This window comes from Raphanus sativus, chromosome 1, assembly GCF_000801105.2.
Source record: "Raphanus sativus cultivar WK10039 chromosome 1, ASM80110v3, whole genome shotgun sequence".
Classification (NCBI taxonomy): Eukaryota; Viridiplantae; Streptophyta; class Magnoliopsida; order Brassicales; family Brassicaceae; genus Raphanus; species Raphanus sativus.
Window position 1 is genome coordinate 23,999,320 of NC_079511.1, and position 67,103 is coordinate 24,066,422.

General features: G+C 38.2%; 13 protein-coding genes across 19 annotated transcripts; 6 read left to right on the forward strand and 7 right to left on the reverse strand.

Annotated features, from left to right (window-relative positions):
• Positions 1–4,516: 4,516 nt before the first annotated feature.
• LOC108809349 (phospholipase A1-Igamma3, chloroplastic) lies at positions 4,517–6,357 on the forward strand. Its single transcript, XM_018581497.2, has one exon. It carries the CDS (start codon positions 4,664–4,666, stop codon positions 6,221–6,223), a length of 1,560 nt encoding a protein of 519 aa, XP_018436999.2. The 5' UTR covers positions 4,517–4,663; the 3' UTR covers positions 6,224–6,357.
• Positions 6,358–8,661: 2,304 nt separating this feature from the next.
• Positions 8,662–10,642, forward strand: LOC108809359 (protein TRAUCO). The gene is made up of 2 exons (XM_018581508.2): positions 8,662–9,847; positions 10,088–10,642. Exons 1-2 carry the CDS (start codon positions 8,734–8,736, stop codon positions 10,351–10,353), a joined length of 1,380 nt encoding a protein of 459 aa, XP_018437010.2. The 5' UTR covers positions 8,662–8,733; the 3' UTR covers positions 10,354–10,642.
• Positions 10,643–10,773: 131 nt separating this feature from the next.
• On the reverse strand, positions 10,774–15,584 carry LOC108853913 (ABC transporter G family member 13). Of its 2 annotated transcripts, XM_018627398.2 has the most exons (9): positions 15,292–15,584; positions 13,598–13,677; positions 13,037–13,498; positions 12,745–12,867; positions 12,497–12,652; positions 12,128–12,412; positions 11,780–12,052; positions 11,592–11,699; positions 10,774–11,514 (listed from the first exon to the last, which is right to left on the reverse strand). In XM_018627398.2, the coding sequence occupies exons 1-9, from the start codon at positions 15,503–15,505 to the stop codon at positions 11,158–11,160; spliced, it is 2,058 nt and encodes a 685-aa protein (XP_018482900.2). In that variant the 5' UTR covers positions 15,506–15,584; the 3' UTR covers positions 10,774–11,157. The 2 variants fall into 2 exon arrangements, with proteins under 2 accessions (XP_018482900.2, XP_018482907.2); XM_018627405.2 differs by lacking the exon at positions 15,292–15,584 and having other exon boundaries at positions 13,037–13,508; positions 13,598–13,656.
• Positions 15,585–22,438: 6,854 nt separating this feature from the next.
• On the reverse strand, positions 22,439–24,570 carry LOC108816425 (RNA-binding protein Y14). Its single transcript, XM_018589033.2, has 4 exons — positions 24,236–24,570; positions 23,605–23,741; positions 23,036–23,187; positions 22,439–22,745 (listed from the first exon to the last, which is right to left on the reverse strand). The coding sequence occupies exons 1-4, from the start codon at positions 24,498–24,500 to the stop codon at positions 22,700–22,702; spliced, it is 600 nt and encodes a 199-aa protein (XP_018444535.1). The 5' UTR covers positions 24,501–24,570; the 3' UTR covers positions 22,439–22,699.
• Positions 24,571–27,963: 3,393 nt separating this feature from the next.
• LOC130496405 (zinc finger BED domain-containing protein RICESLEEPER 4-like) lies at positions 27,964–28,873 on the forward strand. The gene is made up of 2 exons (XM_056988452.1): positions 27,964–28,354; positions 28,688–28,873. The coding sequence occupies exons 1-2, from the start codon at positions 28,081–28,083 to the stop codon at positions 28,690–28,692; spliced, it is 279 nt and encodes a 92-aa protein (XP_056844432.1). The 5' UTR covers positions 27,964–28,080; the 3' UTR covers positions 28,693–28,873.
• Positions 28,874–30,409: 1,536 nt separating this feature from the next.
• LOC130494526 (uncharacterized) lies at positions 30,410–33,147 on the reverse strand. Of its 4 annotated transcripts, XM_056988439.1 has the most exons (6): positions 32,457–33,147; positions 32,188–32,247; positions 31,600–31,756; positions 31,399–31,499; positions 30,922–31,231; positions 30,410–30,843 (listed from the first exon to the last, which is right to left on the reverse strand). In XM_056988439.1, the coding sequence occupies exons 1-5, from the start codon at positions 32,709–32,711 to the stop codon at positions 31,229–31,231; spliced, it is 576 nt and encodes a 191-aa protein (XP_056844419.1). In that variant the 5' UTR covers positions 32,712–33,147; the 3' UTR covers positions 30,410–30,843; positions 30,922–31,228. The 4 variants fall into 4 exon arrangements, 1 of the variants encoding a protein (XP_056844419.1); XR_008935540.1 differs by having other exon boundaries at positions 31,399–31,503; positions 31,600–32,247; XR_008935543.1 differs by having other exon boundaries at positions 31,399–31,503; positions 31,588–32,247.
• Positions 33,148–34,161: 1,014 nt separating this feature from the next.
• LOC130497734 (uncharacterized) lies at positions 34,162–40,062 on the reverse strand. Its single transcript, XM_056990815.1, has 6 exons — positions 39,954–40,062; positions 39,760–39,846; positions 39,387–39,527; positions 37,947–39,305; positions 34,333–37,238; positions 34,162–34,218 (listed from the first exon to the last, which is right to left on the reverse strand). Exons 1-6 carry the CDS (start codon positions 40,060–40,062, stop codon positions 34,162–34,164), a joined length of 4,659 nt encoding a protein of 1,552 aa, XP_056846795.1.
• A 973-nt stretch (positions 40,063–41,035) lies between these two features.
• Positions 41,036–41,707, reverse strand: LOC108858263 (F-box protein At2g35280-like). Its single transcript, XM_018632216.1, has one exon. The coding sequence runs from the start codon at positions 41,705–41,707 to the stop codon at positions 41,036–41,038; it is 672 nt and encodes a 223-aa protein (XP_018487718.1).
• A 1,079-nt stretch (positions 41,708–42,786) lies between these two features.
• Positions 42,787–45,670, reverse strand: LOC130512459 (uncharacterized). Of its 3 annotated transcripts, none has more exons than XM_057010515.1 (10): positions 45,280–45,516; positions 44,762–45,035; positions 44,588–44,678; positions 44,346–44,470; positions 44,188–44,269; positions 43,973–44,090; positions 43,700–43,857; positions 43,480–43,594; positions 43,194–43,380; positions 42,787–43,111 (listed from the first exon to the last, which is right to left on the reverse strand). In XM_057010515.1, the coding sequence occupies exons 1-10, from the start codon at positions 45,427–45,429 to the stop codon at positions 43,107–43,109; spliced, it is 1,305 nt and encodes a 434-aa protein (XP_056866495.1). In that variant the 5' UTR covers positions 45,430–45,516; the 3' UTR covers positions 42,787–43,106. The 3 variants fall into 3 exon arrangements, with proteins under 3 accessions (XP_056866495.1, XP_056866514.1, XP_056866468.1); XM_057010534.1 differs by lacking the exon at positions 42,787–43,111 and adding an exon at positions 45,523–45,670 and having other exon boundaries at positions 43,118–43,380; positions 45,280–45,401; XM_057010488.1 differs by lacking the exon at positions 42,787–43,111 and having other exon boundaries at positions 43,118–43,380.
• A 289-nt stretch (positions 45,671–45,959) lies between these two features.
• On the forward strand, positions 45,960–48,535 carry LOC108837048 (zinc finger CCCH domain-containing protein 23). Its single transcript, XM_056988459.1, has 9 exons — positions 45,960–46,708; positions 46,798–46,929; positions 47,009–47,188; positions 47,271–47,368; positions 47,447–47,662; positions 47,743–47,827; positions 47,910–48,025; positions 48,107–48,150; positions 48,256–48,535. The coding sequence occupies exons 1-7, from the start codon at positions 46,095–46,097 to the stop codon at positions 47,989–47,991; spliced, it is 1,407 nt and encodes a 468-aa protein (XP_056844439.1). The 5' UTR covers positions 45,960–46,094; the 3' UTR covers positions 47,992–48,025; positions 48,107–48,150; positions 48,256–48,535.
• A 111-nt stretch (positions 48,536–48,646) lies between these two features.
• On the forward strand, positions 48,647–52,717 carry LOC108839319 (protein MAINTENANCE OF MERISTEMS-like). Its single transcript, XM_018612104.2, has 2 exons — positions 48,647–50,979; positions 51,472–52,717. The coding sequence occupies exons 1-2, from the start codon at positions 50,792–50,794 to the stop codon at positions 52,715–52,717; spliced, it is 1,434 nt and encodes a 477-aa protein (XP_018467606.2). The 5' UTR covers positions 48,647–50,791.
• A 651-nt stretch (positions 52,718–53,368) lies between these two features.
• On the reverse strand, positions 53,369–54,729 carry LOC108834718 (uncharacterized). The gene is made up of 2 exons (XM_018608041.2): positions 53,577–54,729; positions 53,369–53,493 (listed from the first exon to the last, which is right to left on the reverse strand). Exons 1-2 carry the CDS (start codon positions 54,727–54,729, stop codon positions 53,369–53,371), a joined length of 1,278 nt encoding a protein of 425 aa, XP_018463543.2.
• Positions 54,730–64,292: 9,563 nt separating this feature from the next.
• On the forward strand, positions 64,293–66,834 carry LOC108855899 (uncharacterized). Its single transcript, XM_018629828.2, has one exon. It carries the CDS (start codon positions 64,474–64,476, stop codon positions 66,670–66,672), a length of 2,199 nt encoding a protein of 732 aa, XP_018485330.2. The 5' UTR covers positions 64,293–64,473; the 3' UTR covers positions 66,673–66,834.
• Positions 66,835–67,103: the final 269 nt, after the last annotated feature.

The window sequence follows — 67,103 nt, forward strand, 5'->3', positions numbered from 1 at the left end:
CCAAAGAAGTGAATGCGTTTGAGGATACAGATACATGGGACGTTACTGATCTCCCACCTGGCCGTAAAGCTCTTGGTAATATGTGGCTCTTCTCCGACAAATATGATGCTGATGGGAATCATCTTCTTCACAAAGCTCGACTGGTCGTTCTTGGAAATAACCAGATAGAGGGAGATGACTTCAATGAAACTTTTGCTCCTGTTGCCAAATTAACTACAGTTCGATTTATTCTAAAAGTGGCAGCAGCAAAGAATTGGCTTGTGCATCAGATGGATGTTAGTAATGCTTTCTTGCATGGTGATCTTGATGAAGAAATATATATGAAGCTTCCTCAAGGATATAAAACCTCTGATCCAAACAAAGTCTGTCGTCTTAAGAAGTCTCTGTATGGACTTCGTCAAGCACCTCATTGCTGGTATGCCAAACTCACAAACGCACTTCTTCGGTTTGGGTTCTCACACGACTACGCGGATCAGTCCTTATTCTCTAAAGTTCGTGGGTCTGTATGTCTACACATCTTGGTTTATGTTGACGACTTCATCATCGCTTGCAATGATACACAAGCTCTTCAAGACTTTAAGGACTATCTACACAAATGCTTTCGAATGAAGGATCTTGGAAAACTAAAATACTTTCTTGGCCTGGAAGTTGCTCGGAGCAACTCTGGTTTCTATTTATCACAGCGCAAGTATGCTCTTGATATTATCACAGAGACTGGTCTTCTTGCGGCAAAGCCATCTCCCGTACCAATGGAGCTTAATCACAAACTCGCAAAGGCTGAGGGTCCCTTGGCAAACGCGCAACAGTACCGGCGTCTGGTCGGACGATTAATTTACCTCACCAACACTCGGCCTGACCTTGCATATTCAGTTCATATACTTGCCCAATTTATGCAGAAACCACTTCTACCACACTGGGATGCCGCACTCCGAGTGGTACGTTATCTTAAAGGAAGTCCAGGCCAAGGCATCTTCTTCAAAGCCGATGATCAGCTTCGTATCAGTGCGTACTGTGACGCTGACTGGTCGGGATGTCCGCTCAGTCGTCGATCTCTTTCTGCCTACATTGTCTTTCTTGGTGATTCCCCTGTCTCCTGGCGGACTAAGAAGCAAGATGCAGTGGCTCTCTCTTCTGCTGAGGCCGAATACAGGGCCATGTCTGATACTGTTAAAGAACTGAAATGGATGAAAGGTCTCTTCTTATCATTTGGTCTCGCTCATCCTGATCCTATGCGTCTATTTTGTGACAGTAAATCTGCTCTCTACATTGCTTCTAATCCAGTTTTTCATGAACGCACTAAGCATATTGAAAGGAATTGTCATCATGTTCGGGATGCACTGAAGGCAAAGCTCATCTCTACAGAGCATGTTTCGTCTCGCAATCAGCTGGCTGATATTCTCACTAAGTCACTACTGCGTCCTCTCTTTGAAGAATTGTTGTCCAAGTTGGCTGTTCGCAACCTCACACTTCCAACTTGAGGGGGAGTAATGAGATAATTCCTACTTAGATTAGGATAATGATATATTTCCTGATAATAAGGTTCTTAAGATATCTTTATTTGTCCTTATCTTATTAGGACTTCTTTGTATAAATACCGAGCTCATTGCTCAGAGATCAATAACACATATATTCTTTCTTTACACACCATTACATTAGCTTGGTTTAGCTATTTGTAAGGCATTAGCCAATTGGGAAAATATTCAATCAAAAATATAAACATTTATCTTTGATTTAGATCAAATAGCTTTCATTTGATTCAAGATTCATAAGATATGTAAATGGTTCAATGGAACAAATGATCCGAGGAAAACAGAGCATTTACTTGCGTTGGAAGGTGCAGAGGAAAGTCTTAAACTTTTCAAAGCAAACTTGTTAGAAGAAGGCTCTTTCAATGGCTGCCAAGGAGTTTTCCACACTGCATCACCATTCTATCACGATGTCGAAGACCCTCAGGTTTCTCTTTTACTCTCTCACTGAGTTTTCAAATCCTCTGTTTTCGATTGATTTGTGTTTTGTTATCTTTGCAGGATTAGTTATTTGTTCTAGCAGTGAAAAAAACCATTAATGCTCTAAACTCTTGCTTGAAGACTTCCTCTGTTAAGAGAGTTGGATCTGTGTTGTGTTTCATTCTCATGTTTCTTGTTTTATTTGTCTGTGGTTATTTTTCATTTATTTTAAATATGGAGTATGTTGCCTGTGATATTTTGAACTTTTTTTTCCATCATTTGGGACTGATGGAATTAAACTATTTTTCTCATTTGAATTTGTTACAATATAATATAGCATATTGTCAAATTTATTTACCTTTATCTTTTGCTTGAAATCTTAGCAGAAATCATTAGGTCTACATATATATTTATTTGAAGTAGTAGTTGACATTTCATACACTCGTATCACTCACTATAATTTTAAATTGTTTGATAACTTTAGAGTTTTGAATAACTTATAAGTTATAACAATCCACTGACGTGAAACCTTTGCTGAAAAAAGTATGATTTAATTTATGGGAATGGTGAAATAACCGACTCCAAAACACACACAAGATGGCGTTTGAAATGTAACTTTTATTCAACCAATAATAGGATCTTTGTTGTGTGTTTGTAATGTTTATGGAGAAAAAACAGAGAGAGGATAATCATTCAGATGATCTCAGTTGCTATCATCTTTCACTCTGATTCCACCGACCATTTTTGCTGCACAATTTCTTACACGCATATCCCTTGTTTTGATTCCGATTGCAACATACATTTTCAGTCCTCAAGAAACTGAATCAACTCATGCAAATTTCTTTATACTCCTGTACAAGTGCATGTTCTCTTAATCACTTGTTACCTTTGAGGTGAATTTGACAGTTGTTATACAGCATTTCCTTTCATTCCCTGCCATATATATGTGTATATATATATATCAAAATTAAGGAAGAGACTGGTTCATTTTTATGGGGTTTTGAAGGATTTTAATTACCAGTTTGCTCACATTTATCAAGGTTTACTATCCACGTCGCACGAGCAGTGTCTGTTGCCAGAACCTGATCTGTCCAAACCTAAAAACTTCTTGTTTTTTTTTTGTTTCCATGGTACTTCCCGAGCTAGTAAACGTGTCTCTTGAGAGAATTTCCAGCACCAGATGGATGAACAAACACCAGCAGGATGCTGAAAGTAGTTTTTGACAAAAAAAGATAAATATCATTTTGTCTTTTTTGTTGCACTAAGATTTGCATATAAAGAGAGAAACAAGGGTTATACTCTACTCACACATGAAGTCATGAAGCCTTGAGTTGTCAACATATATAACCAAGTTGTAAAAGTAAATGAGCAAGATTGAACCAATCTCATCCCATGCTTCTCTAACCGTTAATTTAGCTTCTTGGTTACTTCTCGAACCTTACTCCTGTCAATGAAAAAGCTAACCATGTGTGGTCTCTGATCATATTCTCGCTTCCCAACATCGTCAGATTCGCCATATCTTTCTGCTCAGAAAGAAGCCACCTCCTCCTTACCTCCCTGCTGCTAGTTTTATTTGGGAAGAGCCTGGAGAAACAAAAAGCACCCACCACCTTTGCTGTCGACGGCCAGGAGAAGCACACGGATCCCATTATTGGTGTTGGTGCCATAGACGATTACACGCACCTACTTCTTCTTCTTGGATTCCATTGCTTCACTTGATTCCACTCCATCTATTCATTCATTTATTTTCATTTTATTCATATATATTTATTTTTGTTTCATTCATAAACATTTTCTAATCACTGAATAACTAGGAATTCTATAAGAAAAATAGATCATTAAATTGATCAAAAAGCATGTCATACTTTGATTTTGGTGCTATTTCAATAGATTAATACAGCTTAACTACTTTTAAACATTAAAATTACAATGATATATATTTTGATTTGGATCCTTAAAAATTGTAGCTATACTATTTAAATATGTACTCCATTGAATTTGTGCTGAAAGTAACATGTTTATAATTCATAATCAGTTAACTGTTTATTCGGTCAAGTTTTAGTTTCCCTGTGGGGTGAGGAGTAATGTCTCAACAAATCCAGACAAGTATTTAACCAAAAAAATATATACAAGTACCTACCAAATAAAAAAAATATTTGGCAAATTATGCCAACCACTAATAACAAATTTTTATTACCACTATTTATACATTGTACTAACTAAACCCATCCATAATCCACCAAAGAAAATTTGTAAATCATTTTAACGTCAAAATCATTACATCCTCAAACTTATGATGTTCCACTAGCTGATTTTCTCTCTTGATATCACTTCAAAATTCAAATAGAAGAATCTAAATCTCACTAGAAAGTGGAGCACTTCTTGTTTCTTGAGTTCGGTCTATTCACATTTTTAATACACACATACACGTGTTAACAGATCAGTGGCGCACATAAGAATTTGAGAGACTCCATTAAAGGAAAAGAAAGAAACCTCTACTGAATTGCACGTCGGCTCTCTTCTGCAACCAACCCCATTAAATACACACAAGAATAAGAAGAGGTAACTGCTTGTACCAAATTCATCATCATCTCTTTACCCAACCAAATCAGAACCACACACAAAAACAAAAGCAAATTAAATCAAAACTAATATATTTATTATATACATTCACTTGCTCTTTAGTCTCTACACAAACAAGCAAACCACCAAATCAAATGGCTGCTCCATCATCACTAATAGCTCTCAAGAACCCAATATTCCTCACTTCTTCTCCTCACAATATCTTCAATACCAAACCAAAAACCTTAATCTTGCCAACCCATATGAAGACTTGTTCCATCGTTTACTCATCTTCTTGCACAAGAATTAACTCTTCATCAACTCAACATAAGCAACCCCTTGTTTTAGACAACAAACAAGAAGAAGAAGAAGAAGAAGAAGAACTCGAAGAAGTGAGTCTTGGATCAATTTGGAGAGAAGTACAAGGTTGTAATAACTGGGATGGACTACTAGATCCAATGAACAACCATCTTCGAAGAGAGATCATACGTTACGGCGAGTTTGCTCAAGCTTGCTACGACTCATTCGACTTTGATCCTCACTCTAAATACTGCGGCTCTTGCAAATACCATCCTTCAGATTTCTTCTCAAACCTTGACCTAAATCTACACAAGGGCTACACCATAACGCGTTACCTCTACGCAACTTCCAACATCAACCTCCCAAACTTCTTCCAAAGATCAAAACTCAGCTCTATTTGGAGCCAACATGCAAACTGGATGGGTTACATTGCTGTAGCTACCGACGAAGAAGAGGTGGCTAGGCTCGGGAGACGTGACATAGTCATCGCTTGGAGGGGCACGGTCACTTATCTCGAATGGATCTATGACTTGAAAGACATTCTTTGTTCAGCTAACTTCGGTGACGACCCTTCAATCAAGATTGAATTAGGGTTTCATGACTTGTACACCAAGAAAGAAGACTCTTGCAAATTCTCTTCCTTTTCAGCACGAGAACAGGTTTTGTCCGAAGTCAAACGTCTTGCTGAGTACTATGGTCAAGCAGGTCATGAGATAAGCATCACGGTGACAGGTCACAGCCTCGGTGCAGCTCTTGCTTTGGTCAGTGCTTATGACATCGCGGAGCTTAACTTGAATCACATACCGGAGAACAACTCTAAAGTCCCAGTTAGTGTGTTCTCCTTCTCAGGACCTCGTGTAGGTAACTTGAGGTTCAAGGAAAGATGCGAAGAGCTAGGTGTCAAGGTTTTGAGAGTGATAAACGTGCATGACAAGGTACCTTCAGTTCCAGGGATATTCGCAAATGAGAAGTTTCAGTTTCAGAAATATATCGAGGAGGCGACATCATTCCCATGGAGCTACGCACACGTTGGGACAGAGCTTGCCTTGGACCACAAGAAAAGCCCGTTTCTGAAACAAACTAAGGATTTGGGCTGTGCACATAACCTAGAAGCTTTACTTCATTTGGTGGATGGATATCATGGAGAAGGAGAAGAGAAGAAGTTTTGTTTGGTGACGAAGAGGGACATAGCTTTAGTGAACAAGAGTTGTGATTTTCTGAAAAGTGACTATCACGTGCCGCCTTGTTGGAGACAAGACGAGAACAAAGGGATGGTTAAGACCGGAGATGGACGGTGGGTTTTGCCTGACCGACCACGTCTCGAGCCTCATCGACCGGAAGATATCACACATCATCTTCAACAAGTTCTTGGGAAAATCAACGACGGGCAGCCTAAACCCACCACGCTGACTTAGACAAAACAATAATTAACGATTATATAATCATATAAAACCTGCCTGTTTTGTTTGTTTTGTGGACCAAGGTGTACAATAAATTGAACATGTTAATTAGTTACGTCTTTAATAACACTTCCATATTTTGGAGGCCGTCACCAATCACCATCCATCCCCAAAACTTTCATTCTCTGTACTAAAAAGACATGATTAGCTAGAGTATGTGGTTTTGCACATAGGAAATAGACAGTGTCAACCTTCACCGGTTAAGAATTAGCCGGTAAATTCATACAAGGTGGAAGTTTAGTGGACCACAGGAAAGTGCATGCTTAGAAGGTTACTTGAGTGGTTCGACCACTCAAAAGTAAAATAAAAATCTTTATGATGAATCTCTGTATTTCCCACGCGTGAAATAACAACAACAACAACAACAACAACATCGATGTGCGCACGATATAAGATGAGGGATTCAGAGTTGTCATAATGCGCTTAGTTAAGACTTTTCATGGTCCAGAAACCAGAGTCATGACTAGAGTATTGATTCTACCTTTTCGCTTGAAAATAAAGAATGTATTAGAAAGATAAAGAAAGAGATACGACGGTTCAAGCCACAAAGTTTTTCATGAATCGTGATCATATATAAGCCACTAAATCCTTAATGGATCTGAGCACACAAAACAATTCATGGCACCACAAATCACACAAATTTGATGTATCGTGTATGATGTGTATATTCACTGTGACATCTCTATGTATAAAGTGTAAACATGATTTTACATGAAATCTAATCTAAGATCTTTAACATTGAGATTAATTACATAATAAAATTATAAGGAGAAGATTATTTCTATTTTTTTAAGTTAGAGCTAAGATTTTTCTCCTTTTACCTACAACATTTTTATACATTTTTTTAAAGAATTTTTTTAATGTTGATTTGTGATGTTTCAAAACCAGTATTTATAGGTGAAGAAAAGAACCGCATTTTTCATCAAGTTTTGATTATTTCCACACTAAGTCTTTCTAACTATTTTGACAATTTTTTTCTTTAATCTCAATCATATATCAAAGTTGAGTGATGAAAAATGTATTGAACTTCTAGAATATTCATACATATATTAAACTTGTTCTCCTTTAATGCATAGAATTTCATTTAAATATTCTTTTTCTATTAACGCATGTTTTCATTGAGTCGCAAAATGAAAATCTTCTAAAACATGAATCACTGGTCCATTAGTGAGGTCATTAGAAACTTTAACTGATTTAGTTATCATTTTATTGGTTACCATGTGTCTTTAGGGTTTAACAAGCTCAATGAAAATTAGGTTTACCATAAAACCACATAATGGTATAGAAATAGTCATCTACTAGTGAATATATGTCTTTACATAAAGGGTTAAAAAGAAGACGTAAGAGCATAATTATCCCTAAACCCCTTAAAGAGTCTCTTCATTATTTTTAATAGTTTTAAAGTGTAAAGGTGAATTAAGAGACTTATAAAGAGATTTGAACTTTTAGGTGGTTTATTGCAAGTCTCTTGATTATGGGTTTTTTAAAAAAATATATAAAACACTTTCATATCTTCTAACAAACTTATAAGATGCATATATGTTTGCATTGTTGAGGATAATCACATTGATATACAAACAAGGAAAATAACTCTCAGTGGAGATCGAGAGGGATGCGGAATCGTCGAGGAGAGCGACGAAGACGAGAGTCGTCGACGACAGAGAGACGACGATTCCACCGATAGAGACTCCGGCTGATGCCGTCGACGAGACTGAGATATCATCATCACGGAGAGATCACCGTATCGCTAGTCACCTCGAAAAAAAGAGAGAAGACGAGGCGGTTGTGAGAGAGAATGATGTTGAATGAATGACACGTGCCTCTGGAACCCCGTCTCTTGCGTGTCTTTATTAAGCAACGTATATTGCTTAATTAGCTAATTTTTATTTATTTTTAAACCTAAATACTCTAAATACGCGGCTCAAGAGACCGCGATAATTATGGTCTAAGGGCATCAATATCGCTGTGATTCTTAAACTTTTTTTTTTATTTAAAAAAAAAAAAAAAAAATTAAAATAAACCAATTGTGGGTCGCTACATATCAGTGGGGCCCACAAACAGTTAAGGACAACAATTAGGACTATTCTTATTTAAGGACATATAGAAGAAGTCTAGGACTTTTAATGGTGAGACCCACGTCAAACCACCTTAAGGACTTGTTAGGGGACGTGCGATACTTATGGTCTAAGGAGAACGTTGCGGGTCGTTGGCCATGGAAGGATCCAATGTAATGAAACTGAGCGACCCAACATGAAATTGAAGTGGGACTAAACACTACGCCACGTTCCAGAACTCGTTTCTTATTGGGCCTACAAAAGCCCATATAGGCCCATACCCACTCCATACTCTCTCTCTTTCCTTCTTCCTTTTTTTTTTCTCTCTGGTCGAACTAACTCTCTCTCTTTCCTTCTTCCTAAACAACATTCTCCCACGGAAAAGCTCTTCTCTATCAGAAGAAACTTCCAATGGATCCTCCTCACTCAAATCCCACTCTCGAAGACGAAGAAAAAGAAGAACCACAAGCTTCAATCTCTCTTCCCGACGACTCTATCGCAACCCCTGTCCCCTCTGAACTCAACGATTCTTCACCACAACACGATCCCTCCCCTACAATCGAAGAACCAAACAAAACCGATTCGGAGAAACCGGATCCCGATCAACCCGGATCCGACTTAAAAATCGAATCCGACTCAGACGCTCCAAACGCCTCCTCCTCCGACAACAACCCTAAATCCCTCAAATCAGAATCCCTACCCGTCGTCCAAAACGACGCCGTATTAGAAGAGGTCGAAAACGACACCGTAATGGAAGAAGAAGACGAAGCCGAAGAAGACGAGCCACCAATCAAGAAACAGAAACAGCTCGATTCCCTCACCGTGAAGAACGAGTCGGAGGAGCCGACTCCGATCGTAACCGCCACAACAACAACAACGACCAAAAAATCGAAATCGAAGAAGAAGAACAACAACGTGTGGGTGACGAAGAGCACACGGAAAGGGAAGAAGAAGAGCAAAGCCAACACCAACAACAACAACAACAACACGCCGAGCTCAGCAGCCGTGGACGACAAGGTCCTCATCACTCCAGTTCCCAGGTTCCCCGACAAGGGAGACGACACGCCCGACTCAATCATCCGCCTCTCGAAAGTCTACAAGGCTGAGAAAGTTGAAGTAAGCGAGGACAGGCTCACGGCGGGGAGTAGCAAAGGTTATAGGATGGTGAGAGCTACGAGAGGTGTTGTGGAAGGAGCTTGGTACTTTGAGGTTAAAGTTGTGAGCTTGGGGGAGACGGGGCACACGAGGCTTGGTTGGTCGACTGAGAAAGGGGATTTACAGGCTCCGGTTGGGTATGATGGGAATAGTTTTGGGTTTAGGGATGTTGATGGGTGTAAGGTGCATAAGGCTGTGAGAGGGGAGTATGCTGAGGAAGGGTATAAGGAAGGTGATGTTATTGGGTTTTATATTAACTTGCCTGATGGGGAAAGTTTTGCTCCTAAGCCGCCTCGTTATGTGTGGTATAAAGGGCAGAGATATGTGTGTGCGCCTGATACTAAAGAGGAGCCTCCTAAAGTCGTACCAGGTATGATGCTTTTAAGTATGAGTTTGCGTTATTCACTTGTACAAGTTCGTGTTCTTGTAGTTAGTGTTCTGCTATTACTTAGCTGCATATGTTTAAGTGGACAGAAGCTTCATGTGAATGCTGAGAGAGCTTCCTTTGATTTTGTTGATAGTTGATATGTGGCTATAGTAGGGATTCTTAATCACAGTTTCAATGCGTAAATCAAACTTTTTGTTAAAGAATGCTTCCCTCCTGATGCAGGTAGTGAAATATCGTTCTTCAAAAATGGTGTATGTCAGGGAGTTGCTTTCAAAGATCTTTTTGGCGGTCGTTACTACCCTGCTGCTTCCATGTACACTCTCCCTGACCAGCCAAACTGTGTTGTCAAGTTCAATTTTGGCCCTGATTTCGAGTTTTACCCTGAGGATTTTGGTGGGCGTGCAACCCCGAGGCCCATGTTGGAGGTTCCGTATCATGGATTCAATGGTAAACCTGAAAATGATGGTTCTGATGATATGAAGAGTTAGGTAGAACAAGCAGGCGTTATCTTAACATTTTTAACACAGTTTTTTATATCTAGTCATTGGTTCAGATACGATTTTATGAGTAGAAAATGAGCGAATGTGTTTGTACATGTCTGCTCCAATACGCTGGAAACTAGCATTTTTTTTTCTTACTTTCAGAACTTGATGTAGTTCTTTCTGGATTAGCCATATTCGTCAAAAGTTATTGATTGTTCATTTGTATGTTTTCTTATCCTTCATATGTAATACTTCCGACATTTTATATTTGCCTTTTCTTCCAGTGTTGACACTTGACATATCTGCTGGGTCTTATACTTTCAAAGTTTGTAATTTAGGGTGAGAATGCTTTTTTTAGTTTGATTCTGTTTCTTGGCAGCTAAAATCCTCACCAAACAAGGACTACCTTTGTGCTTTCAGGTAACAAGTCTTTCCATTGGTTCATATTTATATGTAGCTGTAGTTAGTGAAGGAAACGTCTTATTTGATTTATTTTCTTTTCTGTGGTTCTGCCTATAATCTCTGGCAGCTAAACATCTCTTCTAATCTTAGAACGTAGCCATTCTCTTATCTTTTTTAGTGATTCATGTATGCTTGTGAGTTCTATCCACCTGCTTAACAGATCCCATTAGTCAGCACGAATAATATCTCTCTTTTTATCCTCACACAACAGGCTACAAATAGTTTAACAAGTTTGAGGAGAGTAGTAGTAGTAACATCTAGCATATTGAAATATATGAAACTCTGGCATAAGGTTAGCAAGTACTATCTTCCACTCATGGAAATTGCATTGGGGAGCTGTATATGCTTCTAATGCAGTGGAGAGTTAAGACCTTCTTGAGAAGAGAGTGCATGGTGAACATTGTGTCTCTTGGAAGGGAAAGGTGACATTCTCCTGAAAGAAGGCCTCTTCTGGATATGGCTGAGAGTTCTCTTTGTGTATAACATGTGAATCAACGGGAAAACCTTTTCTCGAAACTTGAGGATGGCGAAGAAGAGAAGCCTATACGCAACGAGAATCATCATCACAACACCTAGATCCAACCACTTTGACTGTGCTGGATTTATCCCAAGAACTGTTTCAAGAATGAGCTCTCCTTTCATCTTTGGTACCAAAGGTAACGGAGAATCATACTCGATTCCTATCATCTCATTTTTGAATGCTCCCTGCAAGTTTTTCAGATGTGCTCATTTTGGATATATCTGTTTGCCATAGTAAAAGCTGAGAAAACCTGGCTAGTTACCTGTAGTGCCCATGCACCATAGTTTAGGTAAGACACTGGGTATCTCCAGAACACCATAGGCAATGCAGGGAACAGTCTGAAAAATCCAGCACTCAATATCATAACTCCCTGTGACATGAAAGAAATTGAGCAGTTTATCGATATGTACACAGAGGTGAGAGAGAGAGAGAGATGGGGAGGGTTCTTACAATGTAGCCAGCTCCTACAATGACTCCCATCAAGAAGTTAGGAACCATTGAAGCTATCATCATCATACAACTCTCCACGGTTGCAATGGCACTGATGAGGTCGAGACAGCTATAGAAAAAGTGAGAAGCTGAGGGTTGGAACTTCACCATGTAGTTGGTGATTGAGGTTGTTCCAAGGCACATGAGGATTATGAAAGGCAACGAGGAGAGGAAGTTAGACACATTGTATACTGCAACTCCATAGTGTCCATTGAGCCTTTCCCGAGAAAACACCTGTGTTTTAAGGACAAGATGTTAAAACATAAAGACAGAGCTAGAGAGGTTTGGTGTTATGTTAGCTCTCTTTACCTTCATCTCTTCGATGAAAGATTGGAAACCTCCTATTGACATAATCGTCATGAAACCTGCCATGAATCCTCCACAAGCTGCAGTATTCATCACATTTTTGTGGTTTCTACCTACGTTGAAGAAGACAGAACCGACGCAGATGGATAACAGTATGTAGACACCAATCCGCATCCAGTAGTAGCCTAAGTCTCTACTCATGTTAATGAAAGATCGTTGAGTAAGCACTCTTAGCTGTTTCCACCAGCTTGTTTGACTCCCATTGTTCCTTTCAGTGACAAGTCCCTTCTGTTGCATCAGAGTTTAAGTTGTGCTTACAAGACTAGTTATGATTGTGTGTGTTAAAGAGGAAATGGCAAGTCATGAACTTACGATTGACGTTATTTCTTGAATTCTTGCTCGTGAAGCTAGTGCGTATTCTGAACACTTGAATTTTCTTACAAGGGTTGTCCTAATTTCTGCTGTTGGCATGTTATCCAAGGGGTCTAACGTGTTTGTTGTTTCTTGGTAAAGAGAGAAAGAAGAATCCTGCAGAAGCAGAAGATGTCATAAGCTTGGTTGAGTGTATATTTTAAGCTCGCGAAACCAAAAACAAGAAAAAGAGCAGAAGAATAACTAACGTGGATTCTCCTAGATTCAACCAAAGTTGCTGTGATACCATCGAAGTCTGAATTTACACAGCGAAGGAAATGGTCAGATGGGTTCCGTCTGCTAGGACAAGGAAAGCCAGCTTCACCAAAGAACTACAAACACGAAGCAAACATCAACACAAGTGAACATGTTTTGGTATATACACCTACACCTGGTATTCTAAAAACCGGTTTATGCGACGCCTAGACACTAATATCCTCTATTAAACTACTATCTACGGATTATCAATTTTTGGAACATTGATCTTTAAGTAGTTAGTACCTTTGTTGCAAACTTTGCTTCTCCGAAGTAAACAGTTTCTCCTCCGGAGAGAAGTAGCAAGTCATCAAAGAGTGCAAAGACCTCACCACTCGGCTGATGAATAGAAGAAATCACGGTTTTGCCATTGCTAGCGATGCTTCTGAGGATCTGAACCACGAAGAAAGCCGAGGCACTGTCCAAACCACTTGTGGGCTCGTCTAGGAAGAGGAGTCTCGGTTTGGTTAAGACCTCAATTGCAATACTGAGCCGTTTCTTCTCTCCTCCGCTTATTCCACGCATATGCCAGTTTCCTATAGTCCTGTCTGAACATTCTTGTAGACCCATGTCAGTGATTGTAGCTTCCACGATGTCACTGATCTCTTTTCTACTTAGCTTTGATGGGAGCCTGAGATGAGCTGAGTAAGCTATGGATTCTCTCACTGTCAAAGTTCCTAGCAACACATCTTCTTGTGTCACGTAGGCCTGAGAGTTTCTCAATAATTTTTTTAAAAAAACATCTAATGATTTAGGGTTTGTGATATAAGAATTTAACTTGTGTTAAAAAGGATGAGATGTGCTTACAGAAGTACCAAAGTCGAGCCTTCTCTTCTTGCCATTGACAAGAACCTTGCCATTCATCACTACATTCCCTGCTAATCTTCCTGTACTAGACACACAAGTAACTATTGTAATCAAAATCGACCTCTCTATAATTTTGGGATAAATTAGCCAAGTGTGTGCAAATAACCAAATGATAAACCTGTACCATTTTACTAATGCATATACTTGTACTTTAATTTTTGACAACTTCTTTGTACTATTATGCATGCATATATATGAGCATTGACAAAACTGTGTGCTATTTTCTCTAAATTCATGACATGAATAAAATAACATGTCATTTAAGTTAATAGCACGCTAATTATTAAAATATAAGGAAATGCATGTGTCCTTTATCTGATTTAATCGTTTTCCCACAGACAGAAGGATTAATTGGAATAAGCTGTGAACACCCACTTTCATTCTTATAATCTTCTTTTCAAATATGTATGCTTTAATTTTAAGAAATAAATCTACATTCCAAACATAAAGGAAATATGTTTTCTTTAGAAATCAGTTTTTCTAGAGCTATTTAGTGCTTTGAAAAATTCTACAGCAAAAAAAAAAAAAGATTGAAACCAAAGCTAAAAAGCTAAAATCTAAAATTTAGAGCAGAAAACATAAAACCACAGCTTCAACCAATTATACTCAGAAATAAGAATATAAACGTTCACCAACCATAAATTTTCCTAGTGGTTAAAACTCTTGTGATATAGTAGGAAGTCACAAATTCAATTCTAGTTGTATACTTTTTGGATTGAACATCTTCTAAGTTGGTAGATACGATCTGACCAGTCACCAAACCGAGTTTATCTCCAAGGTTTGGAGTTTAACGGCTTACTAGGGACTCCAATTCGGTTTTGTTGTCTGAAACCATACCATTAACCGGATCATTGGCAACACTAAATTTTTGTGTCAGGTTGTTGGTATTTGGTAGTTGGTTAACATTTAAAATTATTAGTTAATAAGAAATTTACTGCGGAATTTCTTAAAATGGTATTGTATGTAGCTATCATTTTTTTCAATATTAAATGTACGACACATGTAAATTTAATGAGGAACATGAAAATTGCAACTTTGTTTCACTTTTAATTAGTACTTTTATAATAGAACAAAGTTCGGTAGATGGAATTCATAAATATAAAGTTAGAAATACCTATATATGTATCATCGTGTATATGAAATTTATATATAAATATAGCATTGTTTTCAATATTCATAACTATATGTATATATGTTGAAATATCTCATAAATTGAAGGGGGTGGTCAAAGCTACAGAAGAGCTAAGAATAACTTCAATTAATGTTTTATAACTCTACATACATTGTTGCTTTCAGAGAGGGAAATTATGCTCTATAAAAAAACCAAATATAGTATTGAATATCGCATCTAGTTGCATAAGAAATTTACATATTATAATTACGTACATAAGCTAATTTTTTAAAGAGAGAAAATCCAACTACATCAGAGAATTTTGTTCAAAAGACAAGGTTGCACATCAAAGATTGTCGTGTAATACTGTTAATATAGATAATAGTAAGATATCGAGTATAGCACTTCACAAGTTAAGCTACACTTATACAGAAAATGCAGAATAAGCGACGAGCTATGCCTCACACGTGAGGGTGTTTCATGTGTGTGTGTGTGTGTGTTCGTGTAAGAGAAAGAGAGTGACCTGCTAAAGCATCAAGAAGTGTAGATTTGCCAGAACCAGAAGGACCCATGATGGCTAAGATCCTATTTGGCTCACCACTACCATTCACTCCATTCAATAATCTCTTCGTCGGTCCTTGCCCGAAGTTTGGAATCACCACCGTAAGATCCTCCCACGTCAGGAACATCGCCGCCTTATCACCACCGTGCTCCACCTCCTCAGGAGTAGTAGCCATATAGATTGAAACTAACAGCTAGGTGGTTGCCGAATGTATGCTTAGGGTTTTTTGTGAGAAGAAGAGTGAAGCATGTGTAGAACTGTAGATGGTTATGATCTTATATATATATATATATTAGAATTTTTTTTTTTGGTAAAATTATATATATATTAGAATTGGTGTTGTCTGATGAATGAATTTACAAAGGTGGCCCAATTTCTTTAAACCAATTGGAGTTAAACCGAAACTCTACCAAGAAATGATATGATTTGAAGAAGTGTTATATTTTTTTTAAAGCCAAAATCGGTAAAATAATTATTACTAAATATAAATATCTCAACTATATGCAAATTACCTCTATGGGGGTTCCAAACAAAATACCTCAACTATATGCATTTATAAATATTTATATTTTTAACATAACTAAATAAATATATATTTTATTAAGAAAATCTCAAAACCATGATAATTATAATATAATAATAATAATAATAAAATAGTATGTATAATTTGATATAATTTTGAGAATTCTTGTGATAACCTTCCATCAATCATGCTATTAGCTTACATATTTTATAAATCAAAGAAATATAAACCATGCTAGATACAGAAAACTATTTTTTTTTGAGCAACGAAAACTATATTTAACAAATGCAAAGACATATTTTTTTATATATACTCTGTGTATTATATATGTACATCATCATTCATGCATAGACTGATGCATGTGACAGAATAATTGACGTTTGATGTTTATATTCATTTACTCGTTGGACCCATTAGATACCAGATAAGTCGAGATCTAAAGACATGCGAATGATATGAACTTATGCTTTTCGTTTCATGATTTTAGGAAATATAACACTTTAGTGTATATCACATACATATATCACTCAAATTGCAATAATTTTCGTTTCTGACTAAAATCAGTTGAAAAAAGAAAAAAAATCGTTTCTGGCAATTTCAGTTATTTTATAAAACGTTGCTTTAAAAATTGGCAACAATTAATATATTGCAGATTCATAATGTATATATTCAATATTTCCTAACATATGTTAAGTTTTGAGTCAAAACTTTTGACTATAAGGTGGTACTTTTGAGTTTTGAATTGAAATTTCTGTGTAATAGTATCGTTTGAAACATGTGTTCGCGAGTACAATAAACGGCCGGTTGATTTTCTAAAAAAGATTAATCTTTCCGGGGAAATTCAAGAGGGGAGTGTATTGAATATGAAATTTGAAGTGATTTGATTTTTAATGAGTTTTTTAGATGATTGCAGGAGAATTAAAAAAATTTGAGAATTTTGTGTGATTTTTGTTAAAACACTCTAGAATCTCATCTAAAACAGTGGGATTTGTATTTTTATTTTTATAACTAAGGAATTCCCCTCAAACACTCTAGAAATACTTAAAGCACTCTAAAATCTTTAACTTAAATTTTGTTCAATAACAGTGGATTTCAGAGTGTTTTATAAAATGTCAAGTTCAATAACACTGGATTTTAAAGTGTTTTTTAAAATTTACGTTTAAATAACAGTGGATTTACCATTTTAATACAAATCACTTCAAACCCTTAGTTGAATACACCCCCCTTAAGAGATATTTGAAAGCCGGTTGATTTTCATTATCTTTTATAATTATTTGTTTACTTCAGAGTTGAATTCTAGATCTTTTATCTGTTTAAATCATCATTTTATACTTTCGTTACAAGTAAATTTCTTATTTTATACCTCTTCACCAACAAAATTTATTCGTTCACATGTGTCAGCGATTTGTCATTCTTATACGTTATGATCAGTACACTCTTAAACGCACATGCACTGCTTTATCTTAAACGACTTTGATATTTTCAGTTGCACCGTACAAAATGGTATTACCAGCCAATATCATCTTAACCAAAATATACTTTTAGAAAAAAAAATACTTAATATTAACTCTTTTATTATACCCCGTTTTATCTCCGAAAAAAACTTTAAAGAGAGGCTGGCAAATAGTTCCCAAATGATACACTTCCTTGCCAAAGTATGTTGTCGATAAAAAATAGTATGTTATCGATATCCATTGTGCGTGTAAATGTATATTGTAAAACAGCATGCGACTTGTTTAGCAAAAAAAAAAACAGCATGCGACTAGTTTAGTATTGGTATTTACCTATTATTCCTGATTTTTTCTGGGTTTATTTAATGATTAACACGGTCTTGCTCACAAATTATATAACAATCATTATAATTTTGTTGTTATATTAGGACGAAGGGTCCCTAGAATGAATGCAAATATCGTACTTTAAATTGTCCTTGTGTAAATTGTAGAAAATATTATACTAAATACATAAACGTGAGCACATATTCGATAAAGAGAACATTTATATTTTGGAGCATTTAAAATTTATTCAAATCACTTAAATTAATGGATTTAAAAAAATAAATAATGGATTTTATGCTAAACCGTTACAAATGCTTTCATGAAGTCGCTTATCCGATATTTCTCATATGGATTCAATCGGTTTCTCAATTTTTTTTCTAATAAATGTTTCTCAGTTCCTTTTTCCTCAGTTTTGTCTAGGGGTGGGCAAAATATCCGTAAATTTTGATTCGATCCGTTATCCGTTTCGATTCGATCCAAAAAATCTGAATATCCGTAACTTAACGAATCGAAACAAATACTAAAATCTGATATCCGTCAAAGATGAAGCAAATCACAAATACTAATATTTTTAGAAACGGATTCCGATCCGATCTGTTATATATATATATATATGTATACATGTTTATAAAATTATATAATATATACTTTTATATCTCTAAATAAGTTTTATAATGTTTTTATTTACGGTTGTTCAAAAAAATGTTTTTATTCACTAAATTAATTATTTACTTATTAAAATTTTTGAAAGTATGTAATTAAAAAAATGAAATATTATTATTTTATTTCAGATTTTTTTTCTCTTTTATTATTTATTTTTAATTTTTTATTATTTTTTACGGATCAAATCGGATATCCCGCAAAAATTCGGATATTCGCGGATATCCGGAACACCGGATATCCGAAGAGTTACGGATCTGATCGAATCGAAAAATCAAATATTCGTAGAAAACATATCGGATCACGGATATCCTTAAAACTCCGGATATCCGCTCCGTGCCCACCCCTAGTCTTGTCAATGAGCCTTGCAAGTTTTATCGGTGGTAAAAGTTTTTGTCACAGTTTCTCATGTTTCTTTCCTTCCGTGCTTAATAAACTACACATTGAAATACCTACATCATAATATAGTTTTTTTTTTGCATCAAAAGATCATTCTATTACTTAAATTTGAGGTAGTCTGAATAATTAGACCGGAATAGAACAACCAAAATAACATAACAATCTATGAAAGGTATGAACATTCCTAGCTAATATCATGATATAGTTTAGGAGTTGAGTGTAGTATCGAAGATAAGATATTAACTTTTGACAATCTAGGGATACATAGCCAGATGGTTACGTAATTGTATTTAACCATATCTTTCATATCATACTATGTTACATTACTAACACGTTTGAATCTTCTCTTAAATTGCACCAACAAGAATTCATTACTGCTGTAACCTAATCAAGTTGGTAGCTATAAACTTATTAAATGATTTCTTCCTTCTTGCCCTTGTCATAATTATAACCACTTAGCTTTCATCGTCCATTAATGCTATTGTAAATCAAAGTCACTATTGAAAGAAAAGAAGTACTATACAACTCGAGGAAACAAAGAATGTTTGAACGGGTCTAGCTGAATGACGTCGAACCATTTTACAGTTTGAGTAACATGAACCAATTTTACTGTTTGCTTCCGCAAGAGAGACATTTGTCGAAGAGGATATGTATGTGTATATTCTTGAAAACTTGTGTCGGGAACCAAACTGTTACTGAACCAAGTGACCGATGAAGATATATCCATTGATGTTATGTTGATGAAAAAAGTGAACTGAGCACAATGAGAGTAGAATTGGTAGGATGATTTTTTTTTCGAAATGGTTCATGATGATATAATTAAACTATGATTAGTGAATTGCTAGGATGAATTTTCAGCTGTCTATATATTTTTTTTTATAATCTATAATAAAATAATAGTAAATCAGTATATTAATTTATACTCCCTCCCTTCCACAATATTATTTTTTTTTTTACAATTTTCACAAATCTTAAGAAATAATTACAAACGCAATAAATATCTTGATTTATTAAAAACAACTTCCAGTAACTTTAAAACAATAGTTTTAATTAAAAGAAAATTTAACAATTTGTTATTTTAACTTATTAAATATGCATAGAAAACTTGAAAAAATTATCTTTGTGAAACAAATTGTTTTCTCAAAACATTTATCTTTGTGGAATAGAAGGAGTACATAATAATATATTTTCATTATTTTGAAATTTCATGTCTATCAAAAGTTGATTAAGCTAATTAAATCACTAATAACTAATAGTGGGGTTCGTGATTTAATGGTTTGTCTTTTGTTTTAACTTTTTTTGTTAAACAATTCTTAGCCACGTTGATCTCCATAGTTTGTCAGTTTTACAAAAACAAACTATTTATATTAGTAAATAATAAAGTTCTATAAAAAAATCAAGGACGGAAAATGGGGTGTCCAAGTCAGCTTCATTTGGTCATGACTCATGAGATATGGAATAACAAAGAGATAATTGAAAGTAAACATTCTGTACTATATCTATACATATATAACCTTCGTTCCATTTATTACATCTCAACTATAAAACTACCTAACTCTGACACATTTATTTAATTCAACTATTTTGTAAAAAAAATTTCTACCTCCTAGACCATATTTATCTTGAACCTAAAAACTAAATTGTACCGAACCAAAAAATTAGAATTCAAATCGAATTAAATTTTATAAATATCACGGAACCAAAAAATCAAATTTTACAAAAAGCCAAATAGGTATCCAAAATTTTAAAATAAAATTTATTTATTTAGTTTTAATTATTCAAAATGACTAAATATCTTAAAATACTTTAAAATTAAGAACAACCTATAAACTGAATTATCCAAAAATGAATTATCTAAAATGTTTTTATCCAGAATATTTTCAATTATCTGAATTTTCCTATATTTTATCTGAAAACCTTGAATTATTTATAAAATTTATCCAAGTTAACTAAAACTACCCAAAAAAAACTAAAACTAAACATAAGTCAAATTTTTCGTGTAATAGTATATTTTCTAATTTTGTTATCCAAACTAAACTAAAAATCAAAATAACCAATCCAAAGTGAACATAACTTTATAAAAAATATTTTTATATTTCTTAAAAAGGAAAAAGAAACAAATTAACCAAACCAATTGTTACCGTGGCCAAAGTTGCCTTTCCAGTATCTTTTTATTTATTTTACTCGATTTTTTTCTACTAATTTATGGGATTTGGGTCCATTTGTGATTTTTTTTTCGAAACACCTTAGGCCCATTTGTGTTTAAACACTAGGGTTTGGGCATATAGACTAATGACTCCTTTCACTTTAAGTAACAAGTGTTTTGAATGGACCTAGCCACTAGGGGTGGCAAAAATATCCGTAAATTTTGATTTGATCCGTTATTCGTTCCGATTCGATCCGAAAAATCCGAATATCCGTAACTTAACGAATCGAAGCAAATAGTAAAATCCAATATCCGTCAAAGACGAAGCAAATCACAAATACTAATATTTTTAGAAACGGATATCCGATCCGATCCGTTATATACATATATATGTATACATGTTTATAAAATTATATAATATACATACTTTTATATCTTTATATAAGTTTTATAATGTTTTTATTCACTAATTAATTATTTAGTTATTAAAATTTTTGAAAGTATGTAACTTTTTATAAAAAAATAATTTAATATTATTATTTTATTTCAGATTTTTTTCTTTTCTTTTATTTTTATTTATTTTTTAATTTTTTATTATTTTTTACGGATCGAACCGGATATCCGGAAGAATTCGGATATTCGCGGATATCCGATGTTCCGAATATCCGAAGAGTTACGGATCGAATCGAAAAATCGAATATTCGTAAGACACGGATCGGATCACGGATATCCTTAAAATTCCGGATATCCGCTCCGTGCCCACCCGTACTAGCCACAGTTTAAAAATCCATTTATATTTACTTGTTAAGACATTTATGAATAAATATCTGATATTTACTCAAAAAGAATAATTGTTTTCGAGAAAGTTCACCGAAAACAAAAATACAACATTTTAATATATGGTTCAAGGATTAAAGCAGGTATAAAATGTGAGACCTTGCTTGATGCACAAAATATGTCAATGTTCCTCATGTTCCAGCTAAAACAAGCATATTAAAAAGTTGCATTTTATTTTAAAAGTATGATTAAAACTATAAGCTATAAACTCTGTAACCAAATTTTTTGACCTTACATAGTTTTTCCCAGGCCACCAAGAGATCTTCTTATGAACTTGAAAGCATTATACGGCAAAAAATAGAGTTTAAGAAAAGGTGGAGAAATGATGACTATTTTAGTCAAGACCAGACCTAGGTTAGTTTTCCTTATTGCCAAATATGTTTTAGTCTTCTGTTTACTGACAGATTAACATACACTTTTACGTTGTTTTTCTTACAGAGATATTGTTTTTCTTATATATGTAATCAAATTTTGTAGATTTTTTCTCATAAACAAAAGCTTCTAAATAAATATAACATTAGAGAAGAAAAAAGGAAATGAGTACTACAAAGAACAAAAATACACATGGAAAGAACGAAAAGACTAGAAACACCGACCACGATAAAAGTTTCTACAAAAGTAATGTTAACATTCTAATTGAATTTGTGCAAGAGAAATGCTTTCCCTGAATTTTTATATCAAAGTTTTTTTTATTGTTTTGGAAAAGAAAAATTACCTATTAATATTCATCTTGGTTTCATAATGAACATGCCTGTGCTTGGGAATTAATACTAGTAAAATCTAAAGCATCATTCTCAACCAATGTTTTTTCTTCTACCAAACCAGAAGCATTGAACCATATCTCTCATGGTGTTACAAAAAACGCAACAATCCTATGGAAATGCATAAGATACACACCACATACACAACAACCAAACCTACGCAACCCAGAAGAAAAGAGTCAGAAACACTCAGCGGCATACAGATAAAGAGAGAGAATCCCAAATACTGAGAGATGTGGAGACAACTCCCGAACCAAATGAAACACAATCAGAAACGTCTTCTCGGGCTTCTTGAACGCTGTGACCTCCCAGACCTGTAAGAAGTACCCAATGATCAAAGGATGCTATGAATATAATGCAAACAATAAGGCCAGTGGACTTAAGAAAGTCAATACTTTGTCAACGTTTATAAGATTGATATACAAACACAATCTTAACTCTAAAATCTAAATATAAAAAAAAACAAAGACTACTCTCACTAGCATGTTCTTAATTAGTAACCTTTGATACTTGCAATTTAATCTCACCAAAGAAAAAGTAAACAACTTGTACTTGTTGTGTTTGGTTAAGAGAGGCGATACAAAAGAGAGATTAGGATAGTAACCTCATGTTCCTTCTCCTGTAAGATCCAGCATTGGGTCCGTTGCTGAAGGCCCAGTCAACGCTGACGTTCTGTGTAAGAAGCTCGGCACCATTCATTGCCTTGATAGCATTCTGTGCTTCTTCGCTCTTCTCATATTCAATCAAAGCATAGCCCTAAACCAAAAATGACAAAAATGAAGTGAGTAAAATTATTACAACTTCCATAAAATATTCACAAAACAACCGAAGAACAAAAACAAACTCGTAAAACTCCCATTCTTAAACAGATCTAATTATTTCAGCTTTCCATTTCTGATACCAAAGAAGCTATTGATTGACACATAGAAATGTGTATATCTATCATAACAGTAGTCCAACAATGCAAAATTACTTCTCTTTTTAGTCATCTTTATATTTGATTAACACATAAAAAGTATGCCAAAGAGGAGTATCTTCTGGGACAAAACAGTATAGAGCTCTACAGAACAACACTCCACAATGAGAACATATCTAACATAGCAACAGAAAAATTAGCTTTGTAATAAATACAGCAAAACACCAAAAGGCGGTTAAGCTATCAACACTCCATACCTTGACAAAACCAGTACGGCGATCGAGATTGAGATGCAAACTCTTAATCTCCCCAAAATCACCAAAAGCATTGGAAATATCATCTTCCTGTGCCTCCTCATGAACTCCAGTGACCAAAATGATCCACCCCTCGATGGCTACACATAAACCAAGACAACAAAATCATCCACAAACAGTTCTAAATCTTAAATACCATCGAATCAAAGACCAATGCATACTATCAGGACACAACACACAAAAGAGTATTTCTCTATTTTTTTATTTATTTTTGATCAATGGAGTATTTCTCTATTTAAGACCAAAGCTTAACACTCTTATCTTACTAGAAAGGAGCAAGCTTTCTAGGTCAAATTGAATCCTAGCCACATGGGTAAACCCTAGAACAAACCAATCACCCACAAACAGTTCTAAATCTTTAATACCATCGAATCAAGACCAATGCAAACTATCAGGACACAACACATAAAAGAGTATGTCTCTATTTAAGACCAAAGCTTAACACTCTATCTTACTAGAAAGGAGCAAGCTTTCTAGGTCAAAATTGAATCCTAGCCACATGAGTACAGACAAAACCCTAGACCAAATCAATCACGCAAAGATTAGAAACATGTAAGCAAGAGAGAGAGATTACATCGCTGAGGGCCAGGACCACCATCGGAACCGAGTGAGTCGAAATCTCGAGAGGATAGGCGACGCTGGCGATCGGAATCTTTCTCCTCGCGAAAGCCACGGCCTTTGGTCTTCCTCTGAGCTGAATCGTCGTTTGCTCCGGCTATTGTGGACCTAAGCCGCGGATTGGCTGCGCGTGGGGAGAGATCAGCTGCTGCACTGTCTTCGTCCATCAGGTCATCCTCCTCCGGCTCGAAATCGACTGCTTCGGGTTCTAGGTTCGCCATAACTTCCGCCGCCGCCGCCGTCGTCGATGCCGATCAAATCTTCTCCCCTGTTTTTCGTCTCTCTTTAGATCTTTCTGCTAGTAACCTTATAAGAATGTTAATTAGGCCTTTAATGGGCCTTTTTGGGCTGTTTCTTCTTTTCACCCTCTTAAGCTAAGCCTTTGCTTTATATTTACTTTTTATGGGCCTCTTTTTTTTTTAAACACTTTTAATGGGCCTCTTTTCTCCTTTTTCACTAATAGAATTTACTTCCAACAACAATACACAATTTATCACAATCGATCTTGGTTTTTTTTCTCAAACCACAACAAAAATCACTATTTTTCAGAAAATAAAAATGATGATAACAGAGATACCAGTCGAGATAGAATCCTGGCATTCCTTTTTGAGCTTTCATGATGTAGAATTATTTGAAATTGCTTTATCACTTGAGAATTAAAATACTCTACACCATATTTTTGGTATACCAACTTCACAGTTGTAATGATGAACATCATCAAAAACATAGATCAGTAATAAAACTGTGTTTATTGCCATGATTCCCTGATATTCAATTTTTTTTTGCTAAAGTTCGGCCAAAACTTAATTAATTTAGGGATATTAACAACAAAATTATGTTTATAAAACCATATAAATATATAATCCTTCTATTTGTTAATGTATAATGTTCATAGCTAAAATTACAAGAATCAGGACAATTTGAATTTCTTCTAAAATTACTATTAAAAATATAAATTAAAATAATATAATAAAATAGGAAAATGATCTAAATTATAATTTATTAAACAGTTTTCAATAAAATTAGTATAAAATATCAAAACAAAATATTTTACATTATGAAACAGAGGTGTTACAAAAAAAAACATTATGAAACAGAGAAAATACCAATTATCTATGAAGATATTAAAAGAAACTAAAATTATTTTTAAAAACACTAGGAAAACTTTTTTTTTTGTCAACTATCACTAGGAAATTTTTTTTGTCAACTATCACTAGGAAAACTACTTTATCAGGAAATGGGGGAAAGAGGGTATTATTCCTACTAGATCGTCTTCCGCGCTACGCGCGGATAGTTACTATTTAAAATTTACTAATAATTCTACTGTGTGAAAATCAAATACTGTAAAATCTTCCTGTGTTTATAAACTATCTTTTGTATAAGATATAGTATATGCGGTCATGTGGAGAAAAATATTCTGATTTTTGTTATTTTGATGTTGGGGGATTGTAATTTTCCATGAATTTTCCACTTCTCACTTAGCGACGGAATCTCACTTATTTCCTTTTTTGAGGATCGACGATTTTCTCGTATTTTTGTAAGAAGATTCTTTGTAATAGTTTGTTAAAATATTAAAACTGAGTTTAAGTGAATATATATATAGTTTAGAAGATGACTAAGTTTATTTCTTTAGTTGGGTTTTCTTGATGATAATCTTGTGAGTTGTAGATGAGAAGTTTACTTCTAACTTATAGATTGGACTTCATTTTTATCCTTTTTTGAAGGGCAATAATGAAACCAGTGATAGGCATCACAATATTTTTCTTTTCCTTTTTTAGTAATATCTTCCTTGTTAAACATGTGTAGCCAATAAGAAAGTAATTAATAGTTTCTTTGTAAATAAAATTATTAACAGTATGTATTACACCATTAAGTTTGTATTTCGTTTGACCTTTATATATTTTGGAGAATTATTTGTTATTATGTCAACTATATATTTTCGATTACTTATGCTTTGCAGCTCTTTGATAGAGATCTTTGATTGTTCTATATTGTAAGTTTCATCATCGTCAAGCTATAATATATTTTGTGAGTTAATATGTATTTTTTGTAATGTAAACATTATGTTTCAACTTGGAGTTTGTTTCTATTTTTTTACTGTAGTAGTTAGTTTCTTGTATCATGAGAATTTGTCCAACTACATCTGTTGTAGTTGCCATTATTGGCTAAACATTTAATTTTACTTTATCATTCTTGTAGATTTTAAATGTTTGATGTTAAGACATCTTACATTCGTCTTGTTGGCATTCGTCTTTTGATATCTTTGTTTAATTTTAAATCATTTAATTTTATTGTTTTTCTTATATTTTCACTGTCATTATACTTTTAAATTATACTTTTTTCAAAACAGTATATAGAGCTGTCAAATGGTCACCCGGCCCATGGGCTTGACCAGTCCAAACTGTAATGGGCGGCCCATAGTTACAACCAAATCACAAATGGTCCAACTGGGCCTAAAACCCATTTCACCCATGGACAATTTGGTTCTGCCCAAATGGGCTTCGGTCTGCCCAAACAATTAAAAAATTTAGGGTTTTTTTTGTTTTGGTGAAACCATCTCTTTCTTCTCTGCTCTCGCCTCTCGCCTTCCTCGTTCTTCTCCTAGACTCCTAGATGGTGATTCTCGATTATTCTCCTCCATAGCATGATTTGTGTTTGTGGGTTCATCAACCATCTCTCCGGTGAAGCGACGACGACGATTCATCTCTCCGGCGACCTCTCTCTCCGTTTCTCCAGCCCTCTCTCCTCTCCGGCTCTCTCTCCTCTCCGGCCCTCTCTCCTCTCTGGCACTCTCTCCTCTCCGGCTCTCTCTCCTCTCCGGCCCTCTCTCCTCTCTGGCACTCTCTCCTCTCCGGCTCTCTCTCCTCTCCGGCTCTCTCTCCTCTCCGGCTATCTCTCCTCTCCGGCTCTCTCTCTCCGATTCTCAAGTAAGAGTCTAATCGTTTCTAGTTTCTAATGTACTCGTTTGTTAGGCTTAGTGGCTTACTGAGGAAACTAGAATCGAACAGTTAGCTTACGATTTGCTCTGGAAACTAGAATCGAAGCGAAGATGATGTTGATGTTGATTAGTGTATTGAGGTTGATGTTGATTAGTGTATCGTGTTGTAGATGATAAGAGTATTGATTAGTGTGGGTGTTGCGTGTGTATCGTATTTTAGTTCTTGTGCTTCTGTGTAACTGTTATTACTTGTTTCTGTTACTCTTTGCTTGTGAAAGAAGTTTATTCAACTGAAGCTGACTATTTACTAGTTGTTTTGGGTTTTACTTAAGTTTATATGAGTTGCTTGAGCTTCTGTTTTGAACTTGCTTGAGCTTAAGTTTATATCCTTCGAGAAGAAAGTCCTTTGTTACTGTTGTCTAAGTATAGTTTATGATGATGTCGGATTGATAAACTGTTAGATGTAGTTGTTGGTTTGTGTTGATGTGACAGAAACAATCTAGACCATGTTAGGTTGTTAGAGGATAAACCGATCGTGTGAAATAAATGATTGTGATGATGAATTGTGTGATGTGAATGATTGATATAAAGACGTGTGCAGCGAGAATGTTAAGAATAGTGTTTTATGTAATGTTGTACACTGAGTCATTTGCTGTATATTACAAATATATACAAACGTATGACTCGTAGAAATGCTTGGAAGTTAAGACTTGTAGACTCGTTGTTTCAGATTTCTATACTTGTAGACATGCTTAAACCTGGTTTGTTGTTGTTTACAGGGCTTTTATGCTTACTTCTCTCAAAAGACTGGTGGTAGTGGGAAATCACCATTAGACATATACTTGGATGAGCCAGTGGTTGATATGGAAAGCTTTTCAAGTTTGGATGCTATATCATATTGGAAAGATAATGCAGGCCGCTTCAAAGAGCTGTCTTCAATGGCCTGCGATGTGCTGAGCATCCCTCTCACAACGGTGGCATCAGAATCATCCTTTAGCATCGGCAGCCGAGTCCTCAACAAGTACCGAAGCTGTCTCCTACCCACAAACGTTCAAGCTCTTATCTGTGCAAGAAACTGGTTCCGTGGATTTCAAGAGATAGGAGATCATGAGATTGAGCTCAGCTCTGAGCAAAGAGGTATGTACCGTTTATGACTTGATGATTTGATGACTTGATGACTTGATGTCTTGATATGCGCAAGGAACTTAATGTCTATGTCTTGTTAAATGACTTGAATTGTTATATGACTTGATGACTTGATGTACTGAATCGTTATATGACTTGATGGCTTGTTATAAAACTTGATATCTTGTGCTGTTTGTGATGTAGGCTGATCAAGGTTTCTCAGAGAGAGATTGAGTTGAGTACTTCAGACTTGTGTTGTCTTGTGCTGTTTGTGCATTCAATAGCTCAAATATTTCAGGGTTTGATGTTAGTTGTCTTGTGCTGTTTGTGATGTTTGTAATGCAGGATGATCAAGGATTCAAGGTTGCTGTGAAGCTGTTTGGCTCCACTCATTGCTTTCTATTGCTTACTCATTTTTTTCATTGTTTCAAACTTTTAAACTCACTATGAAACTAGTTTCATACTCATTGTTCTCATTTTACAGATTTTATAAAATTTAAATAAGTACAAACAAATAATTACAGATTTTATAAATTTAAATAAGCATAAATAAATAAATTACAACTTTTATGAGAGTTTATATATTTAAATGAGTACAAATAAATAAACATATAAATGAAATTGAATACAAATAAAAATATATTGGGTACCCATGGGCTTGACCATTGGTCTTGGTCTTTATTGGTCTTGGACACTTTTTGGGCCATTGTCCATATTGGACCACCCATTATTGCCCATATCTCAAATGGTCCTTTTGGTCAAGCCCATTTGGCCCATGGACAAACCATTTGACAGCTCTAACAGTATATTTACTCTCATGTTTACCAATAATTTTTTTCTTTTTTTTAAGTTTTAATAATTTTTTGTCATATTTGGTTATATTTTCAGCATTTATTTTGATTATATGTAAATTAAATGAGTCTCTAATGTTCCAGTTTATTCGTTTATCATATGTATAAGTTTCATTTATGATTTTCTGTTTTATCATATGTGTTTTGTGTATAAAGTAAGAAAAGATTATGTTTACCTTTTATACATTAACTAAATTGCATTGATGTAATTTTAATTTAACTTAATATTATTAAATATTATCAAAATTTATAGAAGTGTTAAAAAACAATGGTGTATTACATTTTCAATATAAAACAAATAAAACAATGCTTTATTTCTACTTATATGAATAGTATGTATATAAATTAATGATTTATGAAAATGAAACTATATGTTTAAAAAATCATAAATTTAGTAACCAAATTTCAAAATTTAAATCTGCCAAAAACGGAAAATGGCTGAAAATAAAAAATATGTTGGAGGGAGAGTTCGTACTCTGGTCCAGGCACTTGCACGAAGGATATTCCTATGTCACATCAGGGAAAAAAATTTAGGGGTTTGAAAATATTTTCGGCCAAAGTATATAAACTTCTAACTATGTAAATAAGTGTGTTCCATTTAACAAATGCAGATGACTCAGGCTATGGAGAAACAAAATATTTAAGTTATCATTATAAAGAAAACTGAGTAAACCACGTTTATTCGGAATATTCTGGATAGCGCGGTTTCTTAAAAATCACATCTATTCACTATATTATGTATTACCAAACTAAAACCTCATGTTTACCAATAATTTTTTTCTTTTTTTAAAGTTTTAATAATTTTTTGTCATATTTGGTTATATTTTCAGCATTTATTTTGATTATATGTAAATTATATGTTGTGTTTTTCCCCAGTATATTATCAGTTTCGTTAATTTGAGTTTTATGATTAAAAGAGAGTTAGATTCTTTTTTGTTGATCTTACTATGATAACTTTGAAAACAATGAATTCTACAAAAAAAAAAACTTTGAAAACAATGACTTTGTTTTCTTTTCAATAAATGTGTTCCATAATCATATATATAATCATATCAAAGTAAATAACATGTTTTCCATTTTGATAACTTTCCATCTTAATCATATCATGTTAAGATTAAATATATATATATATATATATATTAAAATACATAAGTATTTAAATTTTTGTTTCATATATATTTTTGTGCACATGTCGGTTAACGACACAATCGCAAAAGACCAAGAATAATTATGTGCTGGCGTGAATATATTTTCATATGTAATCCAAATAACACACACATTTCTAACTTAGCTGCCTTTCTGGTTTTGGAAGACGATAGATGTATAAATTTACACGCTCTTGCTTCCTCCAACTTCTTGAAAAGGTAAAGGTACAAACTAAAAATTCAATGTGTTTTCCACTATGTTGAAATGCTCAATCTTTTGTAAAGGTAAGATTCAGATAATGTTGTTATCATCCATGTCGTTGCTCTAGAGATATATTGTCCAGCTGCAATTGCTGATATTAGAGATAACTCTCATGCCAAAACTGCTCATGCCACTATCATTGCTACCCTCCCTGAGTTCATCCCCAGTGATTCCATGCTCCTTCCTTTAATGCATAGCAGTCGATTGAGACGGAAACTGTGTTCTTTCTCTCACTGTCCCAACCTAAAAATGTAAACTATAATCAATAAATATGTCAAGTCAAATTCAAAAACTTAGGGAGGGAGGGAGGGAGATCATTACCTGGTGTAGTGATAGAGATATGTATATCTTTCCCATTAATGGCTTCCATCATTGTGATACATTGAGAGCTTTCCATGTTTTAAGCTTGATCTTGGCAAGTAGCTATGAATACATCAAACACTATGTTGCTGGCGTGAGTGCTGAATCCACCTAGAGAGCCTGCAACAGCATAGAGGGTGAAGTTCTTGAGCATATTGAGCTCCACCAAGACAGCCACACTTGTTTTCACTTGTTAACACTTTGTTCACGATCTCTCCTTTGATAACTGCCTTTTAAACTACTGATTTGCCACGTCCCTCGATCCAGTTCACTGCAGTGGGTTGTCCGAGAAGAAGTTATCAAACCAATAAATCGTTATTTTTTTGGTCTCAAGATGGCACTAAGCTAAAAGGAAGCGTTTTTCAAATCAAACCAATAACATACAAAAAGAACCCACCAGAAATTCATAGGTGAGGAATTCAATAACATTACACGTACCTTTGCCCTTTGGTTACCATGTTCATCCCCATTGTTACAACTGAATCTTACGTACGCTTTTTCCCTGCAATGTACAGTGAACGCTTTGTAGCCTCGTAAATCTACCTGAGATAAATCCACAGAATCTATATTTCATCAGCAAAAGTTTCAATCTTGAATCAAAACCACACAAACATAAATAAAGTTTACATCTTGGTGGACCTGTAGAAAATGGCAGCGAAACGTTTCGAAGTGATATGGATTCTCGAAGGAAACTTAAGCTCTGTAGCACGTTGGCACAAAACAAACCGGATAACATTTGCTCTAGTTGTACCGTCTTTGAGAACCGTACTGGTAGCTCCGCCTGAGACAGCTCCGCCTGAGACGTACATAGACTTACAGCCTTTGTTAGTGCTAGCAACCAAATAACTTTCATTGTAGCCGTCAGAACAGAACAGTCGTAGCTTTTATCAAAAAAAAAAACAGAACAGTCGTAGCCATCAAAGAACAATGGTCCAGTAATCCGGAGAGGATCTGAACGTATCGCACAGGCGTCTACAGCATTGACTAATAAATGTTCATAATCAAACCTTGATAAATTGCGGGGAACATGTGGGTTATCACAGGGACAATAAGGTATGAAAGATAATTCTCCTTGTTGATTGGACTCTATCTTTTAGAAATCTTTACGTTGCGACGAAATGTATAAATCAAAACACGCACACACACAGAATTTCTGTCGAAAAACTTAAACATGAACTCGCTTGTCGTAGAAACAAACCAATGATTTGTTCAGTAAAGAAAACAAACCAGTGAATTTTGTGAGCCCTCGTTTGTCGTACACCTCGTATATGTGGACACATGAGAAGCCTGCAAAATATTATAGTAAGCGCTATTAGTTTGCAAGCTCCATTTTGAAGAAACCACTGTGCGAGATATATATGGGCAAGAAAAATAGAGGATTGGATTTGTTACATTCTTGGGAAAGTAAGCAACTTTATGAATAAACAGAGAACCAGAAACATAGAAACTTTCCTATTATTGAGAAAGTAAGCAAATTTATGAGTAAACAGAGAGACCCTAAATGAGTAGCGTTCGAGTGGAATCTTGAGGGTTTGTACGACTGATTCGGAGTCTTGTTCTCCTTCACGGGTCGACGATAAAGATTGGAACTTTTGGAGTTTAAGTAGCTGAAACTTCGGCATAGATGTTAAGGGTAACCTGACGGATGCTCTACGTGGCGGAGAACCAAATTGTTGGGATGATGAGAAAGGATGTGGATGATCGGCGGTTACGACGTTTCGAGTCACGTAAGAGCAAACCCATGAGCTCATTATTTCCTTCCTCTCGTTCTGTTATGACCGGTTGAGGAAGACGTTATGACCGCTGGCTTCACCGAGGAGACGACGCCGGAAGTAACACCGGATTGATCACCGGTTTTCACCGGAGCGGAGAGGGCCGCCGCTTCGCTTTTCGAGTTCACAGAGACGATTGAACCGGTTGTCTTCATCGCGAGTGAATTTGGAGAGAGGAAAATCAAAGTGGATGTAAATCGAGTCTCCTGAATTGGAAGGTTTATAGAGGACCCGAAGGAGGCAGCCAACGAACCCCATTAATGGGGTTAATGGAGGATTAAAGAGTGGGAAGAGGTGGGGAGAAATTGATTTCACAGACATCTGTCTCTGAAACAGATGGAAGAAGAAGATGAACAGGTCTCAAATTTGGAGAGAGCACGCGAGAGAGCAAGAGTCGCTTAGGGTATTCTCAAGAAAGTGAGCTAACATGGGCTAACGGGCTGTGCCAAATTACGCAACTTCGAAGCCCATACAAACTTTCGGTTCAAGCCCACCAGACGCAAGACAGCAATGACGTGGCTAACGGGCTGGTTTTTGATTAGACGGAATTAAAGTGATGACGTGGACACAGTATCCTTTGAGGTTATTTACCTTTTAATATAGTATACTAGGGTCGGCCCGCCCTACGGGCGGGATGTCAATTGAAAACAGAGGGATAGGGTGAAGGAGTAGTATGTAGAGCAACGTTGCTTCCGTAGCATTAGTAGCGATGACGGTTAGTGTCATCTTTTATGATAGTGGTTATTGCAGACTATAAGTCATGTGCTTGTGTACTTACGCCATATGTCTTGGATATATGAAACCATATGGACGGACGTTTACGTGTATAGGAAGATATGTAAACATGAGACCCGCGTATTAAACGGTGGGAGTCAAGATAGTGCTTTAAATTGTAAACAAACGCAGGTTCAATAATAACACACAATATTCAGTAAGTGTAAGTAAACTAATATCTCAGTGGATGTCTGTACTGATTATAAACCGGAAGTATATTTTTGATGAATCAAATCAAACATAAACAGAGGAACGCGCTGATCCGATGCTTGATCTCTGCCCGGACCGTGTATATCCTTGCTAAATTCACTGCAGAAAGTGAGGATATAAACTTCTAAGTTCTAACGTCAAATATTTAATTTGTCCTAAATTTTTAATCGCTATTCAAAAATCAATTCGCTTTCAACTACCAGTCTGAGAACTCAACACCATAGACAACCTCTATTCTGTGAATAATAACTTTTAAACATAACTATGGTACGTAGAACATTTTGAAATTCTTTTTCCAATCTTGCCTTATAATCTTAAACTGATACCCCAGACCTTTTAATCCTCAACCCCTTTGTACATCCTACTCTAAAATAACCAATAGCATAGACTCTATCTAAAATATTAGAACTATTGTGTTTTTTTCTAATATTGTAACTTAAAATTTTCAATGGTCGTAAAAGCTGAATCCAAACATTCTGATAATCATATTATTTTTGCAGAGCTACGCATTATGCGATCTTATATCAGTAGTATGATAAATGTAAATGAATATCATTACTATATGCAATCAAAATCAGATATTTATGAATGCATGAACTAAGGGCTTTGCTATTACCTGTGTCACTTGGATGTCATTGAAGATTTCCCTGTAGACAATATTGGTCACTCCATCTTTACCGTCCGCATCGGAAGTCTCGTCTAATATCTTAAGCCCATTTGGAGACGTGACCCTAGACATGGCCACATATAGTTGACCATGAGTAAACACAGGGCGGGGAAGATATAGAGCGACATTATTTAGGCTCTGCCCCTGGCTCTTGTTTATGGTCATGGCATAGCACAGCCTGATCGGGAATTGCCGACGGTTGAAAGTGAATGGATGGATGGTATCTGTGGGTGTTAGCTGAATCCTAGGAATCAAAACCTGCTCACCAACTTCTGTGCCAGTCATGATCTCAGCTTGAACAATCCTGCTACCTAGCCGGGTGACCATCATCCTTGTACCATTGCACAAACCTAGATCCTGGTTAAGATTGCGCAGCATCATAACTGGTGCCCCTACTTTCAAGCACAGCCGGTGATTCGGAAGTCCTGGAAATTCTAGTGAATTGAGATATTCAGGTGGGTAATGGCTGGTCCAATCATCAGCTGGTGTGGCCTCAAAATCGATGGAATCTGAGCTCAAATACTCCCTAGCATGTGATGGGATCTTAGAGAGTAGATAAGCGTTGATCTCATGTACGGTATTATTTGTCGGTGTCAAGACGGCTCTTTCCTTCAGGTACTCTTTGTTTCGGTAGTTCTGGAGGAAGTTTGGATATGCAGCATCTGCCAAAGCTTCATGTGGAGTTTCAGAGCGAGGTAGTAATAAGCTCTTGTCCACAAAAATCTGACTACCTTCTTCATGCTTTGATTTATATGATGACACTGTTTCCGCTTCCCCATTTCCTACTTGCAAGAGCCATTCTGCAAAGTCTTTGTCCTCCTGCCGCAGCCTCATGTTTATTGACAGTGAATAGACTCGTGCCATTTTCCAAATATACGACTTGCTAATGGACGCGAGAACCGTATCCGGACGTTTCCCGTGTGGGATGACCGGTAGAATTTGTCTAAAATCGCCCCCAAGAAGCACCGTCTTGCCACCAAAAGGCTTTGTGGCTGCCTCGGGATCTGCGTGCGATAACAAATCTCTGAGAGAACGGTCTAGTGTTTCAAACGTGTGTCTATGCGCCATCGGAGCCTCGTCCCATATTATTAGGTCCGCCTTGCATATTAATTCAGCCAAGCTAGACCCTTTGTGTATATTACACATCGAACTATCATCCAGTGCCAGTGGTAGTTTAAACCGTGAGTGGGCTGTTCTCCCACCTGGAAGAAGCAATGCCGCGATACCGGCGGTTGCAACCGGTATAACTACTTTGCCTACTGACCTGATCCGTGCGATGATGGTCCTGTACAGGTACGTTTTACCAGTTCCTCCTGGACCATACACAAAGAACAGTTGCCCTAATCCTTCTTCAACTGACTTGAGAACTGCATCATACACTGTGCGCTGATCCTGATTGAGGGCGCTAAACAACTCACGATGCGTTTCAGCCTCCTTCTTGACGTCGTAAAGTAACTCTTGCCGCAACTCCGGGTTGTTCAACTCTGATATTATGGATTTATCTGGCTTAGGCATCTCATCGTAGTCTTCTAACGTCTGGTTATGCTCTTTTAGATGTCTCTCGACCTCGATCAGAGTATACTGCTTCAACTGCTCGTCCTCTAATTCAAGCTCTGGAAATCGAAACTCCTTACGTTTCATGTAGAGTATGTCCTCAGCTAAAAACTTCCATGAATGCTCCCACAGCTTTAGAGGGCTTATAACCTGACAGTATACCAGTATAAGTACAAATAATCTTCTCAGCTGACGTCCAGTCGCCCAGTAAGATGGCTCTTCTATTGCTTCATGCCACTCTTTATCATCATTGAGTAAACCTCTGGCATAGCACGCGTCTTTGCACTTCTTGTAAAAGACCCCACCAACACTGCATAAATCATAATAGCTCCTAGGACCTCTCACAACATTTAACAATATCCTTAAGTAGTATCTATCTCCGGAGGTTGGACTGACATACACGACACGGCCAATAGCTTCTCCTTGTTGTCTTGGTGCCCATAGTTTCCCGGCTGACTGATATACGAACCTGGAGGGGAACTCAATGTATGTCAGCTCCCTAGCTTCCTCATATATCTCACACGCCTCAAAGAATGCAGTTAACATCGTCTTATCTATATTCTCCCGGCATAGCACCTCTGATAGGTCAGCAGATTCATCGTAGACCATCAAATGCTCCCCTGGTAGGTGTACTGGAAGCTTAACAACATTAGGCTGGTTATGGTGTATTGGGAAAGCAAATAATCTCCATGCACCTTCGCAAGCCGATATATAGCGGCATTCCAAAAACTTGTCAATCTCGTTGACCATACTTGTTTTTTTCTTTTCCTCCTGATTCACGATGCCTGCAGATTCCTTTTTCTGTAGGTGAGCAGTAGCACGATCAACGCCTTTGGTAATGTATTTAAATAGGTATTTGATTGCACTTGTCCTACAGCACCATTCAACGTTGATGTGGGCTTGGTATTTCTTCAGCAGAGCAAGATTATGAGGCACCACATATCGATGATCCAGTTTGATATCACCCTTGACAACAAACGACCCAGAATCACCCCTCCTCCTATATACCACGAATCCAGATTTGTCAATTCTTGTGTGATCCGAGAAAGGTTTTGGGAAACTCTTAGTGCACTCCCCTTTGTCCATGCACGGCGACCTGGGGCGTAACCTGCCACACGGACCATGTATCATATGCCGCTCAACCAAATCAAAGCCCTCCGGGTCAAGCTCTCTATCTGGAAACTCTGCCGAGATATATTCATCAATCATTGCAGCTGTAACCTCCTTTTTTACTCCTTTTAACCATAATAAGATATGGGCATGGGGCAAACCTCGCTTCTGAAATTCTATGGTGTAGACCACTGCAATAATCATAAGTTTAGTTAAAATGACTGGGGTAAACTATGTTTACTCATTAGATTAGAGATAAATCAACAATTTTCGAATCATATATTTACCATTATCGTTTTACTTTAGTAACCACTGTTATGGTGAAAAAATGGGGCATGAGTATTCGTAGTTAAATGGTGGTAATTTTAATTAGAATAAATACAATAAATAATAGAAGTCAACAACATATATCTATACATATTATAATTTTAATCAAAAATTTGTAGTAGTTTGGGGTAATACCTTTTTTTTAAATTTATTAGTGACCAATTAAATTAGTAGCTAAATTATATTCTTATCCTATTTTCACTGGGTGGCATTACATCAGTTTATGGTTTGTTCCATTGTATTTGCTATTCAACATATTCTGAAGACTACTATACTTATGTATGGAGTATTATTTTGTAATTTTGAAATCAAAATCACATTCTTTACCATTGAACTCTTTCCTTCTAAGAATCTCAAAGTTGCTTTTGTTGGGGTAGTTTTGATCACATATTTTAGTTCCGTATCAGTATTTAAACTATAACCGGGGGTTTTTTTTGGTTTTTTCGAATAAGTGAAATTATGTTATATGATTCTCAATAAATAGGTATTATAGGTGAATTTAACTCTGGTAAGGTTGTCTCAGTATATCAGTGTGAATTTTTAACCGGAATATATTTGAGATTAACTTGTACCTGCGGCCGGTTTAGGGAAGTAAACTCCGTTTTTGAATTCTGCCATCATTTCATCAAGCTTTAGCTTGAAGAGTCGACACTCGAGGTCAGGCCGGCTATTAGGGGAGTCACCTCCATATGCAGTAAGATGATTTTTGAGCTCCACCCAATTTGGGTTCGCGGTGACGGTGATGAAGAGATGAGGGTTCCCATACCAACGGCATATAGCCATTGCGTCTTGATATTTTTCAGCCATGTACCGAGGTCCAGCCGTGAAGGATGAAGGGAGGATGACCTTTTTACCAATTTGAGCCGGGTCAGCATCACCGGCTTCAACTGCGTCGCATACATTGTTGTATAGATCTGCCCGCAGCTTCTTTTGATTCAGACTGATGAACCGCAGTCTCTCTGTCTCTGTAGCCACATATGCGTCAACAATATACTGGTGCAGTAATCTTCCTCCCTTAATAATTGTCATTCCTTCTGAAGGTCTGGTCTGGATTTGATAAGCATAAAACTCTCGCATCGTCATGAATTCCCTCTTCACAGTGGAAGTTTCCGGCCCTTCGTATGGCAGTCGTTCGTTGTACCCAGTTTCCCCGTACGGAAACAACAATGGATACTGAAGACTCATCAGTAACGGGTGGAGATCACCTATTCTTTGCAGCTGCGAAGATTTAAGCTCGACCACAATGTCTCTTCCTACAGTTGTCGCAGATAAATCTCCAACCACCAGTCCACCGATCTCACTTGCGGAAGGAAGATCATACTGTCGGCCTCTGTTTGGATGACTGACTAATGTGATACTAAACTCGATTGTCCCAGTGGCGCGGAAGCGGTCGCGAGCATGTCTAAAGGTCCTGGCTAGGTGGTTGTTAGTGTCAAGCATCTCAATCAACTGGGCAATGATAGCATCATCGACTTCTAGTGATGCAGAACCTTTGGTAATCGCTCTCTTTCTGTTCTCGATCTCGTTTTCGGTATCGAAAATATAGAGCTGCAAATACTGCGGATCGTTACCATCTTCGGGTAGCATGGAGCCAATTCTGTGAGTTATCTGGCCATGGACACGGAAGGTAAAAGGTCCTGGGGTTCCAGTAACGCTATGGTCAATATGGGCACCCATTGATGTGAATGCAAGCAGACTGTTTGCAACTCTGATGTGTGGTCTGAATTTTGGTGACTCCAACAGCTCTAGCAACGGTGACGGTGGCTCTCGAACCGGTGGAAGCCTCACACGCCCCTTCTGGCAGCATAGACTAAACTCTTTCTTCGACCGGTTGGTCCCACCGCCAACTGCTTCGGCGTTCCATAGTAATGCTTTACACGATGGGCATGACACCAAATCCCACTTGACACATGGTTTGATTTTCTTTTTACCTGAATTTTGATAGAGCAATGTCAGGCTAATTTCATGTACTGTAATATAGAACGCCAGACTACAGAGTTCAATAATCTTACGTTTAGCAGTTGTGGACACAGACGTGGATGACAGAGCTGCTCTCCTTTGTCTACGGATTGATAATCGCAATTGTCTGGCATTCCGAGTTGCTTCCGCATACGGAATCACGGGTGGGTTAGCATCGCTTGAGAATAACAGTGCTGCATGAGTTGCTGAATGTGTCAGTAGATACATAAACACATATATATCTATCTATGTAGAGGCAGGTTCTTATGCTATGTAGCTTATAAGATATACCCGTTGGAATGATTGGTCTGCCCACTCCCCGTTTCTTCATCGATTTGTTGTCAGCTACGGTATTCACAAATAGCGATCGTGTAAGCAATGCTGATATGTTAAATCGATAATGGTGACAATACAATATTGACTCACCAACTGTAGGTGACCTGTTCGTTTTTGTGGACCTAACCAGCATTCGGGACCGTCGTGATGACCGCGTTATATCTCCTCGTTGATCCCCTTATTCCAAAAAACAAAAAAAAAGAAAAACAAAAAGGACGATTATAAATGATATTAGTATAATACGCAAAATGGATGAGTTCAAACCAAGAGAGCAATGGACGCACCAGATCCATTGACCCCCATGCTTTCACAGACGTTTCCAATGCTTCCGTCAGCATCCAAACTTCTTTCGATGTTGATTCTTTGATCGCTGGTCTCGGCTTCGTTCACCATTGCGCTAGAGTATCTAACACAGAGCTTAGGGATCTAATATTTCTGAAACACAAATGTGACTGATTGTGGTGCTTGATACAATTATCAGTTACTAAAAATTCGTGTCTTAAGAGGACATTTATTAGCCTTAAATGAGTGTGTATTACTTTCCATATATATAGTCATATGGGAAGAATATTTATCCTATTAATTTCTATTTTATAAATTATAGAAAGATACTTAAAAAGAATGAATGCTATTAAGCAGGGAAATTAAGTCATGCTATTTAAAAATAAGAACTGGTAATATATCACAACTCTTATGATATAGCTAGGTGACGCTTGGAGGTGAGATAAGAAGTCGAAATATTTTAGATTTGAACATTATGGGACGCCAATTTGACACAAATAACTATGTATTTATATCCCATAATTTTATATCTATAGATATAGCTAACTGTTATATCCACCTATGATTACCTAATAAAGAATTCAAGCGACCTATACATCTAGGCGTTGATCTTAATCAAAGTAAATATTTGTTTTTTTTTTGTTAAAAATTTAAACTATTTGTTATACCTTACAGAACGTAAAATGACTTAATCTATTTGTTGAATATTTGTTGAAGCGTTGTTTAGTAGTCTTAGCTTATAAAGAGGACCACCGTCGCTATGTTTTAATCTATGAACGTTATACCTTATATCATTTGTTTTTTTTTTAAAATACTTGTTTTGGTGTGCTACTTTGTTTCGAATATCCAACTAATTTTTTAAAAGAATTAAAAAAAGGATTGTAGACTAAATTCAAATAACCGGAATTTTTTTTTTTTAGATAAAAAGGGAAACTGGTGATATTGATCCCATCTACAGATAGGACAATGACACACTCATTACACAAAACAGAAATATTAAAAAGACAACAAATCAAAACTACCAAGAACGAAAAAGGAAGGGGGAAAAAACAGTAATCCGGTTATAACTTGATCACCAAGCAACTCATGCAGTCGCGGAAACTGGGTTGAGACCAATGACCATGTCAAAGAACTCATACATGAGGTAAGCGTGAAAGCAGCCGGAGCAGACCGTATCGACTTCAGCTGGATGACAGTTAACGTCTGGCTTCATCTTCATGTACGTAGCAACATACTCGTCCTTCAGACGCAGGGGCAGATCACTTATGGACTTCTGGACCTTGACCCAGATTTTCTCAACGGAAGCAACTCCAACATCTTCAGATAACTCCGAGATGATTTTCTTACCTTCGTCAACCATTCCTAGGGCCATTCGAAGAAGGCCGTAGAGGTACGTTGCCTCCCTATGACTCCCATTAGATGCAATACGCAAGTGGTGAAGTCCAAGGGACTGGTTATCAAAGAGGAAATACTCACGGATTCCCTTGACATAATGAGCGGCAAGATTATCGGCTGCGAGAAGCTGCTCCATTAGTTTGCCATAGTTGTCAGCAAGGCGGGGTTGTTCCACCAAAGGGGATATGCACAGGGTTGTGGCGATGAGAGGATCATCAAGACCAAAGTTCATGCTCCTGCATGACAGCACAGTGTTAGCGTAGTCGGAGGAGGAGGCGGCACCGACCTTTGATATGATGACACGCAACATGTCATCGGGCAACGTATCGAGACGTGTTGGATTACGCTTGTTTGGCTCCATCGTTTCTTTGGGGAGTGTATAGGGGTTTAAGCTTTTGCTGTAATGGTGGTTAGTGTTTTGCTCTGTTTTTTTTTTTTTTTAATTTATTGGTTTGTCTTGTTCTTGTTATATATAAGGAATGTAGACGAAGGTATAAGGAGTTACGGTTTACAGTGATAGAGTGTAACGTATTTGCATTAACACATCCCACTACGCACTTGATTATACTTTATAATATTAAAGAGGGACGTTAGCGGTTCTGATATAATTTGGGGATGTTAATCATTTTTTTTGTATATTTATAATTCTGATTTTTGTAATTTTGTTCTCCAACCCCAAAAATTATTCATATTCAAAAATTCCCAAATATGAACGCTGTATGAATAGCATATTTCATCCACTCGAATAAAATCATGAAGAAAAAACCATCATGCTATCAGCTACAAATCAAACATGCTTATCTAATAGTAGGCAGAGCCTGAAATTATATTTTAAAATATTCAATATGATGGACATATTAAGATCTTGTTATGGTGACTTTAGTACATCTCTATAAATGATGGTATTATCTGCTCATATATACCTATTAAGATCATGTTATGGTTCATCTTCAATTAGTAAAAACGGGAAAAAAAAAACAAAAAAAAAATATGAAATGGTGACTTTAGTACATCTCTATAAATGATTGTATATCTACTCGAAGATGCTCTACTCTTTTTAATATAATCACCTCCACCATATTATTATCCTCTAAGTTTCGTAATGTTTATTTATATAACGAACCCCGTAAAAGATTACATGGAAATGAATTCATCCATGCCATTGAAGGTAATGTATCGAGAACACTTGTACAGTGATGATTACGTCGCATAATAAAGATTTAATGCAATATAGAATATATTTATAATACGAATCATTCTGCCACATAACAACGTAGGCTGAACAGTCCTGCCATATAACTACGTATACTGAACAGCGCGACGTGATCCAACTAATAAGATGCCAAAAATCCTATTAGCAAACCAATTAGAATAAAGTAAAAGAGAACAAAAGAAAAAAAAAACAATGGATGCAATGAATCCAAAATACTTGCACAGTGATAAGTCTTAAAATTTTAATTTCAATAACCCATATATATGGGAATATCCAAAGCAAACATCCAAATCAAATATCCAAAGCAAATTTCAAACACACGACAATTAAAGATACTGCATATGCATTATTAAATATGAGCGACTGAGCATAGTCTCATTCAACTCTCGCCTTCTTCACCCCAGCAGGTGATGCCATATCAGTACTCCCACGCGCCTTACCCCCTGTGATCACACCCCCATCCGATGGTGTCCCACCAGTCCCATCCCCATCTCCGTTTCCACCGGTGGACTGCTTTCCAGGCGATTTGTCATCATCATCACCATCGTCACCCCCCTATCCATTAATTCTGTTATACACACCTATGTTTGGATACAGCAAATTGGAATCGAGGAGTTGTAAGTGAGTATACTTACATTGTCATCGACGTCATCATTTGGCAGCCGACCATGGTCCTTATCTACACGCGTGATAGTGAAGGTCTTATGGTGTTCAGTGAAATTGTATGCAGTAACTCTCACTTGGAACGTGTATGTGTTTCCTTCCATTTCTGTGATGAACGGAGGTACCATTGAGTCTTCTGGATTCACTCCCTCTTCACCCTGTTAGTCATGATCACAGTTGTCAAACCCAGGTGCGTTTAGTAATCAACACAAATACGACGAACCAAACACATGCACGTATACAAAGTTACGTCATACCAGCATCTGTACAGCCTCACTTGCTCGAAGACTATGCAGCTTGGTCATCACACCATCAAACCAGACGAACGTGCCTTCGCCGGAATCATCAGATATCACCGTTTCCACACGATAGCTAAAATAGACAGCAGAACAGAATTCAAATTGCTTAAAAGAGATATAAACCAGCGTCTAAATTACTTATCAGAATGTAATTAGCTACAATAAAAACAATGCATACCGGAGAGTCCCAATAGCATGTGAGTTATCGCAACGTCCACACACCAAGGCAGATGAACTACGCTGCAGTTTCTTACTGCACTTAGAGCACGCAACATAACACCAACCCTTCTCTGCTTCCACACGAACAACCTTCCCAGTACACAGAAAATCAATTTCCTGCACCAATAATATAAGAGTCAGACATAAAGCGATTTATAAGTTTCAAAAAGGTGCAAACAAAACACTGAATATAAAACAAAACTAATCTTAATGGATGCCAGACTATCGTTACCTGGGACGCAGCAGTAACGACAAAATTGCTGAGCTCAGCAATAGTCATCTTCTCGACCTTTGCATACGACCTGAGCAGCGGAGCGGCTGACGGTAGACCCGTGTCTCTGGCGACCAATCTACAAAAAAAAAAAAAGAAAAAAAAAAAAGACAACACTGGTTAAATCTCCAACCGTGAACACATACAAACCCATGTGAAACCAAACAAAAACTTACTGATAGAAACGGGCGCTTCCTGCATCGGTCTGCTTATCGAAATACACATGTGTTCCAGATGTGGCATTGAGAAACAAACGACCTAAATGGATCATGAATTGTGTCAAATCAATTTGTACAAAACATGTAATAACATATGCACAAAAACACTTCACTACCTCCAACCAGTTTCGGGTTTATGCTGGTGGCAACAATGACCTTCGGATCATCACGCATTGACTCAAGTTGCATATGGAAAGCAACAGCCTGGGAGTCAAATAGGCTTAGAGTGACAGTGTCATCACTGCACAAATCGAAAATAGCACATCTGTTAAAATAATTGAAGACAGGGTAAAACAAAAAAATAATATGGCAACTACACACCATATTCAAATGAGCTACAGCTATATCAATCCAATACCTGTCCAGCCTGATAGTCACCATCACACGATTCTTTGCTTCAGGAGGATCAGTTACGGTACTCCTCACCCCAAGGATCTCCCCTATGATGTCTACATAAAGCCTACCAGATCATTAATCAATGTACATATTCATACAACATGAACTAACAGTGTGAAAAAAAAAAAAACCTTACCTGGTAAGTGACTGTTCGTGTTTGCCAGTCCATGCAACTCCGACTGGTTACGGAACCGGAAAGCTTCCGTGGGCAAAGGTGAAACCGGGTCGGACAATTCCTTAAAGGAGGTTGTTTCGCTGAACCGGATGTGGAGAGAAGAATCCGTAAGCCGGAAGTTCTGCGCACACCTAGCGACGTCAAAACCAGAAATCGAAAACATTGTACCGGCAATGAGTTGTTCCTGGTATCGTGGGAGACGGTTAGAGCTTATGCTTGCCTGCATAATAGTGCCCTGAATATGCAGAAAGAAGCATCAGACAATCATAGTATGAAAATAAACCAACACACACAAAACCAATGTAACTAATTTCAGTTTACGTCCAGTTCAACATACACACAACCCCATCAATAAAATACCTAATTACTCAATCGAGACAACAACCAAAAGGACACAACGAACAAAAAAAAAAAAAAAAAAACACAGTAAAACTGAAGATTGCAACACTCAAACAACAAATCGTATGGAATGAACTTACATTGACGTCCACCAAAAGGAGGTCAGCCCACATGAGCTCGCCGCCACGTTTCACGTTTCTTGCTTCCCAGAACCGAAGGAGCCGCGCCTCAACGACGGCGGAGCACCGGCCGGATTTCAAATCTGAAAAGAAAACTTTCGTCATAGCCATTAGTCGAGAAGAGGATGAAGATTGTGAATTAGCAATGATAGGTATCAGAGAGATTAAGAGGTGAAGGAAAAAACAAAAGAGTAAGATAGGGACCTTTTATAGCACACACCAACGCTTGATCAGCGAAACCGAAGGGACCGCATTGAAGTCTCGAATTCAAGTCACACGGAGTAACTATGATGCGCAAGGAACGGATCCGTTACCGTTTCCGGTTCTTCACGAACGGCGCCGATAGAGTCATGGAGGACGAAGGAGAGATCCGATTAGGGCTATCGCTTACTCTGGTTCGAGCTGGGCCGGAAAAACGATCAATATAAGGAAAAGATGAGACAGAGCCCAATCACAAATCGCGAAGCCCATCAACTAATAGAATAAATGAAACGGTGCACTTCATATAACTGGACAGGTGTCGCCATGTCAGGGCTCGAATTTCTTAGGTGTCATCCTAGTTGTCACATTGGGAGAGAAACACTCTTCTTTATAGATATAGATATTGATTATCTAACTCGCTAATTCCAATTAACACTAATTAACCAGAAAAACAGGCAAAAATAATCCTTTTCATTATAATCCCGCTCGTTACCATTCTCCGAGGCAAAAGCAAGACTCTTTTTTCTTCTTCTCCATCTCCCGAGAGAAAACACAGACAAACAAAACTCCCGGCGATGGACCCCGACGACGCGACTTCCATAATCTTCAAAAAGATCAGAACTTTAGAACCAGACAACGCTCCCAAACTCATTGGCTACTTTCTATTACAAGACATGGAACAGACAGATTTGATTCGTCTTGCTTTTGGTCCCGACACTCTCTTACAGACCTTCTGTCGTCAAGCCAAATCAGCTTTAGGTCTTTCCTCAAAACCCATAAGTATCCATCACCACCAACACCAGCCGTTGCCTCAGTCTTCTCCAAGTAATGGGTTCTTGGACTTTTCTAGAAACCCTAACCCTAACTTCAATTCCACCCCTTTTCTCGACGGTTCGTCGCTGCTTTTCGCCTCCTCTTCCGGAGATGAGGAACAGTTAAGCAATCACTTGTCGTTTCTAGACGAAGAGGATCCGTTTGCTAGTTTCCACGAGAGGAGTTTCTCTGCAAACGATTCTTGTCTCGAACCAGAGGAACCAGGGTTTGGAATAGGAGGAGGAGGAGCCGGTTATCGGTTTCCACAAGCCGGTTTAGTTGATGGTTTCGGTTTATCTGGTGGTGAGAGCGGTTACGGTTTAAGGATGAAGTTAGCTCAGCAACAGAGAATGGCTGCTCAGTTCATGGCGCTAAGGTAAAGTTTGAATCTTTTTTGCTCTGTCTTCGTGAAAGACTCTCACTTTACAAGCATTTGGTGAAACACAAGTTCTCTGTTTCTTGCAGACAAGAAGAAGAAAATGGTTACTATTACAGTCCAAGCAGGCATGAGACAGATGATTCAGTCTCTAGACAGATCTACTTGACATTTCCATCTGAAAGCTCATTCACTGATGAAGACGTCTCCTCTTATTTCAGGTAAATGTTAAGAGAGAGTCAAAGCATCATTTATTTTGTTGTTGACAGTGTGATGGTATCTTCTTTTGAATTGGTGTAGCGAGTTTGGAGCTGTGGAAGATGTGAGGATCCCTTATCAGCAGCAAAGGATGTATGGGTTTGTTACTTTCGCTAATGCTGAAACGGTGAGAACCATATTGGCTAGAGGCAACCCTCATTTCATCTGTGACTCACGTGTGCTCGTTAAACCGTACAAGGAGAAAGGAAAGATCCTTCAAAAGTAATGTACTTGATCCCTCTTGTGTGTCTTTCATTCTGCTTTGGGGTTCCTTTTACTTATTATGGTTTTGATGAAATGATAGCAAGTGGCAACAGCAGCAAGTGCAACGGTTGATGGAGAGAGGGAGCTATTCTCCTTCTTCAAGTCCTTCTGGAATGGATCTCTATGAATGTCACTTGGGTTAGTTTCTACTTTGAGTTAAGAAAATGTGTTTAGATGTTTTTTTCTTACTGAGATTATAACTGTTTTTATTACCAGGACCAAGGATGTTTTCAAGCAAGACTCAGGAGATGATGATGAGAAGAAAAGCTGATTTACAACTTGCCATAGATTTAGAACTCCAAAGAAGGTTCTTGGCTCTGCAGTTGGCTGAGAGGGAGAATGAGCGTAGTAGTCTTTCTATTGGCTCTCCTGCTCATCTCCCACCTCGGTTCAACCATAGTCTTTTCTTTCAACCAGAAAGCATCATGGAAGGTTGTTGTTGTTGTTGTTGTTGGCCTCCTCATTTGAGCTTTCTCTTTCTTGGTCTTTATTGAATGATCCTTCCTTAGCAGGTGATAGTGATAGAGGTGAAACCCATTTTCATCTAGTAGAGAACAGCAGCGAAGAACGTGGATACAGTAATGATTTCTACGACAGGTAAATGAGTGATAAGAAATCAAGGCCTAAATAAGCTACTTCATTACTTCTTACACACGTTCTTGTTTTATCATTTCTCAAGGCGTCTGGAGAATACTCTTCCTGATAGCTTGTTTGGTTCCCCTAAAAAGTCTGAAATAAACCAGCCAAACCGAGAAGAGTAAGGCAGCCTCATCAGATCAATCAGCATAGGAATGGGTATGTTCAACCTTAACTCAGATAGTATCTCATAACAAAATAGCATATTCTATAAACCAAAACCATCTTTTACCTTTTCAGACTCACTCGCTATAGGTAGAAAGAAAGAAGTGTATGATTGAAAGGTGAGCAATTTTGCCCTGAAGTAACCTGAAACTCCTATAAACTCTTTCCTTTTTATTTGCTAACTTTCATTTGGGTCTTTTGTTTGTTACATGTTTTGTGTGCAGAAAGGTAAAGACTGATAAGAAGTAACCTGAACGCTTAAGAGGTTTTTGAACATGGAAACACAGGAGAGCTTTAGGATACATGTCATCAACCAAATAGGATTTTACAGCTAACCTCAACAACATTATATGGAGGATGGTCAGATTAACATAGTAACTGAAACTCTAATTAGGTTTTCTTTTAGTTTTTTTTAGGTCCTAGTACTTCTAGTGATGGGCAAAAGCTGCATCTGTTACTTTTTACCATATGATTGTATAAAATGCATGCATGTGTTTTCTTGGATCTCACTTACAAAAAAGGGTCCGCAAAAACCTTTAAGATCAGGCATGATGCTTTAGCCGAACTAAACTGAACCGGAAGTGTCCAAACCGAGATTTGATAATAACTTGATTGGTATTGAAGATTTAAGTTTTAACAATGAACTACTATTCGAACCAATTTATTCGGTTTAGACTTTGATTCACTATTCGAACCAATTAAAGATCAAACTTCGGTATTGAAGATCAGACTTTGATTCACTATTCGAACCAATTTATTCGGTTTAGATAAACTGCTCCCGTTTGAAATAAAAAACTCCTTTTTTTTATGTTCATTTATTTTCTACACTTGAATGAATTCACTGTCAAATTTCAAAAGAAGAGAACTTTGATCTCTTATGCATTCATTCTAAGTGTAGAAAATAACTAAGATGAAAACTTTCATCATACTATGGATTCAGGTGTAGAAAGCTCAGAGATGAGAGATGCTGTAGATAAGCTGGAGAAAGCAAGGACAAAGATTCTGGAGGTCAAAGGTTGGCAAGTGAGTCAGCTACAATGGACTTTACGTTTCAGAGACAGAGGTGGTGAGGATTCGTTGGAGCATGAAGCTTTTCTTGCCATGTGGCTTTCGGTTTTGGTGTTTCCAGATATGTCTCGCCCCTCTATTTCAAGACATGTGTTGCCAGTTGCTGTTCGTTTAGCTAGAGGTGAAAGGATTGCTCTTGTTACTGCTGTTCTCGTGGGTGTATACAGAGATTTGAGTCTAATCAGTGGCTTTGAGAGAGGAGACTGTGATGGAAAACTTAATTCTAAGTCTCTGTTGAAGTTAGTTCAAGTATGGACTTGGGAGAGGTTCAAGAACGTGGGACCAAAAGCTAAAGAGATATACCTAAAGGCGAGCCAAGACTCTCTCGGTGGGACGGTTTGCAGAAGAATTCGTATATGAGAATGTGAGATTGAGTGGCGTCCTTATACTAAAACATTACAGAACTGGAACCCTCTTCGGTTTTACGTTGAGGAAGCTATGTGGGTGACTGTTGATAACAATCTTGATAAAGAGTTCGTTGCGTTTGCTATTCTCAGCATGGGATAATTACAATAAGTCTGGTGTAATGCCTTCTCGTCTTGCTTCAGGTTCTGTCACTACTACAAGATACCTAGACTGGATGTCAAAATCAGTTTCATTGTTTCTTGTCTTTGGGGAGTTAAATGAAACTTGTAACGCAAGCAATACTGTTGATGATGCACTTCTTCAGAAGTTGGGATAAGGGTTCCCTGCAGAATTCAAACGATCTAGAAAACTTAGAATAGCGAGAGATATGGGATCTGACTGTGGTGCATCAGTTTCAATACAAGTGCCACTTAGTGAGTTGTTTCACAAAGAGTTAGCGAAGAAGACAAGTGAGGATTTGAGAGACAAACCTGTGTTGATGAAGTTGATGTAAAAGGAAGTAATAATCTAGAGAAAGAAGAAGACTCCGGTCGAAGATGTAGGAGACGCTTCTGAATCACTTGGAAGGAGGAGAGATAAGGAGGTTTAACAATGATTCAAGAATTTGTCAAGAGCTTGCTTCTGCAGATAATGAATCTGTACCACCACAAGATATAGAGCCACAGACTGAAGAGAATGATGAAGAAGAAACTGGTCTGATCCCATGCATGTGTTGATGACACTGTTGTGCCACCACCAGAGGCAAGACAAACCTGAGCTGATGATGTAAATTGTAAAGGGAGGAAACAATCCAGAGATGAAGAAGACTACGGTTGATGAAGGAACCAAGGAAGCAGAGTGTTTGCTCCATGGAGATGGAGAAAACCAGAGAAATTGGATAACCAAAAAAAAACCACATCCAAACTGGAGTTTTTGCTTCACCTAATTGTGTCTAAACCTTACGATCTGAAAGAAGACAACAATGCCTAATGTCACTCCTTTACATAAGCTTGTGAACGTTAACTTTAGATTTATGATGTTATGTGTGTGTATTTAGTTTAGTATCTGAAATGTCATTAATGGTTGAAATGGATAAATGACTAAATGTATTAGAAATATCTAGTGAACAAACGGATAAATATATAATTTATTGATGAGAGCCCTTTTATTAATCACTTTCCTTTTCAAGTTACCTTAAAAAGGAAACTGTTGCACTCCTCTGCTACTCTGCAACATCACAAAAAAAGACAGAGAGAGAAAAAGGAACAAAACTTTCTCTTCCATCTTCATCTTCGTTTCCTTGTGAAAAGAACCCATTTTTATCAAAAACCCTGTTTCACCACTTCCATGGATGAAAAGCTTCCTCGTCCCAACCGTTCAGAACCATCACCTCCGGACCTAAAGGCTCTGTCTTTGAGCGTTTCCTTCAATGGGTGGAGAGAGGCGAACTCATCATTCAAGTCTTGGGCTACAAAAATGTCACTTTTGCACAGACCCTCATGGAGAAAAGCTGGAATCTTCGAAGCGGTCATGGCATCTACTGTTAGGAAATATACGGTCAAATTTTGCGGGAAACCGAAATTTGTGGGAACGGGAAAACACACACACAATTTGTTAACGGAGTTCGGCCAACTTTTTGCCTACGTCTCCGGACCTGCTACAGATCTTTTATTATCAACTCGGGAAATTTTTACAAGCTCTCAACTCACACCCGATCCCAAATACACTCAAGAAATTACTCTTAATTTCTTAAAGAAGATTTTTGTGAGAAAAAAAAATTTTATTTTCTTCTCCACGAACTCTTTCTTCTTCTTCTTGTTCTCTCTGTGTTTTGTTTTTGTTTTGGGATGCTCTTCCTCTTCACCTTACGTGAGTATTTATAGAAGAAGCTTGAAGAGTAGGTGGACGTCATTGTTGACAAAAGACACAAGCAATTACTTCATTCTTTGACTTTTGTTTTCACCTCTTTCACCGTCCAACTTCACCGTCCATTTCACCGTCATTGTGAAACACGTGATGTAACTAACATCTACCAAAGACTTCAACAAAAACACAGATCTCCTTCTTGGTATTGCTGAGAGATGGTGTCCTGACACCAACACCTTCCTCTTCCCTTGGGGTGAAGCCACCATCACACTTGAAGACGTCATGGTACTTCTAGGCTTCTCTGTTTTGGGTTCACCGTATTTCACTCCTCTGGATAGCTCAGGAGAGGAGATTGTAAGGAAACTTGAGGAAGAATGGGTCAAGCTTAAAGTCCAGTTTGTAACTAAACTCCAATGGATGGGGAGATTCGTGGGGAGTAGAGGTGAGCTTGAGCATGCGTCTTTCCTTGCGCTGTGGCTTAGCTACTTTGTGTTTCCGACAAGGTATTGCCATGTTGATAAATCTGTTTTTCCGATTGCTGTTCATCTTTCGAGAGGTACTAGGATTGCTCTTGCTCCACCTGTTCTTGCTCACTTGTATGCTGACTTAACTCTCTTGAAAGACCACATCAGAGGTTTAGGTTCCGGTTTCAAGACAGTAACGTCAAACGACAAAGTTGAGTTGACTTCTTTGTTTAAGTTGGTTCAAGTTTGGACATGGGAGAGGTTCGGTGAGCTGCGGCCCAACAACACTAATCCGTTGCTTCAAGGTGACCCAAGGTTGTCTCTTTGGGATGAACCGATACAAAAGAGAATTGCAAAGAGGCATGTGAGGATGAGAGCAAAGAGAGATGTGAGGGAGATACTGTCGAACTCGAAGATGGACAGTTTTGAGTGGCGTCCTTACACAAAAGCTGTGAAGAACTGGGAGTTTCCTAAGTTTTACCCGGAGAAAGAAATGTGGGTTCCTGTTGGTCCTAATCTTGATGAACAATTCATCTCCTTTGCTAGATGCATCAAGGTGTCTGAGCTTGTGGGAAAGGATAGTGTGGAACACTACTTTCCCAACCGAGTGGCTTCACAGTTTGGATTGCTTCAGGACGTTCCTTGTCGTCCTGTTAACAGGAACAACCTCTTCAAAGACGCAGCTTGGGATGAGTACAACAAACCTATTGATGGATTGAGATTGTACATCCCTTCTCGTTCTACAGTATCTTGTTTTAGTTCAATTTTTCGCAAGTGGTGGAGAAAGCATAAGCGAGCTGTTGAAGTAGCTGAATCATTGGGACCAAGAAACATCGTAGGTGGTGATGATGATACATCTGAGCCTGTTCCTTCTGAAAGTTCAGGGACAAACGAATATAAGGAGCACACAGAGAATCCAAGAACACTCTTTCTTGTATATTAGAAATCACTTAAACAATCTCCTAGATCTGTTTAATCCGAATTACTCTCAGTCACACACGACTAGAGACGGACCAATTTCTAATCTCTTAAACTCAGTAGATCGAGCTTCAACACCCTGAACTCGATCACCTCTTTACTTGACAAGACAAACCCTTGCTCAAGCTTTTTCCAATTAGCGTGCTTAACCTAGATCTACCCTCAATAATCTAGTTAAGTAGCCCTCATCGAATATACTAAATTTCCTAATATCTCGATGCAATCTAATCTTCCATATCTTCTTTACTTGATAACCACGTTATGCCACGTCATAGTTTCCATAACCGTCTTTTTCCATTGTGTCACACATCGATCACATGTGTGACACAGTCTTCCTCTCTTCTTCACAACCACAGCTCTTTTCTTGAGCTTACATTCTCCCCCTTTTTATCTTAATGTGACATCCTAAGCAACCTGCAAATCCACACTGAAAGAACCAGACACAAGATATCGAAGCAAGCATACTGAGATCATTTTAATACCCATAATGCATAGATAGGAATCCAAAGTCTACACCATCAGAGCACATCATTACTTAAAGCAAACATGATCCTTAGTCTTACTACACACATCTTATTTTTAAAACAAGAAAACACAACATGATAGAGTTTCATGCTCAGAAAGATAAGCTTCGACTAAGCTCCTCAGTGTCACCAGCTTGACTCAGCTCTTCGGTATCTTCAGCTACTTCATCCTCTCGATTCCCGGTGGGAGGTGGAGCATATCGAGAGTATTCTCCCCCTGCTTAGATGCACATTCAGATAAAAACAAACAGGCACAAGTTAGTCTAGGATAAAAACAATCCATAAACATGATACGCTTACTCCTCAGACGAATGTGAATGGCTTTGAGATCAGCGATGGTGCGTTCAATGTCTTCCTCAAGGGTTGCAGATCGTGTGTCTGCTCCAGTGCCACGCCCTGCTTTGATGTCTTTCACCACCAGCTTAGGGAAGCCGGTAAACTCATCAGTCGGATAGTCAATGGGGACAATCCTCTGGAAGTTGATGACTTGCTGAATCAGAGTAGGAAACATCATCCTTCGAGACTTTTTCTTCTTAGTGTTTTCAGCCATCTTTATGATCTGATCATATACCAGCTTCCCAAAGTTGAAACCATCTTCATTGTGATGAAGCATATACACAAACTTCAAACGAGCTTGATTCATGTTGGTGTAGTTCATTGTTGGAATCCAGTTGGTGCAAACCAGCTTGTACAGCACCTGATTCGTCGGGGTGAGAAACTTGGAGCTCATGTTTTCCCATCGGTTTATCTGCCCATCAGTGAGGAACCCACACACTTTACCAATACCTTCATCCAACCAGTTAGGATCATCCTCAAATCCAGGGATGCAGTAGATGGCATTAATCAAGCTTGGTGAGAAATCTATCATCGACCCCCTAAGATACACAGCTACACCAACATCGCGTTCAGAGGCCTCCAAGAGATTAGTTATGAATTCTCTTACCACAGTTGGTTGATAGGCATCAACGTCGGTGAGAGTATGAAGTAATCCTGCATTCTCCACAATACTCCGAACATCGGCCAGGTTCGCATCGGTAAGAGAGATACGATGTTGATTGATGAATTTCCTCGTCTTGAGTCCCTGGAATCGCTCTGTAGCCGCCATAGAGAAGAATCGGGGAGTAAGAGGCGTCTTGTGTGGTTCCATTAGCTCGGGGTACAAATCGAGCTTGGTCCGATACATGAGGCGATTTTCATGATATCGCTCCTCCTTAGCTCGATTCGCAAGGGTCTCAGCTTCACCCATAGGATTCTCAATGCCATTATCAGAGTCAGTCTCCGAGAGTGACTCATTCTCCGGCTCAACACGCTCCGGTGATACATCGCGCGATGGACGCCGACGAACTCGCTTCCGTGCCGGTGGAGAAGACTGCGGCTGTGACGAGAGAGGCTGAGATGAGCTTCCAGCACCAGATGAGCCTCGATTTAGACGGGAGCTTCTTCGCGGTTGCATGTCGATGGCGAGAGGAGAGAGAGAGCTGAGCTTTGAGAATTTCTTTGAAGGTGGCGATAATAACAATGCTCCAAAAACAAAACAACTCAACTTTTATTAGTCACATGAGAGAGGCCCAAGAATCAATGAGGCCCAAAAGAAAAAAAATAAAGAACCAAAACATCATAAGAAAGATTATGACCAAGTGATTTTCGACACCACTCACAGCCATGTGAGAGCCTGAGAGAGAGAACCAAGAATCATCAAGCAAGTATCAAGAAAAACTATATACACGTAACCATTTTAAAGCATGCTCATGATGCCTTTTTGTCCAGAGGAAAGACACAGAGGTCATTGCACCAACTCAGTCACCTACCACAAAGAACTTTAATGAAATCAATGAGTCAACCCAAGTTAGTAGCTTTTTCTCAGCCGAGTAGCTGTCACACACAAGATTCACTTTAGCTAATCATCCTTCCTCAAGTTCACACTCACACTCATTAGTAATGTCTGGAAACACATGTTAAGCATCTTGTGCTTGTCTCTTCTACTCGACAAGAACTTTGATTAACTTTGACTACAAGAGTACAATCAACAATTCAGTGCAATGAGATGGTATCCGAGTCTAGACACAAAGTGGGATAACACCCTGATCCAGAACGGGCCATCTCTAAGAATTGTGATCTTCTCTGCCCAGTCAAGACAGTGATCGTAGTCAGAAAACAAAATGTGATAGCATCCAGTTCCAACTCGAGTATCTATCATTCCAGGCCTTTTGCTTAACTTTCTGTAACTGAGTAACTCAGACTTTTCTTTGTTTAACACAACGTCTTCTCCTTACTTATACACTCAGCTCCTCAAGTGTTTCCTCGTTCAATCCAGACAGTGATCAGTACTCAGAACTAAAATGTGATAGCATCCTGATCCGAGATGAGTGTCTTTCTTCAGTGAACCTAAGAGAGAAGTGATAAACTTGTGAATGATGACTTGCAGAAGTGAACTTGTTGACTCAAGGTTTTGATGGTGTAGTAGTACAATGACGTAGTCAGTGCGATGATCATGCAGTGACCTTCCTCTTCTGACAGGACTTATTCAGAGATTAACAATTCCCAGGGCCTTACGAAGCCCTAGGAAGGTATTGTAGTCCAACGGTTTGGTAAAGAGATCAGCAAGCTGTTTCTCGGTTGATACATGCTCTAGAATCACAATTCTCATCTCAACTAGCTCTCTCACAAAGTGATGTCGTATATCCACATGCTTGGTACGTGAATGCTGAACAGGATTCTTAGACAAGTTTATGGCACTCATGTTATCACAATGAACAAGCATAGGATCAGAGATGATACCATAATCAACAAGCATTTGTCGCATCCAGAGTAATTGTGTGCAACAGCTTCCTAATGCAATGTACTCAGCCTCAGCAGTCGAAAGTGAAACACAGTTTTGCTTCTTGCTGTGCCAAGCAACCATGTTGTTCCCAAGAAAGAAGCAACCTCCAGAAGTGCTATGTCTATCATCTAAGCACCCAGCCCAATCTGCATCACAAAAACCTGCAAGATTCACATTAGTTTCAAAAGTATAGTGGAGACCAAAATCCAAAGTTCCTTTCACATATTTAATGATACGCTTAACAGCATTCATATGTGACTCCTTTGGACATGCTTGGTAACGAGCACAAATACCCACACTCAGACAGAGATCAGGTCGGCTAGCTGTGAGATATAAGAGACTCCCGATCATTGCTCTGTAGAGTTTCTCATCAACTGGCTTGCCATCTTCATCACGGGACAGCTTGGTAGTGGTGCTCATGGGTGTGTTAGCAACTTTGCTAGTCTGCATTCCAAACCTCTTGATAAGATTTTTGGCATACGTGCTCTGAGATACAGTGATTCCATCCGCAAGCTGCTTGATTTGTAGTCCAAGAAAATAGCTGAGCTCCCCAACCATGCTCATCTCGAATTCTTTTGTCATAGTATGAACAAAATCATCCACCATTCTTTTCGATGTGCTCCCAAAGATGATGTCGTCTACATACACTTGGATAATGATAACATCCTTCCCATCTTCTCCTATGAACAAAGTCTTATCAACTCCTCCTCTCTGAAACCCAGCCTTGATGAGAAAGTCGGTCAATCTTTCATACCAAGCTCGCGGAGCCTGTTTAAGTCCATAGAGTGCTTTCTTGAGTTTGTAGACATACTCAGGAAAGTGTGGATCTTCAAAACCCTTAGGTTGTGTCACATAGACTTCTTCTTGTAGTACACCATTCAGAAACGCACTCTTGACATCCATCTGATAAAGCTTGATTCTGAAACCACACGCCATTCCAAGGAGTAATCTAATTGATTCGAGACGTGCTACAGGAGCAAATGTTTCATCAAAATCCACTCCTTCAATCTGAGTGTAACCTTGACCAACCAATCTTGACTTGTTCCGAATCACATTCCCTTCTTCATCTATCTTGTTCTTATGAATCCACTTTGTTCCAATGACATTGACTCCTTCAGGTCTAGGGACCAGCGTCCATACATCTAACCGTTCAAACTGTTCCAGCTCCTGATGCATTGAGTCAGTCCAGTATTCATCATCTAAGGCTTCCTGGAGATTCTTTGGTTCTATCTGAGAAACATAACACTCCACATTATTCATCTTGGCCATGAATGATGCCAACTTAACCATCTCCTTGAAGTTAATCTGCTTCTTTCGGGTAACCCTTTCATCAAATAGACCTCCAATGACATCAGCTGAGGAATGATTCTTATGAACTCTTCCTTTATCCAGATCAACTTGTACACCGTCAGATTCCTCCTCGTCTTCGGACTCCTCCTTGATCATTGCTTCCGGAGCCGAGTCACTTGGTGTAGCACAGTCAACAGTTTGTGTGACCCTTGTCTGATAGAATCCCACACTATCATCAAAAACCACATTAACTTTGTCTCCAATGAATTTGGTTCGCTGATTGAAGACTCGATATGCAGAGCTGTTAGTAGAATAGCCCAGAAACATCCCTACATCACTTTTGGCATCAAACTTTCTCAAGTGGTCTTTATCATTCAGGATATAGCAAAGGCACCCAAACACGTGCATGTGACTAAGATTTGGAGTCTTACCTTTCAGTATCTCATACGGTGTAGTCTTGGTTTTAGGCTTAACATACACCCGATTTATCACATAACATGCAGTGCTGACAGCTTCGGCCCAAAAACCAGATGGAACATTGTTTCCACACAACATTGCTCTTGCCATCTCTTGTAATGTGCGATTCTTCCTTTCCACCACTCCATTCTGCTGTGGTGTTCTGGGTGCTGCATACTGATGTTGGATCCCTTGGCTTTGACAGAAACTATCAAACTGCTCATTCTGAAACTCTCCACCATGATCACTCTTGATCTGCATAATCCCACCTTTCTGTTTCAATTGCAATGCAAGAATCCTAAAGCTCTCAATGGCATCAGACTTGTTTCGCAAGAAATCAACCCAGGTGTATCTTGAGAAGTCATCTACCATAACAAGAATATATTTCTTCCCTGCTATGCTTTCAGGAGTAATTGGACCCATAAGATCCATGTGCACCAGCTCCAGCAATTTCTTCGATCTAATTTCAGGAATTCGCTTGTGTTGCACCTTGACTTGTTTTCCTTGACAGCATGCTCCACATACAGTATCAGTTTGAGATTCTAGATCTGGAACTCCCCTGACTACTTCTGCATTAACCAGTCGAGTTAGTCCATTGATGTTCATGTGACCTAGTTTTTTATGCCAGAGATCAAGCTTCGAAGTGGTAGCTGAGCAGCACACGTTTGTGGGCTTCCACATGTAGCAGTTATTTCCAGAACGAATTCCACATAATATGATGTTCCCTTGTGGATCAACAGCACGACATTCTTTGCTATTAAAGATCACTTCTAGACCTTCATCGCATAGTTGACTAACACTGATCAGGTTTGCCTTAAGACCATCAACATAGTAAACATTGATGAGGCGTGGTAGATCTGGTCTACTCGTTTCTCCAACTCCTCGTATCTTTCCTTGTCCTCCATCACCAAACGTCACTTTCCCTCCTTTAATGGGTTGGAGTTTCGCAAGGTGTTCATAGCTTCCTGTCATGTGTTTGGAACATCCACTATCAAAGTACCACGGAGAATCGCTTTGAGAACTCCCATCAGCACTAGTGTATGCGACATGACTAACCAAGTTGAGCTTTTCTGAGACGCTTGTGAAGTTGCATGCTAGGTTCAACTCTGGTTCCTTGTGTGACTCAGGGGATTCCGTGTGTGACACTTTGAGAACACGATCTTTATAGGTTGGATATAGATCTCTTTTGGCAATCCAGACATGTCCATACATGGAGGGTTCCATGAAACACAGATTCAACCTCCAAGCTCGTTCGTATTGGTGCCTGCGAAAGTAGCAAAAACTGACATGATGACCGCGTTTTCCACAGAAGTGACAACCATTCCCACGGCGTCTTGCTCGAGGATTAGACACAGCTTTTCCTGAGTTCTGAAGAGCAGGCTGAGCTTGACAAGGACGAGGTTCATCTACCTTTTCCTCTGTGGATGCTTCTTTTACAAACATCACTTGACGTCCTTCTTGATCAGACTTCAAAGTAGATCCCTGGAACCCAAGACCTCGACTTGTGCTAGGACATTGTCCCAAGGTGAGCAGATGATCTAGGGACTTAGTACCAGTTGACAACATTTTAATCTTCTTCAGATTTTCAGCCAACTGACTCTCCAACAACTTGCTCTTATCTTTTTCTTGGAAGAACATCTCGCTCAACTGATTGAATTTACCCTCAAATTCCTTATGACACCGTTCCTGCTCCGCCATTGCTCGTTTCAGTGCAAGAACTTCCTGATCGGACTCCTTTAAGATTGAAGGGATAGTTGATTGTGTTACCGGCTTCTCAAGTTCAAGAATGTTTACTTGTGCTTTCAGCATTGCTTTATCCTTTAGTAGCTGAAGGTTCTCGTGGCTAAGCTCGGTAAACTGGTCAAACAGTGCCTTGTACTCAGTTTCCAGGTCGTGATTAAGTTCATCTTCTTCCTCTTCTGTTACGTCTTCCTGACGATCAGAGATTGAAGTAGTTACATCAGGTTTAGGTGTAGTTCCCCATCATCACTTTCACTGTCTGATTCTGAATCACTGAAGCTCACAAGTGACTTATCTTTCTTCAAAGTATTGGGACATTCGCTACGAGTGTGACCATAGCCCTTGCATTCAATGCACTTGAGTTCCTTCCTCTTAGCGAGTGGACATTCATTCCGAAAGTGTCCAAAACCCTCGCATTCATGACACTGAAGTTCCTTCTTCTTCTTTGAAGCATCTGACCGTGAGGACTGTGTGCCATTACGATCTGATTCATTCCTCTGAAACCTACTGTTTGATCTGCTACTCCCTTTCTCAACTCGTCTCATGAATTTGTTAAAGTTCTTTGCCATCAAGCTCAGATTATCCTCAATCTTAGAGACTCTGTCATTGTCTCTAGTGTCGGCAGTGAAGGCAATGCTCTTCTGAGTAGCTTCTTGTCGATCAGTTTTTTCAAGGTCATGGACCTTCAGAATCCCGGAGAGTTGATCAAACTTCATCTCATCAGTGTCAACTGCTATGTTGAGAACTGCTTTGTAAGCCTCAAATCTAGGCGGTAGACACCTTAACAGCTTCTTCACCAGATCTTTCTCTTCATACTTTTTTCCTAAGACTGAAGATTCATTAGCTAGCTCACTAATCTTGGATATGAACCCATCGATAGGTTCATCATCTCCCATGCGCAGGTTTTCAAACCTTGAGGCTAGATGATCAATTCTGGTCCGTCGCACGCTTGAATTTCCTTCAAAGTGATTGATTAAGGTATCCCATGCTTCTTTGGCTGACTCACACCCTTGAATGATTTTGAACTGCTCCAAATCGACAGCTGAGAATATGACAGTTAATGCCTTAGAGTTGTATTTTGATGCTGATTTATCAGAATCTGTCCACTGTTCCTTAGGCTTTGGACCCAAGGTTTTGTCTTCCATCATCACAGTAGGTGGTGTCCACCCGTCTTCAACTGCTGTCCAGGCATCCTCATCGATCCCTCTGATCACATGTCTCATCCTTGCCTTCCAATGTCCAAAGTTTCCGCCATCAAGCATAATAGGCTTATGCAGCGTGATAAGCTCCTTCATGTTGTCCATGAAATCCGCAGGACCTCAACCTGTTAGTAGTACTTGATACCACAGAGGTTTCCCGCTCTGATACCAAATGAAAGTTCAGGGACAAACGAATATAAGGAGCACACAGAGAATCCAAGAACACTCTTTCTTGTATATTAGAAATCACTTAAACAATCTCCTAGATCTGTTTAATCCGAATTACTCTCAGTCACACACGACTAGAGACGGACCAATTTCTAATCTCTTAAACTCAGTAGATCGAGCTTCAACACCATGAACTCGATCACCTCTTTACTTGACAAGACAAACCCTTGCTCAAGCTTTTTCCAATTAGCGTGCTTAACCTAGATCTACCCTCAATAATCTAGTTAAGTAGCCCTCATCGAATATACTAAATTTCCTAATATCTCGATGCAATCTAATCTTCCATATCTTCTTTACTTGATAACCACGTTATGCCACGTCATAGTTTCCATAACCGTCTTTTTCCATTGTGTCACACATCGATCACATGTGTGACACAGTCTTCCTCTCTTCTTCACAACCACAGCTCTTTTCTTGAGCTTACACCTTCTGGTTCTAAGAAACCGAAGTCAACGAAGCGAGCTTGTAAAGACAATGAGACTCAGACACAGGTTCCATCAGGGAAAGATGAGGAAGATGATAGCTTAACCATTGGTCAAGCAATGAGATCGAGAAATAAGAACAAAGCTATGTGCTCATCTGATGAAAACCCTCCTAAGGTACTGCCATTAGGAGAAGTGGTTCAAAAGCAGCGAAAAGAGTTTCTTGAAAAGCTGAAAAGGTCTAGAAATCTTAGAACACCGACAGATGTGAGATCCGAGATTGCAGATTCTGGTGGATCAGCTTCAAGGGAAGTGCCACTTAATGAGCTGTTTCAGAAGGAGGAAGTAGTGAAGAGGAAGAGAGAGCATTTGGGAGACAAGCGAGCTCGTAACAGTACCACAGCTGAGATGGTCATAGACAGAGAGAAACGTGTAAGAGATGCTTCTGAATCACTTGGGAAAAGAAACAGTAGACTTGAGAGAGATAACAATGATTCATGGATCCGTCAAAAGCTCGCTACTAAAGATGAAACGGGGAATAAAGCAGGGAAGAAGGATACGGTTCTGAGCTCAGCTGATGGTAAGAACTCTTCAGATCCTCCTCTTGGTGCTAATGGAAGAGTAGTTGACATTGTTGTGTCACAGCCAGAGACAAGACAAAAGTGTGATGATGAGGTTGGTGTAAGTGGAATCAAGGCTGAGAAAAAGAAGACTGTAGTCGCTGGTGGAACCAAGGAAGCAAAGTGTGAGCTCCATGAAGATAGAGAAATCCAGAGATCCAATGAGAAGGAAGATGATGGTAAAAGTTTGAAGCAGACAAATCTTGCAATAGATGAGCTGACATTGAACCTAGAGACACGTATGATGAAGGTGGAGAAGACTTTGGCAAAGATCAGAGAAAGAAACCAGGACAAAAATGGAATTTGTGTTTAGGATATTCTCATGCAAATAAATCTTTCTTAACTTTTTGGTGTGATTTCTTTTGGTGTTTTGCATTATGGTTAGAACTTTCTTATTAGAGACAAATCTTTATGACTTTTGGTGTGTATTTGATAGATCTCTCAGTTTGGAGCAGAGTCGTTAGACTTCCACTTTTGTTCTATTTATAACTGTTGTGAATACAAACAAAGTCCCACATTGGTAGTTTAGACAAATAATGTCTAGTATATAAAGAGATGTCCAACTCTGATTAGTACGAGACCTTTTGGGAAGGAGTCCCAGAAACAAATCCATGCGGGCTTTGCCTTCGGGCCCAAAGTGGACAATATCGTACTAATCGGACAATAGAGAGTTGGACATGGGCTTGGAAAAGCCCAAAAATTGGTATCAGAGCCGGGATGACGAACATCTGCAAGAAGACCAAAATACCCTTCAAGTTCGAAGAGCCTCCACTTCGATGGGAAGGGCGGGGTGCATAGCAGAGGCCAGTCAAAGATCCTGGAGCTTCGGTTGTGGGAGGAGAATCCTCAAGATGACTTCGCGAATAAGTGGTGTCGGAGACTTATATCGAAAGTCTCTTCCTAACGACGATACAAGATTAGGTGGGTATTCCTAACGGTGCTGTAAAGATTAGGTGGTGAATGTCCTAATGGTGCAGTAAGGGTTAGGTGGATAAATCCTAATGGTGTAACAAGGGTTAGGTGAAGAGTCCCGTTGGTGATTACGGCGGTATAAGAGGTGTGCCAGGTTTCGCTGGAGGTTGGAAATCAAGTGTTTATGTGGTACTTGGTTTGAGAGGAGGTTTGTTGTGAATACAAACAAAGTCCCACATTGGTAGTTTAGACAAATAATGTCTAGTATATAAAGAGATGTCCAACTCTGATTAGTACGAGACCTTTTGGGAAGGAGTCCCAGAAACAAATCCATGCGGGCTTTGCCTTCGGGCCCAAAGTGGACAATATCGTACTAATCGGACAATAGAGAGTTGGACATGGGCTTGGAAAAAGCCCAACAATAACTATTTTGGTTTTTGTTATGATAGATGTGGGTTTGATCCAAGAAATAGTTTACCTGGTATTACCATAGACTTTGGCTCATTGGTTAATGTTGTGGCTCTACACATTGTGGTAGAAATTGGAGAGACTGCACTCTCTTACTGTTATATTCCAAGCAGTCATGAAAGAGAGGATTCAGTCCCTAGACAGATTTACATGACATTTCCATCTGAAATCTCTTTCACGGATGCTGACTTCTCCTCTTTTTTTTTTTCAGGTAATGTTAAGAGACTCAAAGCATCATTGTTTCTCTGTGTTGTGTTGTGTTGACAATGTTGGTATCTTCTTTGAATGTGTAGCGAGTTTGGAAAAGCTATATATATATATATATATATATATATATATATATATATATATTATATATATATATATATTATATATATGTATAGAAAAGCTTTAAGAGATCAGTTTTAGGATAATATGTCATCAACAAATAGGTTCTTAAGTTTAACCAAGACAACATAGGGAAGGAGGATATTCAGATCAATACAGTAACTGAAACTCTATATAGGTTTCCTCTTTGGTCTTCCTGTAGTTCTTTTTCTTTCTACTGGGTCCTACCTAGTACTTCTGGTTATGGGCAAAAGCTGCATCTCTGTTACTTTGACCATGATTATATGTGTGCTTTCAAAATAGGGTACGCCAAGAGTGTTTTAAAGCCCTGAGGCTTAAAAGGTTGAACATGAACCCAACTTATAAAACTGAACCGGAAAATATCCAAACCGGAGTTGATAAGGTACTGAAGATCTAACGATGAACTAACTGAACCAATTTATTCGGTTTATAAATCAACTGTTCCCGTTTGAAAGAGATGATCTTTTCTTTTGTGTTGTTCCTTTTAAGTTACCATATACGGAAGCTGCTCCCTCCAGCTCCATTACCTAGAGAGAGAGAGAGAGAGAGAGAGAGAGAGAGAGAGAGAGAGATCATCATTTCAGCATTCACTGCCAAATTTCAAACATTAAACATTCAAAGAAAAAAAGAGAAAGAAGAAAACTTAAGATCAAAGTGTAGAGAAAAGAGAAAGGTAACAACTTTCATCTTCCTATGGATTCGAGTGTAGAAAAAACGAGAGGTCCTTGCTGCCTGATGAAAACCCATTTCCTAAAACCTTACGTAACCTCCATCGATGGTCCTGTAGCTGAGCTTCCTCCTCGTCAACGTGTCTCTGTTTCTTCATCATCATCAGACCGGCTGAAGGTTCTGTCTTTGGGTAATTCCGCTAATGGGTTTCGTTTTCCAAACCCTAATTTCATATCCTGGACTCGAAAGATGGAAGCTTTGCACGAACCCACTTGGAGAAAAGCTGGCATCTTTGAAGCAATCAAGGCGTCTACTTACAGAATCCATGAAAACCCGTCTCTGATTCAAGCCCTAGTTGAGAAATGGTGTCCTGAGACCAAATCATTCGTCTTCCCTTGGGGCGAAGCAACGGTTACGTTAGAGGATGTGATGGTGCTTCTAGGGTTTTCAGTTTTGGGTTCCTCTGTTCTTGCTCCTTTAGAAAGCTCGGAGATGAGAGTTGCCGTGGATAAGCTAGAGAAAGCAAGGGCAAAGATTATAGGGAACTGGATCAGTGGTTGCCGCGTGAGCCAAGTGCAATGGACTTCAAGTTTCAAAGACAGAGATGATTCGTTGGAGCATGAAGCTTTTCTCGCCATGTGGCTTTCTCATTTTGTGTTTCCACACAAGTCTCGTCCTTCTATTTCAAGACATGTGTTGCCAACTGCTGTCCGTTTAGCTAGGGGTGAAAGGATTGCTCTTGCTCCTGCTGTTCTGGCTGGATTGTACAGAGATTTAGGTCGAATCTGTGCCATTACAGGAGATGAGTCTGATCATCAAAAGTTCATTGCCATGTCTCTGTTGAAGTTAGTCCAAGTATGGACATGGGAGAGATTCAAGAACATAAGACCACAAGCTGGAGAGATACCAAAGGGAGAACCTAGGATTGCTCAATGGAGCTTACTGAAACAGAGATGTGGCAGTGATGAGGGTTTTAGTTTTGATGATTTTGATTGGCGTCCCTATACTAAACCTTTAAATAACTGGAACCCTCTTAGGCTTTACGTTGAGGAAGCTATGTGGGTGACTGTTGATAACAGTCTTGATGATGAGTTTGTCACCTTTGCTAGATGTGTGAGGAGTTCTCAGCTTGTTGGGATTGGTTTTGTAGAGGATTACTATCCGAATCGAGTGGCGATGCAGTTTGGGTTTAGTCAAGATCTTCCTGGTTTGGTTACTCATCATAGCAGCTTCACAGAAAAGGGAGCATGGGATGATTACAATAAGTCTCTTGTGGGTTTGAAGCTATACATGCCTTCTCGTCTTGCTAGAGGTTCTGTTACTACAAGATACCGAGACTGGTGGGTGAAATCAGTTTCAGACTTTCTTGGTTTGGAGGACTCAAATGAAACTTGTAACGCAAGAAATACAGTTGATGAAGATGCATCTCCTGATGTACTGCCACTAAGTCAAGTTCTTCAGAAGTTGGGAGGAGGGTTTCCTGCAAAGTTCAAACGTTCTAGGAAAAGTAGAATAGCGAGTTGTATGGGATCTGAGATAAAGAAAAACAAGACTAGTGATTGTGGTGCATCAGTTTCAGTAGATGTACCACTTAGTGAGTTGTTTCACAAGGAGTTAGCGAAGAGGACAAGTGAGCATTTGAAAGACAAGAGAGGCAAGCGAGCTCGTGAGGATGAGGATGATGATGATGAGAATCGTATGGGTTCTTATGATGATATTACTATTTCTCAGCTGGTCAAATCTAGAAAGAAAACCGGAGGTGATGCTCCTGGATCACTTGGAATAAGGAGAGACAAGGAGGGTAACACTGATTCAAGGATTTGTCAAGAGCTTGCTTCTGGTGATGACGAAACTGTAGGACGACAAGAAGTAAAGAAAAGGAATGAAGAGAAAGCTGAAGAAGAAACTAGAAGCAAAGCAGAGGAGACACCACCAGAGGCAGGACAAACATGTGTTTATGTAAATGGAAGAAACAATCCAGAGAAGAGGAAGACTTTGGTCGATGATGGAACCAAGGAAGTAGAGTGTTTGCTTCTTGAAGAAGGAAAAAAGCAGAGATTCAATGAGAAGGAAGAAAGTGAAAGACTGAAACAGAGAAAGCTTACAACAGAGGAGATAGCACTTAATCTAGAGGCACGTTTTATGAAGGTGGAGAAGACTTTGGAAACGATTAGAAATTGGATAACCAAAAGAAACCATATCCAAACTGGAGTTTCTGCTTAACCTTATGATCTGAAAGAAGATAACAAAGTCACATATCAATCTTTTGCTCTTTTGCATAATCCTGTGAACTTTAACTTAGCTTTATGATGTTATTTGTGTGTATTTACTTTAGTATTTGAAATATTTAATAAAAATGTTAAATGAATCTTTTTTTTGTGTTTATTGATGAGACCTTTTATACCTAAAAAGGCACTGCTTCATCTGTTGAAAATAAACATTCATGCATAAGATTCTCTGCGCTTCTGTATAGACTTGTTATTTTCTCTTAACCTCCTTTGTTTCTCTGTGTGATCTCCAGCATTTGAAGAACTCATGGCTGCCTCTGAGAACACTCGACTTCGTTGTCTCACCTCCACTGATGAATCCAAACTTGCTCTTCCTCGTCAAAGCCACTCAGCTTCTTCTCATGCCTCAAAGTCTATGACTGTTAA

What these genes read in the sequence shown, in the direction of transcription:
- LOC108809359 (XM_018581508.2), top strand. Translation starts at nt 8,734, where the DNA reads ATGGATCCTCCTCACTCAAATCCCACTCTCGAAGACGAAGAAAAAGAA. An exon ending in GCCTCCTAAAGTCGTACCAG is followed by an intron (nt 9,848 to 10,087) that starts GTATGATGCTTT and finishes CTCCTGATGCAG; the next exon opens with GTAGTGAAATATCGTTCTTC.
- LOC130512459 (XM_057010488.1), bottom strand. Translation starts at nt 45,429, where the DNA reads ATGGCTATGACGAAAGTTTTCTTTTCAGATTTGAAATCCGGCCGGTGC. An exon ending in GTGACTATCAGGCTGGACAG is followed by an intron (nt 44,471 to 44,587) that starts GTATTGGATTGA and finishes CGATTTGTGCAG; the next exon opens with TGATGACACTGTCACTCTAA. An exon ending in AAACCCGAAACTGGTTGGAG is followed by an intron (nt 44,270 to 44,345) that starts GTAGTGAAGTGT and finishes TGATCCATTTAG; the next exon opens with GTCGTTTGTTTCTCAATGCC.
- LOC130494526 (XM_056988439.1), bottom strand. Translation starts at nt 32,711, where the DNA reads ATGAGCTCATGGGTTTGCTCTTACGTGACTCGAAACGTCGTAACCGCC. An exon ending in AGGGCTCACAAAATTCACTG is followed by an intron (nt 31,757 to 32,187) that starts GTTTGTTTTCTT and finishes TGTACGTCTCAG; the next exon opens with GCGGAGCTGTCTCAGGCGGA. An exon ending in TTCGCTGCCATTTTCTACAG is followed by an intron (nt 31,500 to 31,599) that starts GTCCACCAAGAT and finishes TATCTCAGGTAG; the next exon opens with ATTTACGAGGCTACAAAGCG.
- LOC108858263 (XM_018632216.1), bottom strand. Translation starts at nt 41,707, where the DNA reads ATGGAGCCAAACAAGCGTAATCCAACACGTCTCGATACGTTGCCCGAT.
- LOC130497734 (XM_056990815.1), bottom strand. Translation starts at nt 40,062, where the DNA reads ATGGTGAACGAAGCCGAGACCAGCGATCAAAGAATCAACATCGAAAGA. An exon ending in CATGGGGGTCAATGGATCTG is followed by an intron (nt 39,847 to 39,953) that starts GTGCGTCCATTG and finishes TTTTGGAATAAG; the next exon opens with GGGATCAACGAGGAGATATA. An exon ending in CTTCCCTAAACCGGCCGCAG is followed by an intron (nt 37,239 to 37,946) that starts GTACAAGTTAAT and finishes TGATTATTGCAG; the next exon opens with TGGTCTACACCATAGAATTT.
- LOC108837048 (XM_056988459.1), top strand. Translation starts at nt 46,095, where the DNA reads ATGGACCCCGACGACGCGACTTCCATAATCTTCAAAAAGATCAGAACT. An exon ending in ACCAGAAAGCATCATGGAAG is followed by an intron (nt 47,663 to 47,742) that starts GTTGTTGTTGTT and finishes CTTCCTTAGCAG; the next exon opens with GTGATAGTGATAGAGGTGAA. An exon ending in AGTAATGATTTCTACGACAG is followed by an intron (nt 47,828 to 47,909) that starts GTAAATGAGTGA and finishes TCATTTCTCAAG; the next exon opens with GCGTCTGGAGAATACTCTTC.
- LOC108834718 (XM_018608041.2), bottom strand. Translation starts at nt 54,729, where the DNA reads ATGCAACCGCGAAGAAGCTCCCGTCTAAATCGAGGCTCATCTGGTGCT. An exon ending in CATTCACATTCGTCTGAGGA is followed by an intron (nt 53,494 to 53,576) that starts GTAAGCGTATCA and finishes GCATCTAAGCAG; the next exon opens with GGGGAGAATACTCTCGATAT.
- LOC108809349 (XM_018581497.2), top strand. Translation starts at nt 4,664, where the DNA reads ATGGCTGCTCCATCATCACTAATAGCTCTCAAGAACCCAATATTCCTC.
- LOC108855899 (XM_018629828.2), top strand. Translation starts at nt 64,474, where the DNA reads ATGGATTCGAGTGTAGAAAAAACGAGAGGTCCTTGCTGCCTGATGAAA.
- LOC108853913 (XM_018627398.2), bottom strand. Translation starts at nt 15,505, where the DNA reads ATGGCTACTACTCCTGAGGAGGTGGAGCACGGTGGTGATAAGGCGGCG. An exon ending in GGCTCGACTTTGGTACTTCT is followed by an intron (nt 13,499 to 13,597) that starts GTAAGCACATCT and finishes AGAAACTCTCAG; the next exon opens with GCCTACGTGACACAAGAAGA. An exon ending in AAGCAAAGTTTGCAACAAAG is followed by an intron (nt 12,868 to 13,036) that starts GTACTAACTACT and finishes TCGTGTTTGTAG; the next exon opens with TTCTTTGGTGAAGCTGGCTT.
- LOC108816425 (XM_018589033.2), bottom strand. Translation starts at nt 24,500, where the DNA reads ATGGCGAACCTAGAACCCGAAGCAGTCGATTTCGAGCCGGAGGAGGAT. An exon ending in GCCGTACTGGTTTTGTCAAG is followed by an intron (nt 23,188 to 23,604) that starts GTATGGAGTGTT and finishes TTTTTGGTTTAG; the next exon opens with GGCTATGCTTTGATTGAATA. An exon ending in TACAGGAGAAGGAACATGAG is followed by an intron (nt 22,746 to 23,035) that starts GTTACTATCCTA and finishes TACTTCTTACAG; the next exon opens with GTCTGGGAGGTCACAGCGTT.
- LOC130496405 (XM_056988452.1), top strand. Translation starts at nt 28,081, where the DNA reads ATGGAAAGCTTTTCAAGTTTGGATGCTATATCATATTGGAAAGATAAT.
- LOC108839319 (XM_018612104.2), top strand. Translation starts at nt 50,792, where the DNA reads ATGGATGAAAAGCTTCCTCGTCCCAACCGTTCAGAACCATCACCTCCG. An exon ending in ATCTTCGAAGCGGTCATGGC is followed by an intron (nt 50,980 to 51,471) that starts ATCTACTGTTAG and finishes GATGTAACTAAC; the next exon opens with ATCTACCAAAGACTTCAACA.